General features: G+C 47.5%; 3 non-coding genes across 3 annotated transcripts; 1 reads left to right on the forward strand and 2 right to left on the reverse strand.

Annotated features, from left to right (window-relative positions):
• Positions 1–27667: 27667 nt before the first annotated feature.
• Positions 27668–27769, reverse strand: LOC120606890 (U6 spliceosomal RNA). The gene has a single exon (XR_005654016.1). It is a non-coding gene; the product is annotated as a U6 spliceosomal RNA (small nuclear RNA).
• A 14858-nt stretch (positions 27770–42627) lies between these two features.
• Positions 42628–42746, forward strand: LOC120606884 (5S ribosomal RNA). The gene has a single exon (XR_005654012.1). It is a non-coding gene; the product is annotated as a 5S ribosomal RNA (ribosomal RNA).
• Positions 42747–55683: 12937 nt separating this feature from the next.
• On the reverse strand, positions 55684–55802 carry LOC120606867 (5S ribosomal RNA). The gene has a single exon (XR_005654008.1). It is a non-coding gene; the product is annotated as a 5S ribosomal RNA (ribosomal RNA).
• Positions 55803–72089: the final 16287 nt, after the last annotated feature.

Consider the following 72089-nt stretch of genomic DNA (forward strand, 5'->3'; position numbering starts at 1 on the left):
CCCAACAAATGCTAGTTAACCAGCTAACTGCAGCTACAACTGACCCCTTGAGTGTGTGAATGAACATGACAAGTGGCTGGTGACATGCTCAAGTCACTCATTTGTGTCGCCGAGTTTCCCATTTGTGCGCTTCTAAGTAAAAGAATTTCACACCGGCTGATTCACCATGCCTTTGGAAACAATCACGAAACTGGCTAATAGATTTTCTAGTCACAGCACACACGGGGAGAGGATGCTGGATAAAACCCTACTGAGACCTGACCCTTCTAGGTGCTTATGCTCCAGCCACACCGGACTGGCAATGTTTCAATCTCTTACATAAAAAGCATTTCATAATGAACAAGACTGGGCAAATAAATTGTGGCCACATGTGGAAAATGGGACGGTCTCAAAGCATTGTAAAGGGATGGGTACTTCACCCTCACCTGGTACTGCTCACCTGCCTCCCCACCTGCACACCTTAACATATGCTGTTCCCTACATCCGAGTGCTTGTCCATCTTTCCCAGCCCCCCAGGACACATGCGTTTGGGACGCTGTAGGTATCCAGCAGATGAGCCAGCTCTTACTGCTTTTCCCTCCTCAGGGGTTCACAAAGTGAGCCAGCTAACCTGTGCCCGAGGGATGGGTTTGTGGGGGCAGTTGGGAGAGGGGGAAGCTGATCTTCGTGTATTAGAAAGAAGAGGTCTACAGTGAATAGTTAAGTGGAAAAAAGTAGGTTACAGGCAGTGTGTCTTATGACCCAGTTTCTTGTAAAAAAAAAAAAGTTCCATATTTACATGTTTGTTTATGCAAAGAAAAGTCTGGAAGGGTACATAGTGTGTTAACAGTGATAACATCTAGGGAGTCAAGGATGGTGGAATAGAGAATGAACAGAAACTTTTTGCTTTTTTATTTGCTGCTTTCTAAAGAGTTTGTTTTTTTTCCAATAGGCATTGTGTTAATTTTATAATTAAACATCTAATAAAAATTTTAAAATGTGCTTGGGGAATATAGAATTGCTATGCTTCCAAAATATTTGCAATTGGCCTTTGTCACTGATGTACCAAGCTGTTAGTTATTGTGCAGGGTGAGTGTATTTTATTTCTTCAATCAGACTGTGAGTTCCAAGAGAGCCGGGTCTGGGTCTCACAGTGGTGCCAGAAACCCCAACACTAACTCCACTGTTCGCTGAGTGCTAAACGTGCCCTATATATCATCTAGTTCATTTCACTTACTTGTAAGTCTTCAAATCCCCTATAATGGTCTGGGCAGGAGCAAGGGCTTAATAAATATTTTTGATTGAAGGGTGTGGTTGGCAATGCTTTGGAGAAATACACAATTGGGGCTCCTTGCTCAAGCATGAATGTTTTTGTGAGCAAGACTTTAAAATGTCTCTCTCAATGAAAAGGAGACAGTAGGCAGCAAGGTAGAGGACGAGCTCTACCCCACATCCAGGCCAGAATTCTAAAGGTGTGAGTTACCGAATGCACGAAGTCATGTTTCCCCATGTGGGTCCTGCACAATGCTCTGTGCGGGGGCGAGGGGTGGGAAGTTCCATGCTTTGGAAAATGCTTCTCACTACTGATCCACTTGGAGATCACATGCCTGTGAGCACATTAAAGGCTCTGAAAAGTCCTGCAGTGAAGAAGCAGGTTTGTTCAATCCCAAATCTCCCGAAATCATTTGATCACGGAGCCTGCCGTTTCATGAACAATTCTGGACGTGTTTCATGTAACATGCTTTGGAAAATGCTGCCCTAGAATGTTCTCGATCAGCTGTCACCAAGAGAGGCCAAAGCACCACCCCAGGCTCGAAAGGGTCAGGACTGAGTGCCCTAAGTTTCCTGCAATCGGGCCATACCCCAGAGATGGCAAAGGCTTTGTTGTGTGGACAGAAGCAAGACATCTGACCTCCCAACTGCTGAGAGGGTACACCACGCTAATTCTTGGTGCTTTCTGGAACAGATGATGTGATCACTGTTTAGCACCGTGTGCATAGCTCCATGAAAGGGATGTGAGATCTGGGGTCAGACAGACCTGGGTTCGAATCCCAGGTCTACCATGGTCTCACTGTGTGGCCTCGGGTAAGTCGCTGCACCTCTCTGAGTCAGTTTCCACATTTTAAAATGGAGATAAGAAAGCCTCCTAGGAAGAATTGTTTGAAGTGCAGACAACTACATAGGGGATGCTTGAGAAGGGAGAGTTGCTATTGGTATCCCCCAAAGTTAGTCGCTTCTAACCACTGCTCTGCTCGTCTCAGTGGCTGCTGGCATCTCTCTTTGCTTCTCTCAGCTTCTATCTCGCGACCCTGGGCACAGGACCTACGCGGCCTTCAGGGTGATAAGACTTCCAAGGACACCACCGAGAAATATGGCAGATGTAAGATTCTTCAGGTACAGCAAAAATCGAACTGGAAAACCTTGGAAAGAAATACGTCATCTTATAACTTTCTCACTGTCACACTAAAGCCGACGGGTCATCAGTCTCTGAGGAGAATCTTTTATGTGCTTTTCAAAATAGATAAGAAAAAACAAATTTAAGTAACGTGTACTGTTGGTGGTGGAAACAGGTGTCGGCTCCACGGTGTCCTCGCTGAGCAGCTCTGGGTGAGCAACTCAACCTCTCTGTTTTTCCGATTCCTCACGTGTAAAAATGGAGAGAAAGAGAAGCCCCAAACCTCATAGGAATCGTGATGTAAATCCGTGCAACGCGCAGGCTGGGCGTCGGCGCCCAGTACCCCTCTCCCGCGCGGCATCTCATTCTCGCCCGCGGCGCTCTCGGTTCCTTCGGCTGTTGACTCTTCCCCATCCTTGTCCTTTCCCCTGACCCCCTCCCCGGCAGCCTTTTGTCTCTTCCATCAGCACAAAACAACAGAAAAAGAGCCGTGCACGCTCCTCAAGCCTGTTCAAGGAGTGAAGTCAGAGTCAGGGGTTGGCGCTGAGCGGCGCCCCCTGCGCAGGTCCCCTCCCGCGCCCCGCGCCCCGAGATGCACGTTCCCAGGCCGTGCCCGGGTTCCCCGCGGGCCTGACGCTTCCGCGTACCAGTTTCACGGTCGGCGCCTTCTTCCTAAAATTTTTTTTGGTGGTACAATTTGTTTCTGTTTCCTCTACTTGCAGACATTGAAGCCCAATTCTTGCTTGTACCAGCAGCTGCGCGCACACACAGCTGCCACCTCCCTAATCCCTCCATCATCCCATTCCCCCACTCCTCCCCACACCCCTCCCCCCCAAAGTCGCTCGGGCGCAGTGAGGACCCTGGCTCCGCGCCCCAGGCCTGTGGGGAACCCTCCTCGGAAGCGCAGTGTCCCTGCGTCCCCCACTCCGGGTTCCCCAGGCCCAGGTCCCGGCCCAGGCTCACTACCCTGCGGAACCACGGGACCGTGTCTTAGGAAACAATGGGATCGTGGAAAGCTGGAATCAGGCGTTACTGGGCGCTCGGAGGGCTTCGATCCCCGCCTCCCACGCCCCGCAGGAATTCCCCGGAAGACTGAAGAAAATCAGTCCCCTGCCTGAGCCCAAGCTGTCCCCAGCGCGGGAAGCTCCCTCCCTCCCTTGAAGAAGCTCGGCTGGGTTCAAGTTCCCGCCCCCTCCGCTGTGTGACCTCGAACAAAGCTTTTGACCTCTCTGATCGCGGTATCTCATCGGCACAGCAGGGACGGTGGGGAGGATAAGACAAGATGCAGGAAAGCGGAGGGAGCCCTCAAGAAAAGCCAGCCGGGGGAAGGAGCTGAGCCCCATGCAGGGTGAGGCCAGCGAGGCGCCTGCTGCCCTGCGAAACTTAAGGGCCAGACGAAACTCTCAATAATCAGAGTAAATCATATGTTAATACACTATTTTCTAAGAACTGAAAAGTAATGCCAAAGAAATCATCGATGAACAAATTATGAAAAGTTTAGCCCGGAGAGGTTGCTGGGGGTTTAGCTCCAATAACCCTCACAAAGCACCCACCATGTGCTTGGCGCATAGCAAGAGATCGATTTGTGTGTCTGCTATTATTAGTTGCAAGAATGTACTTGAACTTGACTGTCCCTGACATAGCATAAACCCCTCAATAAGCAGAGGTAGTAGGGATTATCTGACATCATTTTCGGGAGGAGCCTGGCACATAGTAGGAGCTCAGTGTACCAGAAGGGCAGAGACTAATTCCAATTTGTTCTCCGCCACGGTCCCCAAAGGCTGCACATAGTGGATCTGCAAAAATATTCACAGAATGAATCAGTGGTTCAGTGATGCCGGACAGTCATTTCCATCTTTGGTTTCTGGAACTATTGGGAACGTTGTCTTCCCATGGATGCGACATCCTCACCCACATAGTAGTAACAATGCTGATGACAGAGGGTTGCCTCCAGCTTAATCTCCTGTGGAAGGTATTTGTTCAGCTTCACTTTTCACAAAACCCATGGAATGACTCCAGGAGCTCTCGTGTTTGGCCCCTTGGCTTCATAGAGAAAGCTAAAGAAGGAAGATAGAAACTCCTTCTGTGGTCCCTACACCCATTTCCTGACCTATCTGTGGGCCAGAAGGCCTCCCACCACGAAAATGCAATTTATGCTGCAAGAATTATAGACGTGGCTTTTGGAAGTGTGTTAAGGCTGTCCCTGTATCAGGGTGGGGCGGCTGCTTCTCTGATTAACTTAGCTGCCTAGCTCTTGTGGGCAGTTGAATTGACAACCTCAGGTCCATCTGGAACCGCCCCTACCTGGACTCCCAGGTCTGGCCCTGCCTCCTTGCCTGCCGGCTCCAGACCTTTGACGTTTAGCAGGGCGCACATCCAGTGAGGTTCACAGCCTCGTTTTGGCTTTTGATGTTTCTTTGAATTGGCAACTTGCAGGGGTGGACCTGAGCATGCGGTTGCTGGTCTAGGTCCCAGAGCTCTCTGTAGATCCTTATCCATGCCCCTAGAGGAAATGGTGACATCTTCGAGGCTCCTCTCAAGGCATGGAGTGACAAGGACAGATCAGTCCACCCTCACTCATCTTCCTTGAGCTGAAGGCATGCAATTTCAAGATGACTAACTAGGGTTAAATGGCTGAGACACACAGGTTTGAAGCCAGCCTCTCACTCTCTTGGCATTGAGGTCCAATCAGCGATGATACTCAAAATCTATGACACTCAGGCGGCAGGGACATTACCAGTAGGAACAGATCTGGGCTGTAGCACAGAAGCGGGACCCTGGAGGCCCGCTCTGTTGTATCAAGGGGCCATTATCTTTTTAGTTATCGGGTCCTGGAGAGCTCCATGGGGTCCTGGGAGAGGAGGGGCTGCCATAGCCAAGGTGGCAGGTGGCACTTGGGTCGGCGGGCAGCGGTTTACCAAATGCTGCAGACAGAAGTGTCCCACCATTCTAACAGTGTCCCTGTGTCGGGACGTCCCAGTGAATGTCGGGGCTGCATCTAAGCACGGGGGTGACATTGCTCCCCGCGGGGACAGGGCCGTGTCAAGTAGCCCCTCTTCGGAGCCCTGCACAGGCCTCCCACGGAACACACACACGGTCCACGTTTGCGGGAGAGAGAGGGATTGAGGCGTTCTTAGACATTAATGAACCAGTCTGGGGCTGACGACACCCTTCCCATGAAGGTGCCAGGAGCAACCTGACTGTCCTCTTCTGTCTAATTAGCCCGCTGACTTGTCGGCTGCCTTTCTATAACAGCTGGAGTTCGGGGTTGAGGTTTACTGCATTCGTTTCAGTGTCTTCCACGAAGAACTCGCCCGTGTTCCTCTGGCAGGACACGAGGGTCTGCGCCGATGAATTTTCATCCATGCTACCTGGGTCATCTTGCAGCCAACACCTTTCTTCACTCTCAAAATGATCCCCTTACGGGTACATTTCCTGTGGCCGCTGTAACAAATCACTAGGAACTTGGCGGCTTAAAACAACAGAAACTGATTCTCTGATTCTCTCCCAGTGCTGGAGGCCAGAAGGCCAACATCGAGGTGTCGGCAGAGCTGTGCTCCCTTCGCAGGTGCCCAGGGATGATCCGTGCTCACCTCTTCCGTGCTCTCCCAGTCCGTGATCCTTGGCTTGTGGCTGCCTCGCTCCAGTCTCCGCCTCCACCTTCACATGGATGTCGAATCTCTCTTGGCCTTTCTCTTATAAGGACACGCGTGCCATTGGATTTAAGGATATAGGATGATCTCGAGATCCTGATTGCATCTGCCAAGAACTTATTTCTAAAAAAAGGTCACATTCGCAGGTTCTGGGGAGTCAGACGTAGCCATAACTTGGAGGGGTTTGGGTCACCATTCAAGCCACTGCACGGGGACCTTGTCTCCTTGTTCATCTCGATCACTAGTGCAATGCCAGGCCCCTGGTGGGCCCTCGATGAACATCTGTTGCCGAATGACAAATCCAGATGGGCCTGGACCTGGGGGCACCACGCTTCCGCTCCAGCCCACTCTGTTCAGACTCCAACAAGGCTGAAGGATCGGGGGCTAGAGGGAGGTGGCACGCTGAAGCCGGGTCCGAGGACCCACAGCCACCCTCGGGCCTGCCACATACTGGGTGTCTGATCTCAGCTGAGTCACTGCAACCGCCAAGTCCAACAGTCCGGTCTTCTCAGCAGCAAACATGAGTGATAATGACGACCCCACAGGACTGCCATTCAAGTGAAATGATGTAGCACTGGGTCGGCCCACACAGCGAGATAACACATCTGGTGGGAGCGAGTGGGTTATGGGAGAAACTAGTATCCACAACACTGTTATTTCTGTCCAAGAAGCACCTACGGTTGACCAGCTACGGCTACCGCCACCTCTGAGCAGCTCCCAGCAGCTTTTAAAAGAATCAGCTGTCTCTAGAAAGGTCTGGTGGCCCCAGCCAAGTTCGCTTGCTGCACCCCATATTAAATATGCAGAATGCACACGGGCACTCAGCAACACACATGGGGTATTCACTTCTAGCTCCAGGAGGGCTTCTGTGAAAAATCAGAGCCTCCCGTTTTAAATCCCTTGGCCTGACAGCAGTGACAATACCTGAAGGGAACATTTGCATCCTCAGCCCCTTCCTCTCAAGGCTCAGATGCAGCCTGACATGGTAGGAAAAGTTTGAATTCTATGGCAGGAGGTCAGGATGCAAGTTTTAGGAACCGCATAGCTTCGTGGCAAGCCTCAGCGTCCTCATCTGAAAAAATGGGGATGATAATAACACCACATTAAGTTATGTAAATGTCTAACCACTAGGCTGTATACCTAAAACTAATATAATACTGAATGTCACCTGTAATTGAATAAATTTTTAATTAAAAAATATCATATTATTAATAATATAACATTACCTACTTTCTTAGAACCAATGGTGTCAGTGAAAAAAATTTTTTAAAATTCTAAAGCATATCTCGAAGATTACATATTTCTTTAGTTACAGCATGGAATGGAGCTTAAGAGTTAGGCCGCCTGAGTTTGAATCCTGACCTTGACCAAGTTCCTTAAAAGCTCTGTGACCTTGACCAAGATCATTGACTTTCTCCGCTTCTGTCTCCTCATTTTGTAACGCATTACTCCTGTTCACTCATAACACATTATAACGGAATAATTTATAGAGTTGTTAACAAGGATTTAAATGAGGTGATTGATTTAAAATAAGCATGCACTAAATTGTCGCTGTTATGCTTATTTTTACTTCCAATCCAACAGAGGGGAAACATTAGTGATATTGAAGGACAGCGAACTCCGAGGTGTCATGGGGTGACTGCACGCAGAGGAAGCTTCTATCACCTGGCAAAAGGGAAACCAGGTGTGTGTGGGGACCAGTGGGTCCCAATTGGGAGTGATTTGCTTTTTCAGAGACGCACAGGCAATGCTGGAGACATTTTTGGTTGGGCGCTATTGGCCAAGGATGCTGCTAAACACCCTAGAATGCACAGGACAGGTGCCACGACAAAGAATTATCAGCCCCAGAGGTCAGTGGTGGCTAGCTAGGTTGAGAACTCTTGGGGTAGACGGATCCCTTATTTCCCGTGTGCACCCAGGATGACACGCAACGGGCACACCCTGTGGCAGGTGTTCCATCTGCAGAAGGAAGCCCCTAGGGCGGGTCCAACACTGTGAGGTGTCAGCACTCGGCTAAGACGCCCCGTGAAGAGACTGACACCTGCAAAGCCTGCCATGCTCCTGATCCTGCTGCCTCAGTGTGCCTCAGTGTGGCTGCACCCCCATCGCTCCTGTATGAAACCCTGGGAACCGGAACCGGAAGATGCCAGAACTTCGGAAGGAATTTCCCTTATCAGTGACTGGCTAACTGGGGAACTAGAAGTTAGAAGGACTCGTTTCTGACAGCCTTGGGAAAATCTGCTCTGGGTAAGAAATCAATTTTTGGACTCCCCGAACGTGAGCCTGCTCCCCAGGGCCCTCTGGAGAAGACTCGGCCAGTGATGGGGGCCTTCCTTGCAGGGCTGCAGGCAAGAGCTGAACGCAAGCCATTGTCCCTGTGACCCGCGAAAGGTCATCTCCAAGAATCCACCCTCCACAAACATGCGTCTGAGCCGCTCACTCGGTGGAGGTCTGTGCTGCACTGGGGAAGCTCAGGGCACGGGAACCAGCTCCTGGCTGGAGGAAACAGACTCGTGTCTCCAGGCGTCCAGTTTGTAGCTCAGATCTATTCCTCTTTTGGCAGGGGACACTGCTAGTTGGCCGGCTTGGTCTCTAGGATATTTTGTGAGTTCCAGCATCAGCTGATGCATGAGATGTATTTTCTACATGTGTGACAGCCCCCTCTCCCCTGCTGCTCTGTGACCTAAAGGAGTCGGTTTTGGTGGCCGCTGTGCTTTGCCCTTGTCCCTGAGTTTTGGAGATGGCTCCCTGGGTAGCATATGGTTCTGTTTCCTCACCTCTTGAAGAAGCCAGGTGGGATGTGATCTGACACGTGCTGGATGCAGAGCCAGGCGTCCTGGCTCCACTATCAATATGAGACGAGAGTTTGCACACTGTATGTATTCTATTGTAACAAATTCCTACAAACCTGGGGGCTTAAAACAACAGAAATTTATTCTCTCGCAGGTCAGGAGGCCAGAAGTCCAACATCGAGGTGTCAGCAGGGCCACGCTCCTGCCCAAGGCTCTAAGAGAGATCCCTTCCTTGCCCCTTCCAGCTTCTGCTGGCTCCAGGTGCTCCTTGGCTTGTGGCGGCATCCCTCCAATCCCTACCTCTGTGGTCACGTGCCTTCTCCTCTTCTGTGTGCTTCTGCTCTCTACGTCTACTTCATCAAGACGCGTGTGATCACATTTAGAACCTGCTTGGGTTATCCAAGATCATTTCTTCATCTCAAGATCCTTCATTTCATCACATCTGCAAAGACCCTTTTCCCGAGTCAGATCACATTCGCCGGTCCCAGGGGTGTGATGGGGCTGTCTTTCGGGGGGCAGTTTTCAGCCCACCACACTCACTTCCCTTCTGGTGTCTTCTGGAAAATGACAGACCGACGAGCCCGAGTTTCCCTCTCGCTAAGAGCGAACAACATCCGGCCTGAATCGCCAAGTTCATGGCAGCAGCCTCTCAAGAGAGCGTCTAACTTTTCCAAAGCACTTTCACATCTGTTATTTTGCTTTGTGCTGCCAACCTCCTGATGAGGCACTGACGGTGGCTAATATGAAACCCATTTAATTGACGAAGAAACCGAGGCCCCTGGAAACTCCCAACTCACTGTCTCCTTGGGTGATTCAGCTTATTAGAGCCAGGAGCAGACCTCTTAGTCTCTCTGGGCCACACATCTTCTCATCGTATAGCTTCTCGCCGCCATGGGCTTTGTTCAGGAAGCCAAGAAAAGTGGACGAGTCAAAGCCTGCCATGCAGATCCAAGCCCACCCAGTATCCTAACTCACACCCATTTTTAAGTACGGTGTTGGAGAGACTTCACTGGAATTCACTGGCGTCCAGGTGGCAGCAGGTTCTCAGTGTCTGGCTGCAGGCACACCGTCGGAGACCCCTTCTTCTGGGAGGATAGCTTCCTAAGCAAAGGGATTTTCTCAAATCTCAGGAACTGAGGGGCTATTAGGGACATTAACAGAATTAGAAAGATCGACTTCGCCTCCAGGCAAAAAAATATTTCAATAGTCTTAGGACAGATCAAATTCAGGACTAGGCGTCTGCGGGGGTGGGCAGGTCCTTGTTCTAATCCCACCTGCCAGTGCCTTGCAGATCTGAGCAAAGAAATTCCTTTCTGTCCTAGCCTCAGTTTCCATGAAACACTATGGATTTGGTGGGAGGGAGGGGGCGGTGAAGAACACCCCGCCCGCACCTTTTTAATCCAACTCAGAAATAAGGATGAAGAGATAATTACAGCCAAGTGTTTGGAGCCCTTGAGAAGAAAGTTGCAACGTCAACACAAGGTATCATTAACTTTATTACTTGTCAGGAAGAGGTGGGGGAACCAGTTAAGAGTGAGCGCACTGTGTTAAGGTCCCCGGAGGGCGTGGTGGGTGGATGGGCTGGAAATGACCATTATTTATTTATTGCTTTTGTTAAGTGCCTGTAATGTGCTGGGTGCTATGCTGGATGTGTGTGGAACACAGACATATAAACCATCCAGGGTCAACCTTCTGTGGGTGGTGGAAGTTAAAAGCTCTTGCTTCTGCTCTTCCCACAAACGAGAACATCTTCCTCAGGGGCCTAACGTGGTGCCAGAAGTACACCCCCAACCCCCTCCATTAACTGTCACTCCTTGGGGGGCATCCTGCAGGAGCTGTGTATCTGAGTTAAGGCATCTTATTACCTGGAAGGAGTAAGGCAAATGCTGGCTCCTGAAGAGCACACATTCATTTAGCTCATTTTGCCCATTCTTGGCCGCTGGTGCAGCAGGGACCTGGGGGTGTCCTGTGTGTCCAGTGGGGAGGGCTTGGCTCTGGGCCGATGGATCGCTGCTGGCCATTCTGGGTCCGTGGGAAGCCAGGGGTCAGCACAACTGGAAGGCGGGAGGGAAGGGTCAATGCAGACAGCCTCCCGCCACCAATAGGCTTACACACTCAGGGCAGGAAACAAGGCACCAACAAGCAAATGTTTAACTAGATCTCAGAGCAAGAAAGCAACTTCAAGGGCCAAGAGCAGTGCCAGCTGCCAGGCGTATAACGCCTTTAACCTTTGGTGAGTCATGGGTCTCTGAGAAACTGGGAAGAGGGATTTGGATTTTTTTTTTTTTCATTTAAAAAATGCACTTACCGACGTATGCAGGAACACACATACCACACACACTTTGTATGTAATTTCAGGGGATCCGCTGATCCATGAAGCCCATCCCAGGACCCCAGTTAGGGATCCTTCTTCGCCAAGTTCGAAGATTGTGCTTTCACTTCTTAGTTTGAAAGTTCTCAAGAACCCTGGGAGGGAGGAGCGGCCTTAAGCTCTTCCTCACACGGCGAAACTGAGACGCAGGGGGAGGTCGCAACCCACCAGGGTCATGCAGCTGTGAGTGTCAGCACTGGGACCCAGACTCTCCCCACCCAGCAGCAGCCTGTGCCATACACACACACACACACATACACACACACACACCACCACCACTGCATAATTCCGGTGGCACCATTTCATTGAATTCCATTTACAGAGAGGAAGCTGCCCTCTGGGAGCCAGGTGGCGCAGGCCCTGGCAGACCCAAGCTTGGGTCTTCTGATAACCATTTCTTTAGAGATCATTTTATAGGCATATATGCGAAAGGACTGACCGAGTGAGACAGCTAATGAGACCTGGAGGACTTCAGATAGGGGTGTAATTGCCAAAGACTTTGATGCCTGAGCTTCCAAATGGAAGACTATTTCTAAGTCATCCATCCACCCGACAAATTCATGCGCGGAACACCTCCCGTGTACATTTCAGACCCCACCCCACCCCCTTGAGCGAAATCCAAACTCTTTAAGACGGTCTCTGTGCCTTCGCCTAATCTCTTGCCACTTTCTTCCTTATTCATTACACTCCAGCAACCCCGACCTTCTGTCGATTCCTAGCTCTTGCCAAGCTTTCTCCACCCCAGGGCCTTTGCACTTGATGCTCCTGCTGCCTTGGAATAGTCTCTGCCCTGTCTCTCTTCCCGTGGCTGGTTCAGTCTCACCCTTTAGGTCTCAGCTTGAATGTCGCTTTTTCAGAGAGATTTTCTTCAACTTTATCTAAGAATATCCCTCCGCTATTCTCCAGCCATCTGTTTCTTCCTTCTTAGCGCTTATAACAATCTGTAACTGTTTTATGTCTTTATCTGCTTATGTACTTGGCATCTATCTCTCCGCTGACCATGTAAAGCTCCATGAAGGTGGAGCTGTGCTGTCTTGTGGGCCATTAGAGCCCCAGCCCCTAGCACATAATAAGGGCTCAATTGTCGAAGGATGAATGGCTGAAAAATATGTTTGGAAGCAGAAGTATTCCTCCGCCACCACTCCGCCCTACTTAGTTCAGTAATATAGTCAACACTTGGCTCCAGAGTACGACGCTGTCCTAATGGTGAGCTGGTGGGAGCTTGAGTCTCTAAGACAGCAAGCAGCCTCTGGGGCCGTCCAAGAAACCAGTTGAAACGATACAGGTCCTATAACTCCAGCTTTGGGAAGCAAGAATAAATGCAGTGTACAGGGAGGGCCATGATGCTCCTCATGATGAGATAGTTGATACTGACTTAAAAAAAAAAAAATGTCCTGCCAACCAGATCCATCATGACCGGAAACCACCCTATGGACAGTTTTACGACACAGGCTGAAGCACAGGAAATGGGCTGCACAGGAGTGTCAGGGGACTTTGAGAAGTTGTATTGCTTTCTTAGGAAAATGCTGCTGGTTCCTGCGACTGCAGTTTAATTAAATTCAGTTGGCTGGATACCTTCAAAGGCTGTTCCAGGTCCCCGCCAGCCCTCGCAGACACAGGCATCCTCCGAGCAAATGTGTGAGCGGGAGCGCGCTGGTGAAGCAGTCCCTGGCGACAAAAGGCAGGACTTCTCCACTCACAGATCCTAACCCCTGGGTGCGCGCAGGGGCGGTGGTGCGGGGTATCCGAGCTAGCGAGAGACACCAAAAGGGGCAGGTACACGCCCGTCCATTGATGTCAAGGCCCTGAGCTCCAATGCAGACCCTCCCAGGGTGACCCGCCTGCACCCGTGGGGTGGAGCATGCGGAGCAGGTTTCTCAGAGTTGATCTCCCAGAGGAGAGAGGTTTGGGGGTCACGGGGGCTGCTGTCGGATTGAACTGACCTTTGCCACACTTTATGATAAGCCCTGGATTACCTAGGCGCATGCGCACTTTTCATCTCATTGGATTGCGTTGCTAATATCGAGAAAGGGGTTTTTTAAAGCCCATCGTCCAGATGAGAGGCACAGAAAAGTCATCATCACCGGCCCAGGATCACTCAGCTGGTAAGTGGCTAGAGGTGTAAACTGAGATGATCGAGCTCATGCCTTTGGCCTTATTTGTTGATGACCTATCACTATTGCTTATTAGGCACTGCTACGGGTAGAAGATTAAAAAACAAAACAAAACAAACAAACAAAAAAAAAAACAAATAAAATGCAATCCTTGCCCAGAGAGAGTTTACTCGCTCTTTTACACTTGAGGTTGCATCTTACGTATTCACGAGTGTGTTGGTCTCATTCCTCTGTTAGGCTGCAAACTTTTCAAGAGCAGAAGCCTCACCTGGGCTTCCCAGGCAGGGTCATGGACCCCTCGGGCAGGCTAGTGAAGACTTCGGACTCCTTTACAGAACCGTGCATTGCTTTTCCATGCGTAAAATAAAGCACACAAGATTGCCAAGGAAACCGATTATACTGTAATACAGACATCAGAATACAGAAATAGAAATACGCGTGCTTCTTTATTACGCCTTGAGTAACAAGATCTAGCCACTGGTCTATTTAATCCTGTAATTTCCAAGTTGCGAGGAGCACACACAATATTTTGATACAACTGCAATAACTGTTAGTGACACTAAAATCACAGGAACTGCTGATACGACAGCGGTTTGTCACCTGCATTCTTAATGGAAGAAAATGCTGCCTTTCTAGTAGAGACGAGTGAAAGTTAAGATTTTTTTTTTTTTCCCAGCTAAACTCATGGACCCCTGAATTCTACCTATGCACCTGCAAGGGGTCTGAGAACACCAGCTTTAGGACCCTTATTAATCAAGTGGCATTTCCCCACAGCGTGTCCAAAGCACCCAGGGCTACTGAGGGCCTCACGGCCTGGGGGAAGGGTGCCTCCAGGTACTGTCCTAGCTTGTTCTCTGATTGAACGAATGACTGTTCGGTTTTTCCATGTCATCAGGGAGAGCACGGTGATGACACGTGGAGATCGAGCAATAAACAAAGGCAGGAGGGCAGAGTGGTCAAGAGAACGGCCCTAGCGAGGGGGGAGGCGGAGAGAGAAGATCACGGAAATGAATTCTGCACGTGCCCCCCACCCCATCCGTAGCTGTGTATCCTTGGGTAGTGTGTGGATTGGATGTCTCTCTCACCTGTGCGATGGGGCTAGTGGTTAGGACTCGCTCTCTCACACCTATGCGATGGGACTAGCAGTTGAGACTCGCTCTCTCACCTGTACGATGGGGCTAACGAGGCCACCCTGGCAGGTCTCTGTGAAAACCCAGGGAGATCAGGGGTGGGAGGTGCCGGTAGGGTGCTAGCACATGGAGAGCACTCACTAAAAGACAGCTGTTGGAGTGCCACCTTTCACCTTCATTGTTCTCTAGGGCCTCTCTCCAAAGCGGGGGGTGGGGGGGAGTACGGCAGAGGCCATTCCAATCGGACATTCCAGATCGCTGCCTGTCCATCTCGCTGAGGATCTCACTCCAGGAAGCGGCTGTTGACAGAGAGCCTCCCCATGGGAGTTTCAGAAAGCTTCTCTCTCTCTCCTCCCCGCCACCTGGCCCAGCCCAAGCTGATGAGTTTGGAGAGTGCTCCCTCGGCCAATGACGAGCTAGCTTCCCTTCCCTTCCTTTATTTTCCCTTCCCTTCCCTTCTCTTTCCTTTTCTTTCTTCTTTCTTTTCTTTTTTTAATTGTCCGCTGAAGCCAAGTTGCTGAGTGAATCGTTAAGGGAGCGAATTCCAAGAGCGTGAGCTTCTCTTGTTTCCCAGGACAGGTTTGGGCCAAGACAAATCCTGGTGATGCCAACAGCAGTTGCTCAAACAGTGGAGCTCAGAGCTGGCTTCTCGGCCTGGCTGGCGGGGCTCTGTTTGAACTTTCTCCTCTCTCTTTCTACCTGGTGATTAAAAGAACCACATGGAACTTTCTCCTTATGCCTGTTTTCCCTTCCTTCCCCACGCACCCCCTGGAAAACTCTGCAGAGTCCCTTAGTGTTTCTCAAAGAACCCGGAGCTGTGGCCTCCGGATTTATGTTCACTTGGCAACACGAGGTTGCAATGGCCCAAGAAGCCTGAATAACTGGAAAAGGGAAATAGAGAAGGGCGGGGCTGGTGGGAGGGTTTGCTGTGGCTTAATGCTTGGCCATCGCGCGATCCAGCCAAAGCCAGGGACCCCTGTGTGCTGAAGGAACATCAACCGAAGGGGCTGTAGTTTGAAAAAGAAGTCAAAGTTATTCAAAGAAACTAACAGCATCCGTCTTTTCTGGGTGCCTGATGACTCTCTGGCTTTTCTCTTTCCACAGATCCCTCCTCTTGTCCATTTTGGGTTTCATGTTGTGACTTGTGGGGAGATCGTGGAAATTTTAATCCCCCAATTTGGCCCATTGTGGGGTCTCTCTAAATGTTGGGTGAATTAAAAACTTTTTATAAAGGAAGTTAGACGTCGACTTTTTTTTGGTTTGGTTCTGTTATGTGTCTTGTCCGGGCTTGCAGAATGAGATCATAGCTCTACAAAAGTATGGCTTTCATCCCCCATATAAGGTTGTATCCGTCCCAAGTTAGATCTTCACAAATTTGAGGGCAGGAACTACTCTTCTGTCCTCCTCTCCCTCCCTCTTTCACTGCCACAGATATTTATTAGGCACCTACTATGTGCCATCATTATCTCCCCTCCACCCCCACTCTAACACTTAGCGTGTCTGTCTCCTAATGGGTACTTTGTAAGTGTTGGATGGAGGAATGGATGGATAGATGGATGAAAAGATGGGGTTTGAGGTAGGACTCCAGGAAGTACACCAGGCTCTCCAGTCCTCTTGGAAGGTTGTACATGTGGTCAACAGCTCAGAACTAGGATCCGGCAGCAGAGGGGTGAGCTGGGACTGGAGCTAGGAATAAGGACCTCTGGTCGCCAGTCCCAACTGGGCCACCATCTTGCTGTGTGTCTAGAAACAATCTGTTTAACTCTTTAAGCTGCCTATCAGATGAAAGCGGTCTCGGGACTTCTTTAGAGTCTTGTGATTCTCTAAAATCCTTTGCCCCCAAAGTCAGTGAAATGAGATCTTTCTCTACGAGAATTATGAGACCATTAGATTCACTCTCAGCTCGTTCACTTCTTGGACTATCTCTTCTTGGTCTGACTTGGAACTGCCTGTGTGTTTTCTTTTTCAAGAATCTTCAGTGGCTCCCAATTGCCTGTCACATCCAGCATACTTCTTTCCCTTTGACTTTCAAAAGATACACAGTCTGTCCATAAACCCCCAAATCCAATGTTTCTCAGCCCTCAGCATCTGGAACCTCCCACTCCAGTCAGGCTGCCTTCCTCCCTGACCCTGATTTGCCCCCAGGCCTTTGTTTATATGCCCTTCCTGTTTCATTTTTGACTCCTAAATCTTAGGGATTTCATAAAATTTCTGCAAGAGTCCTGCAAATGTAAGTTGGTTTTAAATAGATCATTCCAAAACAAGAACTTAAATACAGGAAAGAAAAAAAATTACCTGTATTTCCACACTCCAAGACATTCTCTGGGAACATCTTGGTTTATATCCTTCCAGTCTTTTTTATTTTAAAATCTGAGCAGAGTTTTAGGGGATGAACCACATTATTTACTCATCGATTAACTCCGGAGGTTGTTTGTCATCTGTTACCAGACTCTACATGTTGCGAGGAACTCTCAGCCACTGAGTCTTTTTCCGCGTCTTTAATTATTTAATTATTAATTATTCCCTGGGCTAAATTCCTAACGGTAGAATCACCGGGATTAAAGGCTTTTTGATGATGGGGGGTAGGGGGTGGGATGTGTGGTGGAGGAAGAGAAACCATGTCGAGATCCAAATCCTTCTGTGGATCCAAGGAACATGTTGAGTGACAAAATGACGATCCCCATCCTCTTTGGGAATCGGCCAGTTTAGCAGGCGTCTGGGCACCCTTGCCGTCCTATCTACTGATGGTCTGGCCTGAGACCAGGCTTCTGAGACCTCTAGGAGGATCTCTAAAGGCTAATATGCTAAATGAAAAAAAAACCCACCAGTGTGTCTTTAGCTGGGACTGAGGATTCTGGAGCGAAATCTCTCCTGAGGCCCCCACCGCATTTCCCCTGACCCTCTCTACTCAGTTGATGGAACTGTGCACTTGGACATGTGTGATTAACTGTGGTATTAAGAAAATATGTATGACACAATGTTTTTTAGCTTTTTCCAGAGATATTTATATCACACAAATGGCATGTTGGGTTTTTTTCCCCCTCTCAACCACTAAGAATGAATAAATCAATTGTCCTAATCAAGCTAATGGAGAGGGCATGGGCTAGAAAGATAGGAGGAAGGGGGCTCCTTGCCTGAGCCTGCTGCTCCCTTTTTAGGGGGGGTCCTGGCCGAGTCGCCTCCCATCTCTGGGCCCCCGTTTCCCTGTCTTCGAGATGGGCATGGTGATATCTGTCCACTAACGACTTCGCGAGGATAAAGATCGAAGCATTTGGAATTCCTTGGAACAAAGTAGCTGCATGAATTTTTAATCTTCCATTTTCAGCTCTTTGGAGCTGCGTGTAGGAGCAGAGCTGTAAACACAGAGAACACAACACTACATTCTAGTTTATAAGGTTTTTGTCTCACACCATCCCACAGATCTGACCTTAAGAACGACTCAGAATGGGAAGGGGGAGGGACGCAGGTTGCTGTGGTCTCTGTTATTACATAAAAAGTAATGGTTTGGCAAACACGGGGAGATCACCCCGCCATGCTGGGGTCATGTTTACACCAAGCAAATTATATTTCAAGTTCCTAAACCTTTAGCAGCACCGCAGGGCAGAATCGACATAATTCCCACTCAAGACTCAGAATCCTGTGCCAGAATCACCACAGCTCCGAAGACAGACATTAGCGAGTATTAATCTGCGACCAGAATCCCACCAGCCTCCACATTCCTTATGGGCAAAGCAGGTTTTTCAGTTGCTAATTTATTGGGGTCTGCTAACTTCACGAATCAGGAAATTCATGAAGACGTAGGACGCAGACTTGGATCTCCTTCATTGTTTATCCATCCTTCACCAAATATTTATTGAGCACCTAGAATTTATATGGGACTGTGCCCTGTGCAGAGGATACGATCGACAGCAAAAGCAGAATTGTTCCTGCCTGTGGGAGGTTGTAGTCAAGTCAAGAAGATGGACATTAATCAATAATCAAACAAGGAAACGTAAATTTACAACTGAGTTGGGAGCTATGAAAGGAAGGCCATCGGACAAAGATGGATTGTCACAGGGGGATCTGATCTAGCTTAGGAGATGAGGAAAGGGTGAAGTCACTGTACATGTAAAGGCCCCTTTTGAAAGAAAGAGGTATATTTGAGGATGTGAAAGTCTAGAGTAGTAAACGTGAGGGAAAGAGAACTAAAAAACGAAGCTAGATATACCCACCGGGATGGCCATAAAAAATGGAAAATAACAAGTGTTGGCAAGGATGTGGAGAAATTGGAATCTTTCTGCTCTGTTAGTGAGAATGTAAAATGGTGCAATCGCTGTGGAAAACAGTTTGGCAGGTCCTCAACAAGTTAAACATAGAATTACCACGTGACCCAGCAATTCCACTCCTAAGTATATACCAAAAGAATTGAAAACAGATGTTCAAACAAAAGCTTGTACACGCATGTTCACAGAGGCACTAGTTACAATAGCCAAGAGCTAAAAACAACCTAAATGTTCATCGACGAATAAGCAAAAGTCGGTATATCCATACAATGGAATATCATTCGACTATAAAAAGGAATAAAATACTGACACGTGCTACAACATGGATGACCCCTGACAACGTTATGCTAAGTAAAAGAAGTCACCAAAGACTGCATGTCGCAGCATCCTATTTATGTGAAATATCCAGAATAGGCAAATTCACAGAGACAGAAAGTAGATTGGTGGTTTTCAGGGGCAGCGGGGAGGGCAGAATAGGAAGTGACCCCTAATGGGTAAGGGGTTTGTTTGGGGAGATGAAAAAGTTCTGGACTAGATAGTAGTGATGCTTGCACAACAGTGCAAATCTACACATTAAAACCATTAAAGTGGTACATTTTGTGTTATGTGTATTTTACTATAAAAATAATAATCACGATAGTAATTTTTTAAAAGATGGACGGACCTAGGGAGGCAGGCCAGGCCAGCTGGTGAAAGGTCTGGACAGTGTTTTCATGCTGAGAACAAATAAACAGATCATCTGGGCTACTGGTAGGGAATGGACAGGAGCGAGCACCTGTGTTAGGGGGTGGCCAGCAAGGAGGTGGGAGCCGTGATCCAGGAGCGAGGTGAAGTTTGGACTAGGAGGCACAGTAGTGGCGGTGCGAAGTGGGCAGGTTCCAGCAATATGCAGCAGGTAAAAGAGATCCTGGTGAGGGACTGGCCACACCATCGTTCCAAAGCGACCCAGTTCGCCTCCCTCATAGACATTTGTGCACTTGTCGTTTATGGGGCTTGGAGGCAGAAAGTGTGTGTCTTCATAGGGTGTGGGAAAGCATACTGGAAGACTCTTGGGTTCAATATTTTTTCATTCTTTTGGCTGCCAGACCTTGTGGAAGTAATTTCATTTCTTCGAGCCTCAGTTTCTTCCCCTGTAAAAGCGGAACCCTAAGACCTACTTCATAGGTTTTGCGTGGAGATGGGAAGAAATCAGAGTATCAGGACAACAGCACCTGTCCTAGCTATCTCCAGGGATTCTTGAGAAACAAACCCAAATGACTTGTTACTCTTTTAAAGACAACACGCATCACCCAGGGAGGCAGCCCATGCTGCTAGGGCTGAGGTCGCAGCTTTTAGAAGGCGGGCCCCTTGAACAGATTCTCCAAAAGCCGTGACTTTACAATAATCTCGAAGGTAACAGATTACAGTTGTTCAGGCTGTGGTGAAAAGGCAGAGGACTCCAGGAAGCAGTGTGAGATGAGACGCAAAGTCGCAAAGTCGCCTGTAAACGTTACTGTCCTAGAGTCTTTCTTCCGTACTTGCCCCGCCCCCTCCAGCACGGGCCCCGCCCCCGGATAGGCCCCACCCAGGCCTCGCCCCCGATGTTAGCGCGGGCCACGCCCCCTCAACGCCCCGCTTCCGGGGTCCGAGGCTCCCATCTGCGCTAAGCATTTGGTACCCTGGAGGTTTGAGAGGCCATTTGATGGGTGGGGATGGGAGGGCTGGAAATTGGCAAGGTGAGAACTGGGGAGACTAGTCTGAGTCGAATCTTTCCCTGTCCCCCCGCTCTTCACCCACCCCCTTGTTGAGGGCCTTTTGCGTAATGTAAGTACTTATTTAATGCATGCGCTGGCTGGAGAGCTCTTCATTTCTTTCTGCCCTTCACATGCCAATGTGCCTCGTGTCTGTCTCGGTTGAAGCGCCTGGAGAGGAGGGTGCTTCCCAACAGCTCCAGTTCGACCCCCAGCCCCGGGCCAAGGGCAGAGAAAGTGGGGCGGGGACTGGAGGGGGAGTGAGAGCACCATATGACAGGCTTTTGGAACCAGATCCGATGCCAACTTGGATTCTGTCCGTTTCTCCAATAAAAGGAACTTTTCGCCTTTTTTTTTTCTTTGAACACCCTTTAATTTTTTTTTTTAATTTATTTAAAGAGACTGGTTCCTATCCATCTGATTAGAGGCATCACAGGGCAAAAGAGATGCTGAGTCCTGCACGCGCGCGCACACACACACCCTCTCTCTTTCCTCCCGAGGTTTTCCCGAATGTGTCTACTCGGGTTACAACTAGACGCAGCCCCTCCCCCACATCGCCGTTCCCCTTCCTCCCCTCAACCTCGGGAGGAGCATTCTCTGTGCCTTCCCAAGTCCCCCAGGGGGACCTCCTATGTTCGAGTGGGGTGGGGGGAAGGGTCATATAACGAAGACCAGAGAGAACAAATTAGATAATCAAAAGAATTATAGTAATTGCTTTCACTTTCCCCGAGCCCGCTCTGCGGATTCTCTCCCCCCGCCCCTTCCCAGGCTTTCAGTCTGTCGGGAATACTCGGTCTTTCCGACCTCCTCCCCTCCCCCAGGCGACTCCTCTCCTCTCCCCTCGCTTCGGCGTTCCCTCTCTTCCTCCGTTTTCTGGTGTGCTGGAACGTTCAGCAGAATATGATGAATGATCACCTGTCACGGCTTGTTTATTATAATGCAGGCAATCAATTACACATCCCCAACGTTGGCCGGCCCGCAGGAAATTTATATGCTCAGCACAAACCAATGTGAAAATGGAATCTCATTTGCCAAATGTCTTTCTCCCGGTACAGCACGATGATTACAGTCTGTGTTTGTTTCAACAGTCGTGTACAACTGACAGTGCCATCATTTACTGCCTGGCTCAGGTCACGTTACTCTAAGACTTTATTTATTGTGTTACGATGGCCAGCACAGGAAAAGGACAAGAGTGTTTGTTAGGGATGCCACCTTATTAAAAACTGGACGGGCTGAGCCGCGTTCCTGGGCAGCGCTGCAGCCTCAGCCCCTGGGCCCCTTTCTCCCAGGCCGCCTCCCCCAGCATCCCGCTGCCAGGCCTCCTAGGCCCCTCCAGAGGCAGCTCTGGGTATGAGAAGCTCCACAGGTCCCCGAATGGAATGGACAGAGTTAGAATTCTGTTACTAACTGGTTCTGCTACTATCTAGTTTTGTGTGCCCAGGGATTCAATCACCTCATGGGGGAAAGCGGGAGTTTTACTACCCCCCTTGCAGGTATATTGTGATGTCTGGGATATCGGAGGTGTTGATAAATGTTAGTTCTGGTGACCTGAGGTTACGCTCAGGCTGGACTTGAGACTCGCGCATTTGGAGGCGGAAAGAGGGTCGTCGGTGTCCGCCCAGCGTTACAATCTCCCCAACCTCCGCCTCCTGAGACTCCACTGTCTCAAGATCTTCTGTTTCCCTTCCGGGTGGAATTTTGCATTTTCGTTTCCTTTTACTGACACACAGCGTGACTTTGGGAAAATAAAATGGCCACCTCGCTCTGCTTCCGTGGCTGTCATTCTAAAAATAGGCGTAGCAATCCTGGCCTTTCTAGCTGTGTGTGACCTCAGTCAGGCCAGTCCCTTCACCTCTCTGAGCCTTGGATCCCTCCCATGGGAAGGGAAGAGAATAATCCCTAAACTATTGCCCCAGTCTTGCCGGCAGGATCTGTGGGTGTAAAAAGTGCCACAAAGGTGCAATTGTCACTGCTCTCTGACCTCTTTCTGTCACTTCTGGCAGGTCCCCGGGGTTTGGCTGCATAAGGTTTGACCCAAATTTGTAGCCCCATGGCATGTGGCATAAAGTAGGAGGTCAATTAATGGGCAGGTAGATGGATTCTCATATATGTACTTGACTGTTCTTTATTATTTCATATATTTCTTTATTATTTCGTATATTTCTTTATTATTTGACGGGAGTATTTGTTTTTGGCTGTCTGCCCTGCTGATATAGAAACTCTAGGAGGAAAGGTCCCAGGCTGATTTGGGTCACCTCTATATACAGCCTGTACTTGGCACATCCTAAAAAACAATCAGTGAATATTTGTGTCTTTAATGGATGAATGAATGAATGAATGGCTCTAAGAATAAACGCCCTACTAGGGCAATCTCTGACACGCAGAGGGTAAACCCTGGTGAAAGGAGGTTTATGGTAGCTTCACCATTCCTTATCTTCACAGAATCGGGCTATTTCACATGGGCCCAGCCTTCGTTTGGGTGCATATATGAGAACTCAGACAGTGCTAATTGGTGACAGGTCACAGACATGTCTGCCTGGCTTCCCCTACTCACCCCTCAGACCTACAGCCCTGAATAAACTCCCAGGCACTCTCGCATCCCACGTTGCCTTCAAATCTCTGTGTCTCCCATGGGCTCCTTGTGGACAGGTAGCTCCACCTTATTCATATTTGAGTCCCCAAAATGCCCAGAGTCGTGCCTGCCTAAAACAGATGTTTTCAAGCAATCGATAAAGATGATCTTTTCCAAACACGGGTATATGGAATACAACTTAGAATCCACTAAAACAGGCAGGGTCAAGAAAAAAAAAAAAATGATCCGAGTTCATATTTTAAAAAGCAAAAAATTAACAGCTGCATCGTATATTTTGATCGAGTGCTTCGGATTTGGAAAGGATTTCTTTCTATAAATATAATTAGGAGTCGCCATGGTTATAATAACAACCAGGGAGACGGCACAGAGCCGTGCCTCCCCAGCAGAGAGGGCTGGGTAAAGTGGGTGTCCCCTCCACTCACTTGCTTGACTAGTTGACTAACAGACCTTATTCCCCGGCCGAGCGGTTCATATCCTGCCAACTCCAGCTTCCCAACGTGGAGGGGAAGTGAGAGCAAGTGCTATGGGATCCTGGGGGAAAAGCAGCCTGTGTTTGCTGCTGCTTTGACAGTTGAGGATCCGAGAGGGGCTGGCAAACAATGGGAAATGAAACATTTGAGTGGTTGCAAAAAGTTCCGTGGGAAATCCCCCCTGGTGGTATTTATGTGCAAAGGCTGTGACAAGGGGGAGCTGGGGGCTTTCAATTTCAAGGGTTCCTGAGCAGACCACACTCCCGTCCTAAGACAGCAGTCCCCAGGAACACTTCCCCTCGGGGCCACAAAAGGCCAGTGTGGCTGTCCAAGGAAGACGTGGCCATGCACATGAAGTTGAGCCGCAACGGCTCGTCGGGCCTCGGAACCTTCTGGTCTAAGGCAAATCTCTCAACTATTCCCCTAGATTCTCCCAGGCCCCAAGAGCCTAGGGGCTTACATGACTGAGGGGGTTTCCCTCCCGCTCAGCCCCACCTGCAGGATTGTGGGAACCTCACCCTGCAGACATCCCCTCCCATTTAATTGAAAAATCCAAAACTAAGGCCCCCTTGCACTCCCCACGACACTTTCCTGTTACTACGGGGCCTCTTCCTGCTTTCTCCATTCCCAGTTGTAAGGAGCATTTATGTATTTGTCTGTTGCTTCCCCGCCTTCATTTAGATAAATGAGGACTTTATTAACCAACTCTGTTGTGCTTTCCTTAGAATGAATAAATATTCGAAATACTGAACCACTCTTGCTAATGTCTTGTTGCCACTGTGATAGAATATATGTGTTTATAGATCCACTTAAGGTAAGGTTTATAGATTTTCAGAGACACTTAGCATATGAGAAGACTGAAACTTAAAGGGGTTAAATAACGTGCCCTTGTGTATTAGTCATGAGGTTTCGGTTGCAAAGTGACAGACTCCTAACTTAAACGGACTTAAGGCAGATCAGAAATGTACTGGGGTATTTAAATGAGAAGCAGGGCTGATTAGCTTCAGGCATGGCTGGATCCAGGCCCTCAATGAACTCTTCAGGAATTTGCCTCTTTCCATCTCTTTGGCTTTGCTTTCCCTGTATTGGTTTTATTTTTAAATGGGCTCTCTCTATCTGTTTTCCTGATGTTTCCACATCTTCCCAGAGTCAAATCTCTCCTCTGTAAAAGTCCCGGGGTTAGGTCTGATAGGTTCAGCTGCCCATTGCTGCACCAATGACGACGGCGAGGGGAGGGAATGATCTCGTTGGTCAGGCCCCAGTCACGTGCTTACTGCCCAAGCCTAGCCAAATCACGTGGACCAAGTGAGAGTGAGTAGTCCCCCCTTCTGCTCTTTCCAGAGAAGCAGGAACAGATGCTGGGCAGGCAGAAAGACCTGATATCCTATACTCCCATGTCACACTGCCAGTCCAGGGCGGGCAGGCCTGCACGCAGATCTACCCTCCACCTTCTCCATGCTGCTGGAGACCACCTTGGGGACCCCTCATGCTCCGGCCCACCTGGGACTCTAACCCCACCCTTGCCCCATGAATTCATTCAAAATGCCCCATGTGCATTTTGGGAGCTGCTGGAGGGAGGAAGACAGTGGAGGAGAGAAAGAAGGACAGGTGACAGAAGCTGTGGCTATAGGAACCCCCGCTCCGATTTTGACCATGCAGCAATTCCTGTGTGTTTGTATATTCACTTCCCCTATACACTTTCATTTAAAGCAAACCGCTCCTCATATATTTAAAGCTCGAAAATCTGCAGTCCTTGCCCTCTCACCCATTCACAAATGAAGAACAATAGCTCAGAAAGACACAGGAACTCGACCAAGGCCGTGCACGCAACATGGTGCAGAGAGAGTCTGAGAAATCATGCCTCTGGACGCCTGTGTCCTGCCCTTCCCACTTGCAGCCTTGCAAGTGGGTCAGAGACCCGTGGGCAAAGCCCAGCAGACACAGGCCTGCCTTACATCCCTGACTTATCAGCCAAGGATGCAGATCTTAACGCGAATGGAGCAGCTTCCCGGAGCAGAACAGAAAGAGGAAACGTTTGTGCAGCTTTTTCGTTTTTTTGAGTCTTGGGGTTCCCTGCACCCGAGCAGGCAGCTGCTGGGACTCTCTGTAGGTAGGATCCTGCCAGAATGCAGAAAAACAGCCAGATTCCTGCGACTCCCTCCTTGTACTCGGAACTGACATCACCATTCCAGAAGAACTTACATGCGTAAGCCATGTGCTCCTCTTCAGGATGTTTACAAACAACTGTTCCGCTCTGTCCTCCCCTGTCTGCAAAGCTTTCTGCAGCACCGGTCACTGCCAATCATCACAGCGAAACTTTCTGAGCACTTAACCAATGTTTCCGGAACTGAGTGCTGAGCGCTTGAAAGATTTTGTTCCACCGGATCCTCCCAATCACCCCATACGGTAGGTATTATGATTATCCTCGTGTTACAGGCGAGGCGATGAAGGTGCAGAGAGATGAGGCCATTTCTCCCAGGTCCTCAGCCAGTCTCAGACTCAGGCAATCGGCGTCAAGAGTTGCACTTCTACGCGAGACGCGCGAGGAGTGCTTTGGACAAGGAAGATGTAGATTGTCGCCACATCTGAACACAGACAGACAGAAAGTTCTCAGCTTCCTCCAGGCCCGTCCTTCCACGGCTCAGGGACTTCTGGCTGAGCCTGCGTTTTCCTCTCTACTTCTGTCCTACACTCTCTTGCCCGGTGTCTCCAGCAAATACACACACAGGGATCCCAGACACAGAACTACTGTATTACCGAGTGGGCATGGCTCACGAGGTGCCCTCAGAACGCGGGTAAGTCAGGTAAGGAAAGGCACACGGTCTCATGACTGAGGCTACCTTGCAAGAGCTTATTGAATTAGTGTGATTCTTAACATCTTCAAGTTGGATCCCCTCCAGGCCAGCCAGCTGGAGCATTCAGTACGACTCAGCTCGCCTTAACTCAATTAACTAAGCTGGGCTGAGCCCGGCTAAGCTGAACTCAACAAGTATTTCTTAAATGCTGAGCTGCCTGCAGGAGGAAAAAAAAAAATAAAGAGAGAGGGCAAGATGCAGGCTCTGCCAGACTCGGCCCTTAAGGAGATGCCTTGTACTCTTAATAGATAACACGGTGCCATGTTTATAAGTATCAACTTCAAAATGTCCCCATATCTGCACTCCTTCCATACTATGATTGACTTCCTATTTTTCTTTAAATAAAGTAATTTTTCTCGAAGTAAATTTTCTTTTTTAAAACTCTAAATTAGTTAGGTGAAATTCACATAACATGATATCGACCATTTTAAAGTAAATAATCCAGTGGCAATTAGTACATTCACAGCGTCATGTAACCACCACTTACCTCTGTCTGGTTCCAAAACATTTACAAGACTCCAGTAAAAAACCCCACGGCCATCAAGAAGTTTCTCCCCATTCCCACCTCCCCTTAACCCCTGCCAGGCACTAATCTGCGTTCCGTCTCTACGCATTTGCCTATTCTGGATATTTCACGTAAATAGAATCATACATTCTGTGGCCTTTCGTGTCTGGTTTCTTTCACTCACAATAATATTTTTAAGCTTCATCCATACTGCAACATGTATCAGAACTTCATTCCTTTTCTTTTTCTTTTCATCTTTTTTTTACTTTAAATTACATAGGATGTTGCCTACACTGATGAATCTGTATCTGACTAGCAGTGTTGATTGGAAGGTGGCAGCAAAGCCGCGTTTGGTTGACCCTTTCTTCCGAAAAGAAAAACTATTAACTGACATTTAATAGAATAATTTTTAAACGGCTCCTGTGTCAAAAAGGTGAAATGCTTTCTACACAAAAGACTGACTCAAATAAAAGGCTTCATGGTTCCAGTCAAAGGGGGTGGGGAAACAAAATGACAGAATATTGACGATAGCACTGCAAACAGGATCCTACATACACGACCATGCTGTACGAACAGATGCTCTGAGTTCTCGTCTTCCCACCCTTATGACGCATGTGCAGTCAGCCCTAATATCACTGTTAACCAGAACTTCATTCCTTTTGATGGCTGAATAATATTCCATTTTATGGATATACTCTAATGTGTTGATCCATTTGTCCACTGATAGACATTTGAGCTGTTTCTACCTTTTAAGCTATTGTAAATAGTGCTGCTAAGTAAGTTTGATTAATTAAGATACAATTGATGCATAACATTGTAAAAATGTGGAACGGTTCACGAATTTGTATGTCATCCTTGCATGGGGGCCGTTTAATATTCTGTTTTGTTCCAGTTTTCGTATGTGCTTTGCTGGAACAAGCATTAAAGAAGTTTTATTCTAAAAGAAAAATTTACATCACTACTGTAAGTAGGAAACCTATATTCTTCTACAAGATAATGAAATCGATACTTAACTATTAGGACTAAAAATTTCACCTGTGTAGCACATAAAATCACAATGTGCGCTATCAGATGCAGCAGTAAAAAGCTCGGGTGCCGGATGTGGTTGGCCTTGCGTCTGAATCCTGTGTGACTCTTTGCCATCGGTGTGACTCTTGGCACATGTCCTGTCTTTTCCCAGCCTCAGTTTCCTCATTTCTAAAATGACAATACTTAAATTGCTTCCTCCTGTGGTGGTCGTGAGAATTAGACTCACGAATAAAGTGCTCAGCACTCCGGCAGGCGCACGGTAAGTGCTCAGTACGTGAAAGCTGGTAGGTAGGACCCCGGGTCATGGCCACGACCACGGCCACAGTGCCAGCAGCTGACAAAGCAAAGATTTGCTACGTGCCAGGAACTGGGTGAAGGGCCTCACGTGCCTTATGTCATGTAATACCCATGATGTTCTATAAGGCAGATTATTTACCCCCAACATTTTATAGATCAAAAAACAGGCAAAGAGAGGTGGAGCCAGCAGTTGAAGGTCACACAGCAAAGACTTGAACTCTGGGGAAGTAAATGACAATCTTAGAAGCGACTGAAAGAGTCCATGGACCGTCAGGGATGTCCCGGATGAAGGTGATTAATTACAAAGTGGCCGCCTGGGCCCTTGAGGTCCAGGCCTGGCGACTGGCTGCAAACCTGACTGGTTCGTCCTCGCTAGAGTCTTCCCAGCGGCGTCCTCATGGAGTGGCTCTTTCTCAGGTCTGCCAAGAGGAGCCTCCCCGAGAGACCGCTCTTGGCCGTCACATCTTTCCTAGTTGACTTAACTCTTACGGTTAATGGGCTCACCTGCCCTCTCTGTACCCCACCATCCCCCTGTGTCCCTAAACTGCCCCTTTGCTCTGCAATCTTTCCCTTTCCACACTGCATCTGAGCCTTCGAGACTGTCTCGCAGCCTCTTACTAATTGTATACTCCTGGTGCAAAAATTAGCAAGTCTCAAGTTCACATGCATCTACTATACCTTTGTCAACGGGGATGTGTATGATGCAGGCCACATGGGGAACCCTGTTCCATTCAAGGGCGACACTAGCATCAAGGTCATATTAGTTTCCGGCACTGTCATAACAAATCGATACCAACTGAGGGGCTTAAAAGAGCAGGAGTTTATTCTCCTATAAATCTAGAGGCCAAAGTCCCTTGCGTCCCAAATCGAAGTGTCAGCAAGGCCACTCTCCCTCCAAGTCCCCAGGGAAGGGTTCTTCTCTGCCTCTTCCAGCTTCCGATGGTTCCAGGCGTTCCTTGGCTTGTGGCTGCACTGGTCCAATCTCCGGCTCCGTCTTCCCATGGCCTTCTCCCTGTATGCCTCTGTGTGTCCTTTTCCATCTCTTATGGGGACACTTGTCATTGGATTTAAGAAACACCCTAATCCAGTATGATCATCTCGATCCTTATTTTAATTACCTCTGCAAAGACCCTATTTCCTAGGTCACATTCCTAGACTCCAGCTGGACATGAATGTTTAGGGAACACTGTTCAACTCAGGACAGAGGTCTTCGAGTGGAAGGTGCCCGATATTCTTTGTAACAGGTGTGTTGTATATTTGAGCCCAATGGGTACTAACATAAAGGCGCTTAATTTTCCTCCAAAATCCAAAAGTTATCTTCTAAAAGTCTCTCTTTTCCAGCCCTTAGTGGCACCATATTAACAGATCCAGTCTGGGTCAGGTCAGTTTAAAACATCTACCTTGTTCCCCTCCACCCTCCCCAAATCGGCTTTGCCCCAGGGCCTAAGAAACCTGGCTTGGGCCTGGCCACCTCTCGTGCTTCTGGTTCCCAAAGTGCACCAAATAGGAGATTCCATGGGCGACCAAATTCGGCCAGTGCTGCATGACACCAAGTTACCCAGATGCCTTTACTTTAGACTCAGCGTGTGCCATCCATCCAAGAGCAGGTGGTGGCCAACCTTGTTCAGCCCGGGAAATGATTTTCCACACAACATCTCACCCCCGTGGTGTTCCCCAGGGCACACCGTGGGAAATCCCACGCTGTGTAAAATACTGCGAAATATATAGTATATCTACCGCTATTATGTATGCATTGCAATAGAAGATGAGTTTTTGAGTTAAATACACCAACTCTGGAACAATTTCGTGACTTATTCAGAAAATTGGCCTCCAGATCACTGTGGCCAAGACCCAACTTGGCTGGGAGACTGCAATCCCTCGGCAGAGCCACATGGACAGTTAAGCTGGCCAAATTCAATTCTGAGAGAGGATCAGAGACTAGAGCTGCTCTGATTTCCCTAAGCCCTGCTTCAGCAGCCAGGAGGGTGTAACTCTCATATTGAAAGGCAAGTACTTTCAAGGAAAATTTACACTATAGTGTAGTCCGATAATGTATGCAATTACGTTATGTAAATTCAACTACAGGGACTCAGCAGAACAGCAATAATAACAATGATAATATAATAATGAGAGAAAAGACAGAATAAATAAATGTTAAGTGCCAGGCGAAGCTTCACCTGCTGTTCTCCCGGTGTGAACCTGGACCCACTCAGTAGTCTCAGCCCTGAGCATGCGTCCAGTGCTTAAATATCTGTTGCTTTCATATGACACGGCCTCTAAAAGCTGGCCCACTCATTCACCTGGTGCTCAGCTGGATAACGGACAACCTTCTCGAACAGCGTAGAAAACCTAGGTGCCCTGAACCGACTGGGAGAAAGCACAGCAGCCTCCAGTGTAATCTTTCTGGGAACCTTCCAAGGTAATTTCTGACCGTAGTCCGTGTGTGTCATCCCCAGGAGATTAGAGCTGCATGGCCACATTGGATGTGACGGCACCGCGATCTCAAAGCTGAATAGGATCTGGCTTTGCCCGACTTGTTAAATACTTTCTGAAAGCGAGGACTAATGCTGCACTTGGGTTCATTAGGGGCCAGCAAGGTGATAAGATCTGAAGAAACCCAACATCAGTCGTGGAAAGGCACCGTCAACTTCCCCCTTTCACTGCCGTTCATCTGCTCTTTAAACGATGCAAGTTTGTAGTCACGGAATACCTAACTCGCTGCCAGAGCTCTGGCATCCTGCGGGGCCAATGTGTCGTATGGGGTGCGAGAAGCAGCAAGTTTCTACCACAGAGTCAGGCCCTCGGGCAGACACATCCTGAGACGAAGCATCTCAGCTTTCCCACCAGGAGTGCTCAGCTGCATGCGTTGCTGGCTGCGGGTGGTTCAGGTTAGTTATTTACTGCTGTCCTGTGTTAAGATTCCTGCCTCGGACGCACTGAAGGGACCGGGGAGGCAGTGACTTCGCTTGACTCAAATTGCAATCAGCCAGCCTCTTGGCTCTGTGTTTATCTACCCAGAACTATTTTTGGTGTGTGTTCATAGACAGCACACACCAAAGTATTTGGTATTTGAGATGCAGGCGTTAAGGATGATTAAAGTTAGCTGCTAATGAGGACGCCTAGAATAGATATATTGTGTGTGTGAGTGTGTGTGTGCGTGTGTTCGTGCGCGTGCTGCATGTGTGTGCTCTGCTGTGTGTCTGCAAAGCAGATGTCTACAAAGCTGCCCTCAGGTGACCTCGCCAATGTCTTGGATAGGCTAAGATGTCCATGGACAGAAGATGGAAATAGATGAAAACTGGCCTCTCTCAAAATACTGCCTTAGCAAACATCCCAACTCCTCCATCTATATTTTTCCTATTCTTCAAAGCCATGCCCATCTCACCCCTTCAAGGCACCTTGCTTGACCACCTTCTGAACTCCTAGACCACCAATAGCAAATCGATTCTACCTCCAGGACAAGGTCCAATCAAGGTGGCAGGGATTACCTGGAGCACCGTGTTGAGGAGGATGCTGAGAACTGCCTGGGCTGTGAATGATGCTGTGGTAGTTTCCTTGCGGGCTGTAATAAAGTACCACCATTTGGAGGGCTTAAAACAATGGAAGTTTATTCTCTCACGGTTCTAGAGGCCAGAAGTCTGAAATTAAGTTGTGGGCGGGACCAGAGGGCCATGCTCCTTCTGAAACCTCTAGAAGAGGGTACGTCCTTGCCTCTTCCAGCTTCTGGTGGCCCCAGTGTCCTTCAGCTTGTGGCTGTATCATTCTAATCTCTGTCTCCGTCTTCACTTGGTAATCTTCCCCGTGTCTGTGTTTTCACATGGCATTCCCTTCTGTGTGTGTGTCTGTGACCAAATCTCCCTCTCTTTATAAAGACACCAGTCACCAGATTAGAACCCATTCTAATGGCCTCATCTTAACTGGATTATGTCTGCAAAGGTCACATTCACAGGTACCAGGGATTAGGATTTGAACATATCTTTTTTTTGGGCGGGGAGGGGATGCAACTCAACTCATAACAGAAAGCAGGAGCAATTAGGGATGTTTCTCATGGATGAGGGAAGAGAAAGGGCCATTGATTTGACAAATCTGCCCTACAGCACTTACTTGTGGTATCGTTTAATTGGAAATGAGCACAGGCTGCCTGCCATGACTACTAATTATCTGTCTGTCTGTCTGTCTGTCTGTCTCTGTCTGTATCTATCTATCTATCTATCTATCTATCTATCTATCTATCTATCTATCTATCTATCTATTTATCTATCTATCTATCTATCAATGATCTATCATGCGTATCTACCCTACTGTCTAATCCAGGATCTGGATGAAGCAGTCACTTAATAAATTCTTGGTCAGTAATTAATTTTCATTTTTTGGACTCTGAAGTTAGGCTGGACAAAAAGGTCTCTTTCCGAAGCACTATTCCCTAAGGGCTTTTGAGGGTAAACTTGCCTTCATATGCCTGATAAAGCGTTGGGTGCCGGGGCTTGCTGGTCTACCCCCTGTCTCCTCAGCCGCTCCCTACATTCCACAGATCTTGTCTACCAAATCCTACATGTGTACCAGGGCGTCCCTTCTAATAGGCTGGCCCTGTAACTGTTTGGCGAGATAATAACATCAGGCTCATCCATCAAGCCCTCTTCTAAGTAGTTTGGTTTCCCTAATGGAATGCAGTGTCCGAAAGAAGAAAGGAAGCATCGTAATGTGGAGTTTTATGTCGGCTGGTTTCTAGCTGTGAGCTATGGACCTGAAATGATAGTTAAATCGATGGAGAGGCACTAAGCTATTGCCTCTGAATCTGGGTGTCTGTAAAACCCAGTTATCGACAACCCTGAGTGGATGCGTTGCAGGCTGGCTCTTCTAGCCTTGGCCGGACCTCTTTCTCCCTCGCTGTGGACGGGAGCAGCCCGGGAGAAATGGAACTAGGATGGCTAGCTGATGGTTTCCACAATCCGCGTGACGAACCGCCCCCGCCCCCAACAAGACTCTAGGTCAAGTGCTCTTCTCTGCTCTCGCGGACATAGCGGGGAGAAATTAGCTCTCGGTAGTATTCCCAATTATGGAGAAAAGCGATTCCTCCTTGGGTGGCTTTAATGTTTCTGGCAGTAGATCAAGAGGCAGGAAGCCTGTCTTCTCCCCAGCCTCTCTCGCCATCTCAAAGAGTGACCTTGGAGGTGACTTAATCTCTCAGCTTCTTTGCTGCCTCATCTATAATGATCCACCTTTTATCATTTCAGTCATGCTCTGAGATAAACGAGACGAGGCTCTACATCTGTTAGTCCCCCAGAAAGACTGAAGCCAGGTAGATGCAAAGGATCGCCATTTCTTTTTGTGTGTGTGTGTGTCATGCATTGCTAACCTGCAGGACTTTTTGAATAATGGCAAAAATGGATGGATTTATACAATCTTTTTTTCTTCCCTCAGAGCTTTAAGTCGTGGCAGGGGCACTGTATTATCGCTCACCTCTTTTATGGCGTGAACATCATGCCCATTTCTTACTCAGCAGACTGAGGGAGGCTGGCCTTGAAGTGAGCCTCGCCGATGGGCTGGAACTAATTCCTACTCCTATTCTAGTTCGGTGCTTCACCGCCAATGCCCAGACCCCTAGGGACTCTCGGGATATTGGCTCCCACACGATTATCAAGTCACATCCTAGCTGTTCTCCCGCCCTCCCTCCACTCCAGCTATGCTGACTGTCTTTTACTTTTTTATGAGCACCAAGTGCTTTCCAACCTCAAACTATGCACACCTGTTCTCCTCTGCGTGGGAGGCCCTTCCTGCATTTGTTTCCTATGGCCAACCCCTACCCATCTCTCGGGCCTCAGCTTCAATGTCACCTTTGCAGCGAAGTCTTCCATGACCCGCAGGCTTTATCAAGAGCCCCGATGCTATGCTCTCACAGGCACTGTGTTTTTCCTTTACAGAGCTTTCAACATTTGTACCTAAATAATTTTTAGTTTAATGTCTGTCTTCCACCATTAATGATGAGTACCTTGAGGGCAAAGATCTATTTGTCTTGTTTATTACTGTGACCCCAGCAATGAGCAGGCACCTAATAAAAAAAAGTGTAGAATGACTGGATGGAGGAAGGCTCGATGGATAGACAGGTGGATGAATAGATGTTGAATGGATGGATGGATGGATGGATGGGTGGAGAGATGGATGGACAGAATATGTATAAATATGACAATGATCTAAATCAGCAGTATTCATCATCAAGAGAAGGTTCTAAGAAAGTTTTGAGTTCCAAAAGCTCAGACCTCAGGGCTGCACACCTAGGATGCATGTCATCAGGGCTGTACTCTCTCTGACACTCTGGGTAAAACCCTTCTTTCCTGCTTCCTAGCATCTGTCGGTGGTGGTCAACCCTTGGCATTCCTTGGCGTGCAGCCACGTCACGCCAATCCCTGCCTCCACTGTCACGCAGCGTTCCCCCTCTGAGCCTCTGTCTTCATGCTGTTTTCCTTCTTCTACTCAGAACACCAGTCGTATTGGACTAAGGGTCCACCCTACTCCGATATGACCTCATTTTAACTAATTACACTTGCGACGACCTTGTTTCCAAACCGGGTCACATTCTGAGGTCTTGGGGGTGAGGCCTTCAACAGATCTTTTGGGGGGACTCAATTCAACCCATAACCATCTGTGACAGAGCAGCAACTCTCCCAGGTGTGTGTTCCACAGACATTCCCACCTCGGATGAGAGGGAGACGTGCATGAGGATGTCGGTGGCGGCCGGGTATGTCATGGCACTGAGCCAGAGATGACCTACCTGTCCAAGACTCGGGAAATGAATGAGCTGAATATGATACATGCAGATGATGGGGAAATATGCAGCAGGCAGAAATAATACACTAGATTTGCATATATCATTATGAATAGATCTTAAAAATATAGTGTGAAATGAAAAAAGTAGGAACTAGACTGAGATTTATAACACAATACCATTGACATAAATCTAAAATACACAACATTATATACGTTTCATAAGCACTGGAAAGTGGGTTGAAAGGATTTATTTTGAATACACTGGAGTTGCTGTCTGTGGGAGGCAGTGAGAAGTGGTAACAGTCGATGAAGGCAAAAAATAATACAAGAAGACACTAGAGGGGCCTTAAACAGACAAATGCTGAATGCGTGGTGCCTCAACTGAGAAGTGTGATTCTACGAATGTGTCCATCTGGGGTCCAAATTTTACAAAGAGGGAAGAAATCATGTAATGGATGAATTGGCGACAATTATGCCGAGGGCTCGGAGGAGTGCAGGGTCCTGCAAACCGGCACAGAGGGAGATGTGATCTACTGTGGAGCATCAGGGAAGACTGTGGAGAAAGCAGCGCTTCCGCTAAGTCCTGGGGAAGAACTGGAGTTGTGCTGGGAAGAGCAGGACAGAATGTTCCAGGCAGGACGCGGCGTACAGGAGCCCAAGGAAAACCGGCTCAGGTGCATCAGCCTCGGGGAAGGACACGGACCCTGTGCCATACATAGCTCTGCCCCCTCTATCACCTCTAAGGAAGAAGAGGAGACGGAACTGGCCATCAGTGTGTCACCTACTCAGAGGGCCACAGGGACCAGCTGGCAGAAATGAGTAAATGACCCAGATGCATATAAACACTTCCACAGAGAAGTACAGGTCTTCCTAGATTTCAAAACACGGGGCTCCTCATGCCTCTCTTTTCCTCATTTTAGATCTGGACACGTGATGCTGGGTTGGCTCTTTAAAAAAAAACAATGGTGGAGTAGGATGAGAAGTGGCAGCTGACTCCGGGTTGGGGAGATGATAGGGATGTGGGGGTATGTGGAGGACCAGGAGCGGGCAGCCCAGCTGAAGCGGGCAGCTGCCACTTACCATCAGACGATACCTGTCTCCTCCCTAGTGAAGTCCCAGTTTGAGAGATCTTTCCTTTTTCACGAGAAGACCGTTAACCTGGCTTTTTAGGTGAAATATTTTCATTTTACCTGTTACAATCTAATTTAACCATAATGAGATACCACTTTACATCCGCTAGGGTGGTTATAATAAAATAAATAAAACAGAAAGTAACAAGTGCTGGGGAGGATGTGGAAAAATTGGAACCCTCCTCAAACGTTGCCAGGAGGGATGCAAAATGCCTCGGCCGCTGTGGAAAAGTTTGATGGTCCCTTGAAAAGTTCTCACAGAATTACCATATGACCCAGCCATTCCATTTCCAGGTACATACTCAAAAGAACTAAGAGCAGGTGCTCAGACAAGCACATTTACACGCACATTCACAGCAGCATTATTCACAAATAGCCAAAAAGTGGAAACAAGTGTCCATCGACAGCTAAATGTGGGTCTATCCATACAATGGAATATTACTCAGCCATTAAAAGGAATGACGCACTGACTCATGCTACGACGTGGACGAACCTCAAAAAAATGATGCTAAGCAAAAGGAGTCAGGCATAAAAGGTCACATATTTTATGATCCCGTTTATATAACAGGTCCATAATAGGCAAATCCATAGTGACAGAAAGAGGCTCAGGGGTTGTCAGGGGCTGCAGGGAGGAGGGAGAACCGGATGGGCATGGGTGAAGAATGGGCATGGGGCTTCCTTTTGGGGCTATGGGAATGTTTGGGAACTAGAGAGAGATGGTGGTTGCACAAGATTGAGAATGTCCTAAATGCCACTGAACTGTTCACTTTAAGATGCTTACGTCATGTGAATCGCACCTCACTTTTTAAAAAATTGGAAAAATTGTAACTTAAATATCTCAGAAAAAAAATAAATAAATATAGTGGGCCAAATGAAACGAGCCTGTATGCTGAATCTGACCGAGGCCTTACGCCAGCCACATCTAAGTCTGGGGTGAGGCTCATAGCACCAGCACCCCCAGACAGTCCCATGCAGAGGTGTGGGGTTAGAATCCCCGCTTCATTGGGAAGGAAACTGAGGCTCTAAGAGGGACAGTGACTGGATCAGGGTCAAGTGCAGGAGCTGGGGCTGCGGCCAGAGTGTGGTCTCCAAGCAAACTGATCCCATGCTACTTGCGGCTGGAGCCAAGGCCTGTGAAAAGCACCAGAATGATGACAGCTATTAAAGCGGGGAGCAGGGGACAGGTAGGAGGTCTTGTCTGAGCTGGAAGTTCAGAGAAGAACTGGGCATTGAGATTCGCTTGGAACTGCCACCTCCTCCCTCACAAGGCCCAGAGGACACACTACGAATTTACCACCACGCATAAGGCTTGTGCTACGTACGTGTGAAAACAATAAAAGGAGCAAGTGTGAACGCCCAAGGGCTCGCTGTGTGCAGGGCGCATTCTCCGCGGGTCCCTCTCCCATGCGCAGTGACTCGAGGAGGCACGCGCAGAGCTGGCACGTCCCGCCCGCCCTTTACCCACAAATGCGATCACGCGCGGTTGGTCACAGGAAGAAAGAAATGCTCATTGAAAGGGCGTGGACGACGCCATCTGTCACGTCCCTGTGCGGACTTGCCACACAGGACGCGTGGAAATGGAATGCGTGGACCTGCTCTTCTGGGGTCTCCAGTCCGGGGAGCCCTTCCGAGAATGAGCAGCTCTAAGCATGACCGTGGGGCGGGGCTCTCAGCCTCGGCACCACGGACGTTTTGGGCTGGAGAATTATTCGTCCAGGGACAGGGCCTGTGCATTGTGGGATGTTTAGCGGCAACGAGATGTCCATGGACAGTTTTGCCTTGGCACTGACTTTAGCATCTAGTACCACCCCCGTCTGCGGCAACTTCACAGGTGGTATTATTTTCCCGTTCCACAGGTGAGAAAACGGAGGATCCCAGGGAGCGAGTTACTTGCCCAAGGTCTCAGAGCTACAAAGTGACCGAGAAGAGATCTGAGCCCGATCTGTTTTACTCGGAAACTCCTTCCTTTTTTTTCTCTTGCGATTCTGCTTCCCCACCTGCAAGCGGGGCCCACCCGAAACCGGCGTGCCAGAAAGTGGAGACCGCACGCACCCAGCAGTCGTCTGCCTGCTTCTTGCTTCTGGATGCGGCCACGGGTAAACTCAGATTCACAGAGACATTTATTGAGCTGTGTATTACTTAGGACTCTTCTGATTGCAAGAGACAGAACTATAACTCGGACTCGCTGAAACCAAAAGGGGAATGTACTGGCTCATAAAACTGGGAAGTTCAAGGGGGTGATGGCTTCAGACATGGCTGGATCAAAGGGCTCCAACGGTCAGGACGCGGTCACGCCATGTTTGTTTTCCTCTGTGTTGGCTTCGTTCTCAGACAGAGTCTCTCTGTCCTCTGTAAAAAGAGAGCCGGCCACCAGCAGCACCTCATTTAAAAGCTGACCTTTAGAAACCCAGCATCGAGATTTTTCTCCATCTCAATAGTTCAATCGCTATTGTCGGACTTGGCTCTGGCCGTCCCGCCTCGCGCACCCAGGAACTGATCACTAGGGCCAGGGGTGGGTGGGACGCCCCATGACCAGGTCTGGCTCCCTGCTCACCTGCGGTTAGAGATTGAGGTGATCCCCAAAGCTCACGGAGAGGAATAGGAAGAGAGAGCCGGCTGCTGTGTCCAGGAGGCCTTCACGGCACACCAAGAACTGGGAAGGGCTTGTTCCGATGTCCTTTAATCCTCGTGACAACCTTCTATCATTATTGCTATTTCACGGGTAAGGGACCGAGGCTCAGAGAGGCTCGACGTCGTGGCCGGCATCTCGCTTCCAGGTGAGGGAACAGCCCTCCTCACCCAGAGGCACCCTGCCCTTAGGTGGTGGAGCTAGGACTTGAGCCCAGAGCTGTGTGATGCGGAGCCCACAGCTTGTCCCCCTGTCCCACAGGAGCCCGTCCACGCTGGTGAGCGGCATGAAACCTCCTCGGTGCTTTGTTCCAGCCTCTGAACTTGCAAACCCAGTCAGCGAGTTCTTTATTTCCACAAATGATGCTATTAAACTAATGGCTTTGGGAACTACAGACTGGCCTTTGAGCAGTCACACGTCTCAAGCCTTCCCCACGTTCTGGCTCCCAGAGACAGACATCAGAAATTCTAGGGGCTGAGGCCCATGTGGAAAAGTTTACCGGCCGCCATTTTGTTTCAGGATGGCAAAAAGCACCACACACCTTGAACCCGAGCTCCTTGTGCAACGTCTAACCAAGAGTTAAAGGTGGCCGAGGTCAGTTATTTCCTAAAAAAAGCCCCTTGCAAAGGGTGGTGGCAGACCTCATCAGACAAAAAGCTGAGAAGCCAGGGTTGAAATAGAGGCCTCTCTCTGTTTGGTCAATAAGCAGCTGCGAAGGGTGCGTAGGACGGAGCTAAATTTATTTGTTCCTTTCTTTCTCGGAACAGCAGCACTGAGGCTCAGAACGCAGCTGTCTCACTGTCCCGTGAGCCTTCTGCAGGCACCAGCATGCAAAGAGGTTGGCTCTCCATGACATGGATTCCTTTCCGGTTTGTTCCTTTCCCGCTGCGGGCAGGCCTTCCAGCGCCTGTCTGTGCTTAGGTGCTAGAATCCTGCGCCAGTGGGTAGAAGTTTGGAGCTGCCTCCCAGACCCAGGGTGAAATCATCCCCTTTGAAAAACAGACAAGTTGCAGAATGCAGATACCCCTGCCTGCTGAAGACAACTTGCGGCCACACCCTGGAAAACCACAGAAGTCCAAAGCCTCTGCTCACCTGCTCAGACCTGTGCAGGGAAACCCAACCGTGTGTGTGTGTGGAGAGGGAGCACCTTGGAGGAACCTTCAGATGAAAATTCCAGGTAGCAGTTTGGCAGAGTCCTTCCCGGAATCCGACTGGTTTTTGGAAAGCCTAGCCGAGGGCCACCGGCGGCCAGGCCTGGAGCGTGCTGGTCAAGGTGGTTTCTCAGAAGTGCTTTGTGAGCCTTTCAGAAGGTACCTACGGGTGGGGAAGTGAAAGGAGGAGGGGACCGCGGAAGAAACTGCTTCTTTATTTCTAGCCTCGCTCGCTCGGCTCGCACGGCTCCTTGACGGTTATTGCTACAGTTTTGCTGAGTCAGAAGCATCCCCCAGCTGCTCACCGGAAACACAGCTGTTAGGCGAAAATAACCACAGAACCAAGCATCGTGCACCTTCCAGAAAAGAGGGCAGAAAACCTCAAAACGAGAGAAAAATACAAAACAAAGACACACTGTCAAAAAGCCTCCGCGGCTTGCTCACTTATTCAAGCACACGGCTTCCCCACCCTCATCGCCCACGGCTCCACGATGGAGCAAAGTTTGACTGTTTTTCCACTGTAGAGGTTTGAATAGTATACCGCCCCCCCAACCCAAAAAAGAAAAAAAGAAAAAAAGAAAAAAAAAGATATGTCCTACACTCTAGAACCTGTAAATGTGACCTTATTTGGAAAAAGGGTCTTTGCAGATGTAATGAATCTAAGGAACTCAAAGTGAAATCAACCTATACTACCAGGGGGGGCCCTAAATCCAATGACTGGTGTCTTTTTTTTTTTCTTTTTAAACAAATAGGATTTTATTTTTTTCACATAACAAGAAGGCCAGAGGGGTTAGCAGTTGCTAGCTTCACTTTGGCATCTTGAAGACACAGGGCAGATGTTATCTTCTCCTTTTCCCCATGGTCTCAAGAGGCTGCTGCATCTCCAACCATCACGTCTGCATTCAAGGCAGAAGGAGCTATGCCAGAACCGTCTGTAATTTTTTTCGAAATATAAAGGGCCTCAGGAAAAAAAAAAATATTATTCTCATGGAATTTAAAGTTCTGATTCTTGGCCTCCAGGAGGCAAAAGTGGGAGAGGGGCAGGAGATCAGACACACAGAAGAGAACACACAGAGACACACAGAGGGGAAGGCCAGGTGAAGGCAGAGGCAGAGAACAGAGTTATGCAGTTACAAGCCAACGAATACCGAGGAGGCTTGGCAGCCATACGAAATGGATAGAGCCACCTATGGCTTCCATTTGCGGGGTTCCCTCCCCAGCCACCCATTTCCCCTCGTTCTGACTGAAAATTTTCATGGCATCTTGGTTGCAAGATGTCTTACGGGGACACGGAAGTTCCATTTCCTCTGGGCTTCCTAATTATCAGGAAGCAGGGGGGAGTGCCCGAGGACGCCGGGTGACTAGGGAGGAGCTAGCTCTAGAAAAGACTGCCACAGACCAGGTGTGTGACCTCATTAACCAGCCACTATCTACTGAGCTAGCTGAGCCTAGTGATCAGAAAACAGGCTCTGGGTTTGAATACTGGCTCTGTCACTCTCTGGCTGTGTGGCCTGGAATGAGACATTTAACCTCTCTGGGTCTCAGCTTCCTCATCTATATAATGGGGAGACGACTCATTGTACACTGTGGACCCATCTGTACGATGGGAGATGATCTGAAAATCATCCTGCTATGAAACATATAGAGAAAAGAATGATTATTCTTAATGCGTTACAGAGTTTCTAAGGAATTCAGGGCAATTCCCGGAGGCCAAAAACAAGGGAAGAAAACCCCAAGCTGACGTGCTGACGGCGGAGGAGCCTGGGGACAGGAGACAGCACGTTGGGTCACGCAAGGCTGGGAACTGGAAAACCAGTATAAAGCTGGGTCTTCCATGAGCTTAGCGCTTCCATGAGCTTCGCCCCAGTACAGGTGGAAAGATTAAGCCACTTAGCACATGCAGAGCTGGACCTGGATGAGGCTGTACTTGGTAGATCTTATTGTCCAGTACTTTATAGAAGCGTCGATAGTGTCTATTGTTTTTGGCTATTCGGCATCTATGACACCATCTTTTGATGACGGCATCCCAGTTTACCTTCAGGAAACCATCTCTCTTCCATCCGCTTGACCCAGAAGAGGATGTACAAACCAGACATGGCCCATCAGAATCAGGGATTTATTCAGGGGTGGGTGTGGGGTTTAAAGTGGATTAAGCAGAGTGAATAGTTGCCGAATCTATTGGGAGAGAGAAATTTGCTTTCTCTTGGTTCTACTACCTAAGTGGGATATGAGCCTGGAGCTGCTGGAAGTTCTCTCAGCCACTACCTTGGGAGAGACTGCCTGAAGGTGAGGCCAAAACCAAGGAAAGCAGAGATGAGAGACAGAGAGAGAGAGAGATTCGTGATGACGCTGTTTGAGTTCCTGGAGCTGACAGTGCCTGAAACCATCAGTACCTCCAAACTTCCCAGGTCTGTGAAACAATAAATATTCTTCACGTTTCAGATAATTTGAGTTGATCACTTAGGAACAAAGGTATCACAACTCCCACAATATAGTCTCTGATAATCTCAGCAATTCAAGGAGGTGGGCATCTTATCATTCCCATTTTATGAGAAGAAACTGAGGCTTAGAGACATTCAGTCACTTGATCAGAATCACCATGCTAGTAAGTGGCAGGGCTGCGATCTGATCTACTTAGACCCAAGAAGGCAAGTGGTGATGTGGTTAATGCACCTAGGTTTGGGTCATGCCTTGGGAAAGTCACATAAATCCCTAGGCTCTGTGTGGCTCATCTATAAGAGGTGGAATATTTTTAAGCTTTTAAAAGTATCTATATGGTCTACGGCCATGCCACCCTGAACAAGCCCGATCTCGTCTGATCTCGGAAGTTAAGCAGGGTCGGACCTGGTTAGTACTTGGATGGGAGACCACTTAGGAAGACCAGGTGCTGGAGGCATAAAAAATAAGAAATAGGGGTTTGTAAACTGACAAGGTCCTTGCAATCTGTGAGGTCAACCAAGGATTATTGCCTCACCTAAAAAAAAATATATATATATTATATATATATATATATATAATGTACAAAGCCATTACATATATGTTCAGAAATTTAAAGGAAAACACAAGCACAATGAGAAGTGGAACATATATTTTTTTTTTGCATTACTCTGTAATGTAAAAAATATATATATATATATTATATATATATATATAATATATATATATATATTATATATATATAATGTACAAAGGTTACTGTGACAGTTAACCATATATTTTCAGTCATACTTGCTTCAGAGATGAGATGATTTCTGAAAAGCCAAACAGATTCTGTCTCTATATCTTAACCCTGGATTCCAAAATGCCAAGACAGTCTGACTCTGGATAACAGGAATTAACAAACGAGAATACAAAAGTCTTTTATATTGATTAATATATTTACAATTTCTGGCATTCTTTCTTCCTTGTATAGATCTGAGTTTGCTGGTATCATTTTTATTCAGCCTGAAAAAAACTTCTTTTAATATTTCTCATAGTGCAACTCTACTGATAAATCTTACCACCTTTGTTTGTCTAAAAAACATTCTTATTTCACCTTCATAGTTTAAGGATATTTTCACTGGGTATAGACTCTTGGTTGATAGTTGTTGTTGTTGTTGTTGTTAAGGATATTTTCACTGGGTATAGACTCTTGGTTGATAGTTGTTGTTGTTGTTGTTGTTGTTGTTGTTGTTGGTTTGTTTTGGTTTGTTTTTTAATTCAACACATTAAGAATGTCATTCCATTGTCTTATGGTTTCCATTGTTTTTAAGAGGAAATCAGTGATATTTCTTATCTTTGTTCACTATATGTAATATGTCTTATCTTGGCTGCTTTTCAGATTTTCTCTTTATTGCTGATTTTAAGTAATTGGATTATGATGTGCCTTCATGTTGTTTTCTTTGTGTTTATCCTGCCTGGAATTATCCTGCCTTGGATCTGTAGCTTTATTTTATTTTATTATTTTATTTTATTTTATTTTATTTTATTATTTTATTATTTTATTTTATTTTATTTTATTTTATTTTTTATCAGTTTTGAAACATCTTCAGCCATTATCATTTCATATATTTTCTTTCTCCTTCCTTTCCTACTGGGATTCCAATTACATGTATGGTCAACCATCTAATACTGTTTCAGAGAGCCCTGGTGCTGTGGTCATTTCTTTCTCTAATTTTTTTTCTCCTTGTGCTGCAGCTTGAATAGCTTCTATTATTATGTCATTATGTGTACTAATTTTTTGCTCCTGCACTCTTTAATATGCTGTTAAACCTCTCCAGTGAAATTTCCATTTTAGATATTGTATTTTTTCTCTCTAAATTGTCATTTGGTTCTTTAAAAAATATATATGTTCCACTTCTCATTATGCTTGTGTTTTCCTTTAAATTTCTGAACATATATGTAATGGCTGTTTTAAAGTCCTTGTCTGTTAATTATATCATCTTTGTCATTTTGGGTCTGTTTATATTGACTGATATTTCTCCTTGTAATGGGTCATATTTTCCCACTTTAGGTGTCTAGTAATTTTTTATTTGATCCTAGACATTATTAATGTTATGTGGTTGAATGTCTGGATTCTGTTGTTTTCCTCTGAAGTCCATTTGTCGGGCAGTCAAGTTACTTACCGGTCAGCCTGATTTTTTGAAGCTTTTAAAAAAGTTTTGTTAGGGTTGATCTGGAGGAGCCTTTCTTCCAAGGCTGGTTTAGCCCCACTACTAAGGTGTGACTTCACTGTGGTCTCTTAATGAATGCCTTGGATGTTCGACAAGTTATTCCCGTTCTGGCTTGCTGACCCCTAAATGTCCCCAGTCACGTGAGTGCTCCGGAAGTTATTCAGCTTATACCCCCGCCCCTCCACCCCTGCCCCAGTAGTTGCTCTTTGCCATCCTTCTAGCATTTTACCCAATGTCTGAGCAATTTAGTCTTCAGCCAATGACTCATGGGGCTCCCTATACAGATTCCTGGCACTGGTTATCTATGTAGCGCTTTCCTCTCTGGAACTTTGTTTGACCGATTATAGCCTCTTCAATCTCCACATACGATCCTCTGTGTCTTTTCGACTCAGAGAGGCCTCTGTGTTTTGCTTGGGATTCTCCTCTCTGAGTTGCAAGTGCAAAATGACTTACGGGCAGAAAGCCAAGGTGATCACAGGGCTCACTTCCTTTGCCTCCCTCCTTTCAGGACTCACAGTTCTGCGCTGCCTGTTGCCCAATGTCTGAAAACAGTTGTTTCATATGTTTTGTCCAGCTTTCTAGTTGTGTGGAAAACAAGTCTGGTACCCGTTGCTTCATTACAGCCAGAGGGAGAAGTAGACTCTAACTAATTCAAATGAAAAAAAAAAAATGTATCGGAAGGTCCTAGGGGAATTCACAGAATATAAGTAACAGCCAGAGAACAGTCCTCAGAAGAGACAGAGACCAGAGCAGCTCTGGAGACCAGGACAACTAAGAGTCCATCTCTTTAGGGCACAGACACCTGGGTGAATGAGTTCCAACCTGATACAGTCCTTCAAGACTCACATTGCTGGGTGAATACGTCTGGCCTAGCCACAATCGAGTGCTTACTCCTTGGCCAGAGAAGGGCAAGCTGCTCTGATTAATGATACTACCAAGAGGATCTCCAACAGGGGAGGATAGATTGCCAAAACAAAACTGGGCTGCTCTTTCCAGAAGAGGGGAAAATCGCTGCTATGCAGACAAAGACAACAGACACATTACACAAGGTTTACTAGAGAACAAAATCTTCGAGTGGGACTGGCTTTTAACCTCAGAGCCCTGGCGTTTCTTTTTGCTCTTTAAGCACTAGACTGCAGAGCTGTTCTTTTTCCTGACTTCTCTGCAACACGGACTTTGCAACGCGGACTTTCCCCAAGACAATCCCCCTATAGGCAGCACGTAGATCGTATAAACTTTGCACCGGGCCAGAAACACCAGTTTAGGACTCACTGGGAACAGATTCTCTGAGTCTGCCAATGTTCAAGGAAGACTTCCAGAGAATAAAACTCGCTTGGGGGTGAAAGGCAAGCTTGAACCTGTGTCTTGGGAACAGAGCAAGAAATGAAACATGTCTATTCCTCCTCTCTACTCATAACCACCTGGAGCTGGAAGCTCCTTGCCACAGAGAGAATGTTTTGTATTTTAAGAGTGAGTATGAAGTGGCTGCGGGCTAGTTTATCAAGCAGCTTAATTCAACCAAATCTATAGACAAATGCCCCGACAGGTAAGGGAACCATATGTTCTCTGCTTAGATTATTCTGAAAAAAATTCCACTGCCCCTATTCTGCCTACAGGATAATCAGATACGTGTGTGTGAGAGAGAAACATCTACACAACTCATCACCTGAGGTCCACAAACATGACTTACTTTTATAATGAGACCCATTTCAGAGATGGAAAATCTGATGTACAGTATGTGGAACTGTGAGTCAGTGATAAAAACAAGAATCGAGTTAATGACTGCAGGATAAAGCTCTCCTGATGTGCCTTGAGGATAATTTTGAAAGCAAGAGAGAGAAAGGGGAGGGAGAAGACAGAGGAGAAGAGTAAAAGAAAAAAAGAAAAACGCATCTTGAAAGGTGCCCAGGTTTTTGGAGACTTAGGATGTTGAGAGATGCTGTCTGTACACAGTCAAGATTTAAATTGAAATCACCGTCAAGTCAAAGCACATATCATGGTTAAGTTCTTTCTCCAGCTTTGTTTTTTAGTTATGTCTATTCTCTGGTTCAATTGAGAAAGAAGTCTTTCCATTCCTCGTGGAATTCTTTCTTTTCCCAATAAAGAAATCATGATACGTTCATGCTGATTAAGAAAAGGCCAAAATAAGGTTATAAAATTACTTCCTGGGAGGGGTTTAATGACTCGTGTTTTGCTAACTGCTTTATAAGATTTAAAAAAAAAAGTGTGCTTCAGGCAGAGAAGAAGATGGAACCTAAAATACTTAGAGGAAGAATGGTGGACTTTGGAGCTTGTCTCCCAGGCCAATGGGAAGGAAATTTAGGGATTACAGCAGCCTTCTGGGGAAGTGTCTAGAGAGCCTGTAAGGTCCATAAAGGGACAAATGATCATGTTCACTATTGTATTTTTGATGCCAAGCACAAAGCGTGATCCATACTAGGCGTTCAATAAATTATTTGTTGAACGAAAGAATGATTAAATGAGTGAATGTGAATCTCCTCTCGTTTCTACCCTACATATTTGCCAAAACAGACTCCAGCGCTTCCATATCTTTGCGCATTTTTCCCATTCTTTGTTGTCCTGGCAATTGTGTGCTCACCTGTTCAAGGAAATGGATTTTAACCTTTCATGGGTCATGAACTCTTCTGAGAATCTCATGAGAGCAGTTGGACCTTCATCTCAACAAACTCATTGACTCAGACGTACAATTTTGCATATGCTTTCAAGCTGTGAGCAAACGCCCTGAACTTCATCCGTGGCCTCAACCTAACAATCCCAACCTTCCTCTCCTTCTTCCCCATGCAGTTTATTTGCTCCTTCGCTGGGTTCTCACGGCACTTTCTTTTTCTTTATAGTTCAAAACAACAACATTTATTTTGCTCGCACACATGTGCCATTTGGGCGGGGCTTGGAAGTGCCCTCTGCTTCACTCAGTGTTCGCTGGGGTGGCCTGAGGCTGGGGCTGGAATTATCTGAAGGCTCGTTTGCTCACAATTCTGGAAGCTGGGCTTGAAAGACCTAGACAGCTGAGAGTGGAAGTAGCTGGGGACCCTCGGGCAGCTCTGCCTGTCTCTCTGCGGTCCGCCATCCAGTCTCTCTGACATATCTGGAGTACTTTAAACATATTTCTGTTATTACTTAACACACAACGTTGTAGTGATTGTTTATGCCCTTTGACTGTGGTGATTCGCTTAGTCTGTTTCGCCAGCAACGCCGTACGTTACTTTAGGGATGAGGACCACAACTTGTCCATTTCTATTTCCCCAGGGCCCTCGCAGGTGCCTTGCATAGAGCAGGCATTTAATATATGCCAGTTGCAATGTGTATGTAGGTATGTGCTTTACAATTATGCTCCACTACAGTAATAAAAAAGGATGAGAAGTTAGCTTATTTACATACGATACAATAAAATAAAATGTTTAAAACAAGGAAATGAGGACTAAGTGAAAATAAAAGTAGGAAAATGTTGAAGAAATTGATATAAGATCTGTATCCAAAATATATACCACAGATTTCTATACCATTATTGGTAGTGGCCCAGAAATCTGGTTTGAGCATCCTAGCACTAAGAGCAAAGGGGAAAATAAAATCAGTTACAAAATTCACGGCGTTAGATATAAACAAACCGATTGCTTAGGAAAACACAGCTTTTACTAATAAAGAGTCATATAAAATTGCAATAAAAAAGAGAGTGCGTTCCTACAGTGAGTTCTCTATAATGCCCCTCGATGCAAGTTAAGGGAAGTTCAAAAACGCAAGCAAATCTATAAATGGCCCAATCAAAGGGATTGAAGGTTGCAGTTCTTTGAGCGGCTGCTTTTATCTAAGGAAACATGTAAGACTTCTTGGTCCTGCTTTTCTAAAGCTGTCATACCGGTCCTGGAGAAGCCGTGTCCACAACGGGTTCTGTGGTCAAGGAAAGGTGGGAACCCTAACCATGTCTTCCTCTGGGAACTTCGCAGTGAATACCCGCATTTTAAAGGCTCTGAGAAGGCCTGCAGTAAAGAAACCCTGCGTTTCCCAGGTGCCTTCGACCGCTGTTGCACAAGAACCTAGGGACGGCTTCCAAGTTGGACCTGAGTCCGCCATAAAGAGTTTTTTTGTCTCCTAAGAGCAGATGGGATTAACAGACTGCTATTCTTAAGCAAGTTAGGCCAACATCTCTTTCCTTTGTCTTTTTTTGAAAGGACCTGGGAAGGAAACAAAGAAATATCTGCAAATCTCCTGCTTAAAGAACCTTTGTTTAAAATCCTTTTAACTTGCTCTTTTTTAGTAGGTATGATTCCAAAAGAAAAAAAAAAGAGAGAGAGAGAGAGATTATAGAGAAATTTGTCCTTTCAAATTCCAAATTAGGCAGAAGAAAGGTGTGATTGAATATCACCGAGAGCCCACAACTTCTGCCCCTGAGAAAACAAACAGGAGTCAGCACACCCCTTTTCCTTGCCGGTCACCCCAGCAGACGTCAGACAAGTCCCCTCGGTGATCCATAACCCCGATCGCTAAATGAGCAACACTTGCTCGGAGCAGTCAGAAAACGAAAGAGTTGCACCTCAGCAGATGGCCGGGAGCAGCCAGGGCAATAACTGTCTATTTGTTTTGGCATGGCGCGTGAAAAGAAATAAAGGGTGTGTGTTACCCTTTTTCCAGTTCCTGTCTCTTGGTACACTAGCATTTCCATGTCAAAAGAATCAAAGGGTGATCTAGCTCAGAAAGGGAAAGCAGGCCTCATTTTGGCAGGCCACGGAACAAACCCAGAGTCTCTCTCTTCACAAAGCATTTGTTAATATCCTACTTAATATTCTGCGGAACGCACTGTAGAAAACTGATTAAATAAATGAAGGGGCCGCGGAGCCTTGAGGTCGACGATTCTCAAACTGGGTTCCATGGAGCACCGGTGGTTCTCAGGGTCTCAGGGACGGCTGGCTAGACAGAGAAGGGGACTTTTGCAGGCAGAGAGCTGAGTTCCCAGACCCAATTCAACCATAGGAGTTTTTCTTTTATCTACCCCTAGTGTATTTGGGGGCAAAAAAAAAAAAAAAAAAAAAGTGGCAGGGAGTGGAGGAGGGTTCCTGTTACTTAAAATTAGAAAATATTCGAGAAACCCTGCCTTAAACAAAGCCCCACATATATTATTTCTCACAGCTGAGATTCTGATAAGAATCGAAAAGCGATTTTAGTTATATTCTTAGCAAGAATCTGGGGGGGGCAGACATTTAAATTTATTTTAAACAAAAGCAGAGCCACGACAAAACATACAATAAACAAAGAAAATATTTGCAGCCATTATAATTAATAAAGAGTTAATATTCCAAATTTATAAAACAACCCTACAAATTAATAAGAAAAAGACCAATAACCCAGTAGAAACGTGGGCCAAGGCTACAGAATTCACAGAAGCAGAAATGCAAATGGCCAATAAACATATGAAAAGATGCTCAAGCTCACTTGTCAGGGAAATGCAAATGAGAACAATGAGATACTATTTTTTACCCATCAGATTGGCAAAAATGGAAAATATGTGTAACATCCAGAGCTGGCGAGGGTGTAAAGAATCCAGTTCTCTCAAACACCATCGGGGGAGGACTGTAAATTATTATAACGTTGTAGAAAATCAACTGTTGGTATTTTTGAAAATTTAAACTGTGGCCCAGCACTCCCACTTCTGGGAATATATCCACCAGAAATGAAAATGCCAGTATATAAAGACATAAATATATAAAGAAGTTTATTGCAGCATCATTTATAATAGTTTTTTTTTTTAAAAAAAAAAAACAACCTGGAAACAATCTGAATGTACATTAATAGAAAAACGGTTGAACAAATCATAATATATTTATATTAAAGAATATAGTGTAGCTATTAAGAATTATAAAATAAAATTGTATATATCGACTAGAAGATATGCCCATAACGCCTTGTGAAAGAGAATAAGAGCAAGTGTGATCCTATTTTTTCATTAAAAAAAATTTAAAAGACCAAAATATAAAAGTCACACCCTGTAAGTAGGTTTCTATATGTTTTTATAAAGAAAGAAAACAGTAGGGAAACATTTATATCAAGTTGTCAACAGTGACTCCACCGGGGAGTTGGACTGGAGAGAAGAGGAAAGACTATTAATTTCATTTCAGACACCTCTTTGTAGTTTGAATTGTTACAAAAGATATGTATTACTTTTGTAATTCCAATGATCGTAATTTTTAAAAGAAGAATTAGGAAAGAAAATTCAAAGCAAATCAAATTACTTTGAATATCACCGGAAAGCAAGGTGTGGCTGGCCTCCTGGTATGGAATCTTAAAGCATAAACCTAACGGGGTACACGGCTAATAGAAGGCACCTCAACTGTGTCGGAGGGTGGGTTGAAGGAGAGCCTTTAGAGAGCCAACATTTTCCTGAAAAACAGTTCTGACTCTTCTCTAATCCCTGCTGAAGCATTGAAAGAGGCCCCCAAGTAATAAGCTATATTACAGGAGTCAGCAAACTTTTTCCATAAAAGGCTGGAGAGTACATATGTTAGGGTCTGTGGACCATCCTGTCTCTCACAACTACTCAACTCTGTTGCTGTAGTGCATCAATAGCTCTGGACAATAAATAAATAGTGCATCAATAGCTCTGGACAATGTAAATAAATGGGCATGGCTGTGCCTCAATAAAACTTTATTTAGAAAACAAGTAGTGAGCCAGATTTGACCCAGGGGCTATTGCTTGCTGTCTGCTGTAGAACATCGGCGTAATTATCTTTTACAAGTAAACTTTTTATGCTGTTGATGGTTTCCTTTGCTGTGTAAATACTTTTTTGTTTGACGTACTCCCATATGTTTATTTTTTCTTTGTTTCCTTTGCCCAAGGAGATATAAGCAAAACAATATTACTAAGAGCAACTTCAAAGAGTTTACTGCCTATGTTTTCTTCTAGGAGTTTTATGGTTTTGTGTCTTACATTTAAGTCTTTAATCCATTTTGAGTTTATTCTTGTATATAGTGTAAGAAAGTGGTCTAGTTTCAATTTTTTTGCATGAATTTGTCCGGTTTTCCCAACACCATGTATTGAATAGACTGTCTTTAGCCCACTGTATATTCTTGCCTCCTTTGTCATAGATTAATTGACCACATAGGCGTGGGGTTTTTTTCTGGGCTCCCTATTCTGCTCCATTCATCTATGTGTCTGTTTTTATGCCAGTAGCATGCAGTTTTGATTACTATAGCCTTATAGAATAGTTTGATACCAGGTAGTGTGATACCTCCAACTTTGTTCTTCTTTCTCAAGACTGCTGTGGCTATTCGGGGTCTTTTGTGCTTCCACATACATTTTAGAATTATTCTAGATCTCTGAAAAAAATGTCATTGGTATTTCGATAGGAACTGCGTTGAACGTATAGATCACTTTAGGTAGTATGGCCATTTTAACAATGTTAATTCTTCCTATCAATGAGCATGGTATATGCTTCCATTTATTTGTATCTTTGATTTCTTTCCTCAATGTCTTATTTTCTTAGTACCGGTTTTTACATCCTTAGTTACACTTATCCTAGGTATTTTATTTTTTAGACTTATTTGTGGGGATCACTTCATAAATTATATAAATGTCTAACCACTATGCCGTACATCTGAAACTAATATAATATTGAATGTCAACTGTAATTAAAAAATAAATAAAATAGAAAAAAGTAAACTTTGAAATTGAAGCATTATAATATACATATGATAAAAGTACGCAAATCCAATTAAGTTTTACAAAGCGAACACATCTTCATAACTGCCACCCAGATTAAAATGTAGCACATTACCAACACCCCGAAAGTGTTCCTGGTATGCCCCCCAGTTATCTCTATCCCCCACCACAAAGATAACCTCTAATTTGACTTCTTTGTTTATAATTTGTTTTGCTTGGCTGTGAACTTTATGTAAATGGAATCACACAGCATTTTCTTCCATTCAATGATATATGCGTGAGATCCTTCCATTATTGTGTGGGTTCTTCCAACTGCATTGCTATATAGTGTTCCACGTACAGTGTTACGATTATAACATTGTAAGAGTTTGCCACACTATGCATCTGTTCTAGTATTGATGATATTTAGGTTGCTCCCAGTTTGGGCCTGGGTGTAGAGTGAATGTTTATATCTCTCTAAAATTCATGTTGAAACATAACCCCCAATGTAATGTTATTAGGAGGTAGGGGGCTTAGTGAGGTGATTAGGGCATGAGGGTGGAGCCCTCATGAGTGGGATTAGTGTCCTTATAAAAAAGACACCAGGGAGCTCCCTCACCCCTTCCACCATATGTGGACACAGTGGGAAGGCATTGTCTGTGAACCAGAGAGCGGGTCCTCCCCGGACGCGCGATCTGCCGGCACCTTGATCTTGGACTTCCTAGTCACCAGCACTGTGAGAAATAAGTGTCCGCTGTTTGTAAGCCACTCAGTCTGTGGCGTTCCATTACAGCAGCCTGAATAGACTAAGACGGGGTTATTACAAACAAGGTCACCATGCACGTTTTCGACCACGTCTTTTGGTGCATACGTTTACACATCACTATCAAGTACATTCGCAGAGTGTATGGGCTACACTCAGCTTTAGTGAATAAGGCTAACCAATTTTCCAAAGTGGTTGTACTAATTTGCACTTCCATCTTCAGGGTATGAGAGTTACAGCTACTCCAAGTATTGCCAACACCTAATTGACAGGTTTCCCGTTTTTTTTTTTTTGTAATTTTAGCTATTCTTGTATGTGTATGTCTAAACCTTATATACAGAAAAATGCAAAAATTTTAGGTATCCGGCTAAAAGTTTTTATATAAAAATTCTCTTTGTGGTTTTAATTGCATTTCCTTTCATTAATTCCCTTTTGACAGGTTTACTGGCCATTTGGATTTCTCTTTTGTGAAAAGTTTATTCATGTGTTTTACCCACTTAAAAGAAAATTGGGTCGTTTGTCTTTTCCTTATCGATTTATAGGAGTTCTTTAAACATTCTGAATATGAGTCCTCTCTTGGATATCTCTATTCCAACCATCTTCTCTCGCTCTGTGGTCTGCATTTTCATTCTCTCAATGGAATCTTTTGATGAACAGAAGTTCTCAGTTTTAATGAAATCCAACTGATCAATTATTTTCTTTATGGTTAGTTGTGTGTATGTGGTATGTGGTGTGTGTGTGCGTGCGTGCGTGAGCACGTGTGTGTGTGTGTGTGAATCCTGCCTCAGAAATATTTGCTAAAGAAAAACTGTTTCCCTACTCACGACACTTCTAACACCAAACGTATGTGTTCTTTTCCCCACACCAACTAATTTTCTAACTCTCAGGACACCAACTGGGAGGCCTACAATTTAATTCAATTTGGACACTAACTACAGGTAGTTAGCGCCGGACTCCGCAAGTTAAGGGCTCAGTATCACAAGACTGCCCTGATTCAGATGCCCCCCAACCCCCAGGTTCTATAATTTGCTGGAGCAGCTCACGAAATTCAGGAAACATGTACTTATGTTTATCAAGCAGATGAAGAAGCAGATGAAGAGGTAGATAGGATGAGGTCCGGGAGGGTCCCGACCACAGGAGCTCTGTCCCTGTGGAGTCGGGGTGCACTGCCCTCCAGAACGTAGATGCAGTCGCCAACCCAGAAGCTCTTCGAACCCCATAGCTTAGGGACTTTTAGGAGGCGTCATCATGTAGGCATGACCTATCATAACTCAGGCTCCAGCCCCTCTTCTCTCCCAGAGGACAGGAAGTAGGGCTGAAAGTTCCAGGCTTCTAATCACAGCTCGATCTTTCTGAAGATCAGGCCCCCACCCTGAAGCCAACCAGGAGACCACCAAGAGTCACCTCATTAGAACAAAGGGTGCTCTTATCAACTCAGGCAATTCCGAGAGTGATTTAGGCGGTCTGTGTCAGGAACCAGAGGCAGAGAACAAACATATTTCTTATTATGTCACATTTGCCTGTCCCAAAGTCATGAAGATATTCTCTTAGGTATCTCCTAGAAGCTTTCTTGTTTCACTTTGCGCACCTGCGTCTACAATCATCAGAATAACCTCAACCAGAAATGTTTAAGGGCAGGCAATATTTTCAGTCTCTCACGCTCTTCCAGAACCCCGCCATCTGCCATCAAGATGTGGCATCTACTTCCCCTTCCCCTCGGCCTTGGTTGGCCTTTGTGACTGCCCCGACCGACAGAATAGAATACAGCAGAGATAATGGCATGACTCCAGAAATAATAGAAAGTGGCATGGCTCCCACCTGGCACCCTCCCTCAGGACAACTGCTTTGGGTGCCTTGACTGCCGTGTAAGGCGTCCTGCTCCTCTGAAGCCACCGTGCTGGAAAGGCCTTGTGGAGAGACCACACTGAGATGTAATGTACACTCAGGGGGCTCGTCTCTTCCGGCCCACTACATCCCCAGTGCAGATGCAAGACACGAGCATGGAGACTTCTAGATGCTCTCCACCCTGGCCACGTGACACAGCCCCAGCCAGAACTGCCCAGCCAAGCCGCTTCTGAGCCCCGGCCTGCAGAAACCCTGAGACATGTCGCTTGAAGCCACTGCGGTGAGGGCTCCTTCGTTATGGAGCAGCAGATGGGTGACTGGAGGGCATCCTTTCGGGAAGTCTCACTGGGAGAACGGGCCTGTGTGTGGGGTAGGCTGGTCTCTACCCTTGCTGCTTACTTCAGGAGTATGTTCTTAACCCCCAAAGGCAAAGGAAGCTTTGACTTTCCTTCTTCGAGGCTCAGTGTAATCTACTTAGCGTCTATGCAAGAGCACATTCATGAAAAGGGAAAGACTTCTAGAGATTAAGCAGATGGGAAAGATGAGGTAAGACAGAGAACAAGTTCCCCCTGGAAATGTGTGAAGGGTAGTGAAGTCTCTGCTCACCCACCGAGATTAGCTGCGGATTGCTTCTGAAGCTTGGGTCAGAAAGATAAGACCTAAAGGGAGCCCGGGGGAACCCTTACCCCATCCAAGGAGGAATACGACCAATTTCATGGAGAGATCTCCTTGCTCTGGAATCACTGGGTCGCTGGCTCCAGCAACCTACCAGCTCAGGTTAGAGAGAGCTCCTTCCAACTGGGCCCGGGGTCTAACCAGGCCTCTCTGATCCAGCCCGTGGGAAAGAGCTGGTTCTACTTCCCAGAGCAAGCAAGTCGGGGTGATAGATTAACCGGGGGGCACTTTTCACTTTTGTTTTTTTTAACGCCTACAGCACCCGGTCTTCCTAGGTGGTCTCCCATCCAAGTACTAACCAGGCCCGACCCTGCTTAGCTTCCGAGATCAGACGAGATCGGGCACATTCAGGGTGGCATGGCCGTAGACTGTACTTTTCACTTTTTAATCACATGCTTGACATGCCGATAATGGCAATAACACCTTCTTCTATCTGTAATCATATTATTTACTTGTTTATCCCCTGTCTACCCCAGGCTGCTCCCCTACCCAGCCCCGCCACTTCCCCCACCCGCCCCACCAGCTACAGGAGATTGAGACCTGGGTCATCTGTCTAAGTGACTGGCACAGATCAGGGCTCTGGAATGATTTCCCAAATGAATGGATGAATGAATGAGTGATAAATGACAACAGCAACCCCTTACGAGTGCCTATCTGGTGCAGGTGCTGTTCACTATTTCAAGTCCTTCTTGAACAAGGGATGGTTCTCTTGGTTTTACAGAGGTTAGGAAATTTGCTCAAAATCCCAGAGTCGCTAAGGGGCAGAATCCGATCTCAAACTAGGCTGATCTGCCTCACACATCCATGCTCTTTAATACTAAGCACACTTTTGGCCACCAAGGGGCCCAGAGGGGATTGCCCACCCTTTTTTCTTCCTGGAGATAAGAGTGTTTTCACAAGGGCCTTGGAGACCCGAGTCTGGAGCTCCGAGCTGCTGTGCTGAGCGTGACCAGGCCCTCGCAACTCTGCACAGAGCCTCTGCCTCGGGCCAGGGTTCCAGTCCCACCTCCGTGGCCTGAAGACGTGGGGAAAGGGCAATTAAATTAACGGGGTCACGGAAGGAGGAGGGGGTGGGAAGCCGGTGGTTGAATCCAGAAAGGCCAGGTTTCAATTTGCATAATAATTTTGTTAGCAACAATGGGTGTCCAGGACATCTATTTAGAGGTTGTAATGTTAATTTAATGGGAAAAAAACTAATACGATTCCCCAGAATTTTTCAATTAAATTAATGTGATGGCCTTTAATGGATAGCTTAAGTAGAGAGCGTGAATAGGAGAAATATTGCATAAATTATACATACACTTATATATATGCTGCCCATATATATAATCTCTCTGCTCTAAGGTTTTGACATATGGGAGGCCCTATGCTTAAATCTGGCAACCAGTTATAACTCTATTTCAATTAAAGTGACCCTTTTATCATCTGCAGAAGGGGAGGAACCCTCCCCGGGGAGTTTCTGCACGCCCCTTCCCTTCAACAGCATACCAGAAGATTCAGGTCTTAAAGAAACAGAGGATTCAGTGAACAATAAGCCACGGCAACACACGCATGCCCAAAAAGTCAATGCTATGAGAAATTTAGCAGAGCAGAATCCTGTTCCTCAATCCCTGCTCCCTAAAGACAGCTAACGGGACAGTCAATAAAAGGGACTGCATTTCAACGGCCACTTTATCTTCTCGAGCGCGTATCATTCACGTGTCTCCTACAGCGAGTGTTCGCTGAACAACCACTGAACACTGGCACTGTCGTAGGTGCTGCCAGGAATACTGCAGCGAACGACCAGACACGGTCCCTGCCTCGCAGAAAGTCCGGGGTGCCTTCACGCAAGCTCTTCCCGCTCTGTTTTACCAGCTGTGAAAGAAAGATGAGTGTGGCAGCCCTAGTTGGCATCCGAGGCAGCCCTCCCGCGACGACTAGTGTGACCAGCAGGATATTGCGGAAATGGAGGAGTGTGACAGCTAAGGGCGAGGTTATCAAAAGATGTCGCAACCTCCTCCCCTCTCCTCTCTCTCTCTCCCCAAGGGAAGCCCATCACCACGGTGATGCTCAGCAGCCCTGTGAGGAGGTGCGTTAGTGAGGAACTGAGGCCTCCTGTCACTGGCCAGTATCGTCTTGCTCATAGCCAGATCCTTCGGCCCCGGCCAAGCCTTCAGATGAGACTGCAGTCCCGACTGACCCTCACCTGCACCTTCAAGCTTCAGGAAAGGTTTGCAGTCAGAACCACCTGGCTAAGCTATTCTGATTCCTGACCTCCAGCAACCACGTGAGAATGAATGTTTACTGTTGCTTTAAGCTTCGACATGTCAGAGTGAGCTGCACTGCACCGATATATAGCGGCCACCATATTCCCCCTTTCCGGCTGGGCCTAGGTGAGGTCACGATGGAGACAAACTGGGTCACCTCTTCAGGGTCCCTCAGCTTCCTGCCCACCTCAGAGCATCCTGTGCCCTTTTCCTGAAGGCTTTATTCTCTGCTCCGTTGCTTAAGCTTTTAGCTGAACCATAGGCTCAAAGTTTAATATGACCATCTCAGAGGTATTGTCATTTTAATTAAAGTCTTTTGAAAATCAAAAAGGATTTCAGACCCAACAGTGAAATCTCAGAAACAAAGGAGCTGTTAGGTGATAGGAGTGCTCAGGGGGTCCTCAAATCACACCTCCTAAGGGCCCATGCTTTCTATTCCATTCCAGCAGCCAAAACAGAAAGGGCACAGAAGTGCTAACATTGACTCGTTTCCAGTTTTTAGCATCAATTTTTGTTTCCATTGGCTATTTTTCCCCCTGATAGGCTACGATGGTTCACAAATTGCTGATAGAGAAAATTCAAAGCTAAATGAGGTTTTCATTGATTAAACTCCAAAATACACCAGCAATGAGCCCTGGTGAGGCCCGGTGGTGCCAGGCCGTGGGGGCCACTGTGAACTTGCAGGAAGCCTGAGGTTTGGGTCTTGGCTCTGCCACTTACAGGCTGCATAAGCACAAGTGTGTCCACTGACCTCTGTGAGCCTCCTTTTCTCTTCTGTAAAGTGGGGGTATTCACAGCTGTCTCGCAGGGGCGGGAGGGAGCCTGGCACGTAAGAGGAGCTGAACGTACACTCATAGCTGCTTTTGTAGGGCGCCCCGTGGAGAGCATGGCAGAGGCAGCAGTAAACAGCCTTTCTGCTTAGCATCCAGCAAACTACTGAACTGAACCTCACAAGAGCTGACACCTAAGGCAGGTGGTGGATCTGCAGCGCTCGGTGGGAGCGCTCTCCGTCCGGCAAGCTGGACTCCAGAGGGCTGCCCAGCTCCTAATAACCCTGCTGCCCACCACCCCCGGCCCCCAGCACAGGTGGTCCCTCTGGGCTGATTTCCCAACAGGGTGTCCCTCCAAGACTGACTGCTGACTTGACCCCTTTCCCAGGAGGTATGAAGGCCATAGCAAGGAGAGTAGGGAAAAGCGTGCTCCTCAGGGGTAGAGCATGATGCTCTGCCTGGTGGGGTTGACTCTAATCTGAATGGACGCAGGCTAAGAGTGAATGAGTCTCCAAGGGAGCGTGTTTAGGAAAGTCACAGTACAAACCAGGACAAGAACCCAGGTGTCCTGGCTACCTCCAGAGCATCGTGCCCAGGATGGCTGGGCTCTTTTGGTTTTACGAGCCAGTGAAAGAGAGCTGCCTTTCCCCCAGAGAGCCGGAAGGATGTGACTTGAGGGTTACCCCAGCTGTCTTCGCCACCATGTGAATGAAGTCTGTCTGCAGGAAGAGAGAGGGGGCACGCGACTCCTACTTCTTAACTGTTTCCTTCTCTTTCTGAGCTGACACCTGGACCCTTGTCCTTTGCAGTATGGTTTATCACTATGTTCAATTAAAAAAAAAACAAAAAACAGCAGAATCAGAATTGAATTCACTAGGCAAATGAGTTTTAACTCTTTTGTATGATAAAAGAAAGTGAGTAGGTCCTGTCACAGAAATCCAAGAGCCAGACAACAAGAGAACCAGTGAGCCATTTGCCCTTCACAGGAGCTGGTCTTTGCATATGAGGTCGTGCCTGAGTGATGAGCGCAATGGCATTTGTCAACTTGTCCCTCTACCCATGCACCCATACAACAGCTTGTCCACCCATCTATCCATCAACTCATCCATCCACTCATGCGTCTACCCATGAATCTACTCGTCTATCAATCCATCAATCTATAGATCCTTATATCTATCTATTCATCTACCCTTCCAGGCATCCATCTGCCCACATATCCATGCCTGTATCCATCATCCATGCATGCATCCATCCAATCATTCACTCATCCATTCAGCAAACTTCTGTGGAGTACCTGTCACATTCTTGGTCCTATGAGAGATTCCCAATTCAATAGGAGCCTATTCTGGACCTGCTGTGCCGGGTGCTAAGTTTGCAAAGGGGAATAAGGCAGGGTCCCTTAAGGAGTTTACTCTGGTTGTGGGTGTGGGGCAGAAAAGGAAACATCTCGCAGAGTGATGGAAGTACTAGAGAAACACAGAGGACACAAAACAGTGTGTGGTTCAAACTGGCCCCCCACAGTGGGGATGAGGCTGCCGAGAGCCTCTCAGAGTCTTCGCCCGGTCACCACTGTATGGGACTGTGTTTGCTGAAGAGTCGGTGAAGGGGGAGCAGAGCTAACTCACCGCACAGGACAAGTGGGTTTTGTTTGACTAACACCTTTTGGGAAAATGGAACCACTGGCCTCCTCCTGCCCACCCCACACCCCACCCCACCCCGCCCTTCTCAGTCATCATGGTTCAGGTGAAGCTGACTCCACTCGCTCGCTCCAGGTCTGGACAAGCAGAGAACCAGACACTCCTGGGTCCAGGAGTGGATTCTGGGACGTGGCCACCAAATCCCTCCTCAGGACCGTGGTGGGAGCCTGGGACCAGGGCAGACTCTCCTACTTCTGATGGGTCTGGAAATGCTGGGACGCATGCTTCCCACCACAAAACGGGTGCGTGCGTCTGAGAAGGATGCCCATACGAGGGAAGCACGACCAAGAGGAAGAGACGGAGAGGACGGCATTCTTTGAGCTCCTGGATCCAGCCTCTCCTGGTCCATCAGCCGATAAATCCTTCTTTTAGCTTCAACCGGTCTGCAGTTTTGTGTCACATACAACCTAGGGCTCCCAGATACACCTGGAAACATTCAGGAATAAGACCCACGTCCATAGGAGCAGGGGGTGCTTTGCCAGGTAACTTCGCTTGCATTTTGGGAGACGAAGTGGTGGTGGTCGGGGGGGATGGATGGACGGATAGATGGGTGGATTAGTGGATGGATGCCATCCTGATCACCAGGGAATCACAGCCTCATCTACAAAAAGCAGCTCCTATCAAAGACAGACAGGGCTCACTACTTTCCTCCGTGAGGGACGTGACCTAGATTTTAGTTTCAGCCTTGCCTCTAATCTGATCTTGGGCTAGTGACTGTCCCTCTCTGGGCCTCAGATTCCTCGACTGTAAAGTGAAATAACTATGTGAGATCCACATTTCTTGAAGCATAGTCAGTAGAACAAGTAGTCTTGCGAAATGAAAAGGAAAAAGCTATTTACATATGTACCTGTGCTCAGGAGTCATTGTGAGTTGAATTGTGTCCCCCTACCCTCCCCCCAAAAAAGATATGTTGAAGTCTAAACTCCTAGAATGTTTCCTTATTTGGAGATAGAGTAATCGTACTTAGTTAAGGTGAGGTCACGCTGGAGTGGGTGGGCCCCTAATCCAACACGCCTGGTGTCTTTCTCGGAAGAGGAGAGGACACACAGCGACACGCAGAGAAGACAGTCATGTGAAGATGGAGGCGAAGGTCGGAGGGATGCAGCCACAGGCCAAGGTATGCATACGACTGCCAGAGACTTCCAGAGGTTGGGAAGGGGCATTGAAGATGCTTCTGTAGCGCCTTCGGAAGGAGCACGGCCCTGCCGACACCTTAATGTCAGATTTCTGCCCTCCCAAACTGTAAGACAATACATTTCTGTACTGAGCACCCCAGTTCATGATAGTTTGCCATGGCAGCTCTAGGAAACTCACAAAGGAGTCAAGGACATTTGCTAATTCTGTTTACTGCATCCCATCTGAGATGTGCCACGCATGCTCTCGCATTAAAGGCTCTAAGAGGTCCTCCAGTAAAGATCCATTTAAATGCATCTAATCCAGCATTTCCACAACCTCTTGGATGACTCCTAAGATTCAATGATCTCTACGATCTGTTCCAGCTGTGACTTTGTGGGGTGCTATTAACCTAATCATCTCAAAGAGTAACAGACATGGCTAGGCCGGGGCCAGGCAGTTAATGTGAGTAGGTCTGGTCAAACTTTCATACTTTTGATACTTTAATTTTTTAATGAACACATGTATGTGGTTTTAAAATAGTTAAACAGTAAAGAAGCTATAATGTGAAAAATAAATCTCTCTTCTGTGCCTCTCCACCAAGCTTTCACTAGACACAGCTCACCATTCTCTATTCCTCCAGAGATAATTTTATGCATATGTAAGCACATATATAGATATGTTCCCTGTTTTACAGTCTTTTTTTTTTTTTTTTTTTTTTTACTACATCTTAGATTTCTGTGTCAATTAATATAGATCATGGTTCCTCGATCTTGGCACTATTGACATTTTGGGTTGCATGATTCCTTGCTGGAGCAGGGGCTGTGCTGTGCATTGTGGGAGGTTTAGCAGCATCCCTGACCTCTGTCCACTGGATGCCATTAGTGCTGCCTCTCTCCCCTCAATTGTGACAACCAAAAGTGTCTCCAGACATTGCCAAATGTCCTTGCAGGGATAGGGGATCAAGTGGCCCTTAGCGAGAACTATTGATATAGATCTGCTCATTCTTCTGAAGGGCTGTCCAGTCTGCCATTGCATAATTTATGTAACCAATCCCTTACTGGTGGCCACGTTGTTCCCAGTCTTTGGTTAGTGTAAATGATGTTATAATGAATGTTCTTGTACATGTGTCTTTGGCACATAAACATAAGCTTATCTGTAGGATAAATATGTAGGACACTGTCTCATTCACCACTTAGTAAATACTGGCTAAGTAAATATACGAATGAAAGGAGAAGAATATGAACTAGGAACTTCTGAATCTTATCTTTTCTACCGAGTAAGGTAAATCCTGCATATGGTTGGAGGAGATGAGGCCAATGCAGAGCGAGAATCAGCACCAAGAGATGGAGCTCTCATTTAAGCCCCTTGATCCAGTCCTGCTTGAAGCCAGCTACTTCCGGATTTTCCCGTTCTTTGAGCTAATGTCGTCTCTTTATGGCTTAAGCTTGTTGAGTTTGTAACCTACAACTTAACGATTAACCCGAGTATCAACAGAAGCATTACTCCTCTGAGAAGCCTGTCCTGACCCAACCTTCTTCTCGGGCTCCCACGGACCCTGTGCTGTGTGTGCTCAGCCTGGCACGTCCCCTGTGGGAGTCAGTCCCCTCGCTGATGGCCTCCACAGCACTTGGCCCAGGCTAGATGCTCGAAAGGATCTGCCGAAGGAACGAGTGTGAGTCCCAGACAACTCACAGCCTCACGCCTCGGCTAAGTAGGGGCTTGATAAATCCATGTGCGGAGCCTCTGGCAGCAGAAGCCTCTTCACTTGATTCAGGAAGCTCTGCCAAAGGAGCAAGACCACACCAGCTCCAGGACCCGGGGCTGCTGGGGAGGGAGGGGCTCCGAGCCGGGAGGGGCCGTCTTCCAGGAATCTTCCACCGCCCTGAGCCGCCCCTAGACATCACTGGGCAGATGGCCCAGTGGCCCCCGAGGTCCCTGACTGCTTCGACTTCTCACTCACTTCCAGAACAGGTTTGGCTTCGCTGGAAACCGCCTTGCTTCAGCAAATCACGCCCCACCTGCCACACACGAGCGCGCCGTTGACGTCGCTAACGTTTCTCAAGTGCCCGAGTGTCTTGGACAAGAGCCTCCACCCAAGCATGAAGCTTTACAGGCCAGCAGAAGGGACGGCAAGCTCCCTGCATGGCTTCCGATCTATAAAGGGGCCGAATCCATACAGTTCGTACAAGAGGATCCGGAAAGACCCAGGATGGAGAAAAGCAACAAGCATGCGTGCATGCCTAAGCGCTAGGCGTGTTTAAGTTCACCCCATATCGTTAAATGAGCACCTACTGTGTTCCAGACACTGGCTGAACAACCGTGTTCATTCTAGTAGGAGGAGGCAGGCAAAGAGAAAAACGAGTCCTTTCTAATGCAAACAAGTGTTACCAAAAAAGACCAATGGAGGTAGGATCAAGAGGGACTTGAGAGAGGTGCTACCTGAGGTTGGGAAATCAGTTCTGTCACCTATTCAATCCCCACCACCACTGAATGTCACTGTCCCCATCACAGGTAAGAGAGCACAGTGACCCGCCTCAGCCAGGTAGACAGAAAAAGCAATCCGTTTTAAGGGTTCCTAGGATTTGTTTGAATTGGGTGCCGTACGACGCAGAAATGACTGCTGTGACAAAAGACATTTGTCCTACCCACAGATCCCTAGAACGAGGAGGCACAGCCCGGCAGGCAGGACCACACGAGGAAGCGCCAGTGTTGGTCCATAGGCAGAGGGAACGGGGTGGAGGGTGGACGTGGGTGAGAGTGTTTACTGCAGTTTTCACAGGAAGGAACAGGTGAGGCAGGCTAAGCAGGCTGCAGTGGGCTAGCTTGAGTAATTTCAGTGGGCTCGGGGGTGCAGGGGCTGTCCTGAGTTGGGAGTTGGGTGCCCTGGGGTGAGGCGGGCAGGTGGGCAGCAGCCAGAGTGTGACGGCCCATAAAGGAGGAGGTTGGGGGGTTGGAAGGCGTGCTTACTATCACTAGGAATCCGCTCACCGCAGGAGGGGCAAATCTACACAATGGCAAGGTCCCAAGACCTCAAAGCCTCAGAATATAGAAAATAAGACATGGTTAAATGCAGACTCGGCCGGCCAGCGGTTCAAGCTGACCCCTCGGCTGCTCATGGTCACTGCAGAGAGCGAGACCCTGGCTAAAAGGGACGATCCACCTGTGGGGAGAATGCAACAGGTTGGCTTCAGCTACAGATGGAAAGAACAGCATTGGTTTTGTGACATTTACGACAGTATCTTTGCATGGGCTCGTTAATCCTCGTAAGCCTGTGGACAGAAGGGTAAAACGAGGTACAGAGAGGCACTTCAATTGCGAAGCTGACGAAAAGGAAAACGAGTCTGTGCCAGAATAGCCACAAATTATTTTATTTTCTTATGAATTGTGTCCCATTTCAATTCAGAGCTTGTTGTCGAGGGCAGTGGATGGCGAGTGGTGTCCCTGATTAAAACAACACAAATACTGTTTTCAAAAATGTAGCAGGCTAGCGCCCATGTTGTTTTAATTTTCTGGGACCAGATTGTCCAGCTCTCGTGGATTTGATCCCAGACAGGCTCATTTGACTTATTCAGAGAAAAACTCTGTTTTCAGCCACAAACTGTACCCCTCGCCTTGGCCAAATATGTTGCAATCCTCACCAATGGTCCCAGCGGTCGTCCAGGAATCCTGAGCTCACCTTCTGGAACCTGTCTCCAGATGCTACTTGCATGGTCTCCACGTGCTACTGGCCTTAGGAAGAGACCATAGAGCTGGTCTAGGCTCAGCTTCAGAGTGAAATAAGACAAGGTACAGCATGTGGTCGGTACTCCATAGTTGTCTGATGAATGAATGAGCGAACAACTAGACGGACAGACGGATGATGATAGATGGATGATGGATGGATGGATGGATGGATGGATGGATGATGATGGATGGAAGGATAGATGGATGGATGGGGACAGAGATGGGTGGGAGGATGGGTGGGTGGATGGATGGATGAAGTTCAAGTTCTATTGGGCTGGTAAAAAAAAGTTTCCTTTCTCTTTTCCAACGAAATGTTTCCATCTTCGATATTGACTAGAACAGCTCTCTTCTTTTTAAAAGGGCCACTTCCTTCCTCAAAAAAAAAAACAAAACTAAAAATAGAAGTACCATATGACCTAGCAATCACACTTCTGGGTATATATCCAAAGTAAATGAAATCAGGATCTTGAAGAGATAACTGCACTTCATGATCATTGAAGTATGATTCATAATTAGTTAATAATGTATTAATTATGATTTCTAAGATTCAATGATCTCTACAATAGGGAAAGATAGGGAAACAACCTGAGTGTCTATCGACAGAAGAAAGGCGAAAGAAATATACACACACATACACCATGGAATACACACACACACACACACACACACCATGGAATATTATTCAGCCATAAAAAAGGAGGTAATCCTGCCATTTTCAACAACATGGACCCACAGGTCACTATGCCAAGTGAAATAAAGCAGATACAAAAACAAATACTGCATGGGATCGCTTACATGTGGAATCTGAGAAAGTAGGTCTTGCCGAAGCAGAGTAGAATGGTGGTAGCCAGGGACGGGGTTGGGGGCGGGCAGGAGGAACGGGGAGACGCTGGCCAAAGGGTACCAACTCGCAGGAAGATGGGTAGGTTCTGTGCTAGTCAATAATACTGTTTTGTATACTTGAAATTCGCTAAGAGTGTTCATCTTCACTGTTCTCGCCACGCACGAAAAAACCCGTAACTCTGAAAAATAAAAATAAAAGGGTCCACCTCCGTCTCTTTCATGTTATTCTTTTCTCTTACTTTGTGCCTCAAAACAAGCCTGGCGGCACAGAGAGATCACGATGACAGCCTCTCCTTTAAAAATGACCATGATCTCACTCCTCCACCCACCCGGTGGAAACTGGAGCAAGGCTCAAGGAGACCTGCTGTCACAGGATCCTGCTTACGGGCACAAAAGCCGGGAAATTTCAGAGCCAAGCTGGGCCGGGGGAGGCTGGAGCTCGTGAGCTGGGCTGAAATGATTCTTCCAGTCTGCAGAGAAGAACGGCCTGCCCGCCGGCCAGCCTGCCCAGCGGCAAACAGGAAATCCCAGAATTTATAGATGACCCCGTTACAAGGCAAATGTTTTGGAACAAATTGTTCTTCTTTCAAATCCTTGTTTTCCACTAGTTTTGCTTTCCGGATTCCCCCCTCCTTTCCACCTTCCCGCTGTCCTTGTTAAACCGAGGCCATAGCGCCACCTGCTGTCTGTCATGGGCAGTGGGACAAGCCGGGTCAGCCCCGGGTAAGTTCCCCACCTCCTGTGCTAAATTTACAACCGAGTGGGTGAATGGGTCTCTGGCTCTGACCCGAGGCTTTGTGCTTAAGATCACGTACTAAGCCGCAAGAGAACTTCTCCTGAGGTTGTCACGGGACCTGTCCTCTGGGACAGCCAGGACCGGCGGAGAAAGCAAGCCATGTGGCATCACCCTTCAAGGCCGGGTCTCCACTCCCTGCAAAACAGCTGTGCCAGCTTTGGCCAGCCACCTCAACCCATCAAGCCTCGATTTCTCCTGGACACAACTACAGCTGCTTTTCTAAGTGGTCTGAGGAAAGTGTGTGCACGTGCCTGGTCAACGGAAGATGCTTCATCAACATGTGTCTCCTGTCTCTCCCATGTGGAGAGTTGCTCACTGGGGACGAGCATCTTGGAGAGTCCTAGGGGCAAAGTCTGGACCTCAGAAAAGCGGCACGGTTCTCTGCTTACAAGAGGACAGACCACAGCAGTGCACATGACGGGCCTCGGCCAAGCTCCCACTTACGAGTGGAGCAACCTTGGGCGAGTCGCTTCTCCCTCTACGGTCTCAGTTTCCCCACCTGTATGTGGGGACAGCGACAGTACCACAAAGGGTGGTTGTGAGCACTGAAATGAGGGCACAGAGAGAATGCAGCAGAGGGACTTGTGGGTAGTAAAACCCTCTGTGATCCCAGCTATAATCCTTACTATGAGACGAACACAGAGCCTGGCACACAATAAGCATTCAATAACCTATCCTAGGGATGAATGAAAACATCACAGCACACAGGTGAGAAGACTTTGCTTAGTTACAGTCCAGCCGCCCATGTACCAGAGGCGCTAAACACTACTTGTCTGCGCCTCCTCATCCACAAAACTTTGAGCACAGTGCCCTCTGCCCGGGACCTCAGCTTTCCACCTGTCAGCTGGGCATGACCCCCCTTCCCTGCTGCTCAGATACACGAAGAAGAATCTGTGGAATGATGGATGTGAAACCACTCTGAAAAGTTTAAGAGTCAAGGAAGGAAGGAAGTCCTTATTTTCATTCCATGTGCCTCGTGGCTTCACCCTCATCCTCCAAGTGTTCCCAGGGCTCTCTGGGACAAATGCAGTCCCTCCTAACCAAAAGGGGTAGCCATGTTCCTATCCCCAGGCCCCCAGGGGTGTCAGGATGAGTTTTATGATACAAAGGCTGAGTTCATGCACTCTTTCGCTACTGACACAAGTTGAATACCCTCTAAGAAGTGAGTCCCCCCGCCCAAGAAAGTTCTTTCTCTCTAACCCAGGGAGAGAGAAGAACATATAAAAGGTCTCCACTGTGGCCACTAGCTGAAGTGACTCCAGGCAGGAGAGCAGCGGGTCAGATGACATTGGGGAGCAAGGCTGGGTCCTCCGTGAGGAGGAGCTGGGGGGCCCTCGGGAGCCACAGAGGATTCACAAGCAAGGGAGGAACATGTCCAGGAAGAGAATTCGGGAGGCCACATGAGGGATAAATTATGGCAAGGACGACACAGTTCCTGTTGCGTCACGTGAGTTAAGTGACCAGCCGTCCTGGTTTGCCCGGGACGGAGGGAGTGCCTGGAACGTGGGATCTTTGGTTTTAAGGGTGGGAAAGTCCCAGGAGAAGTCGGCCATCCTAGTTCAGCGTAAAGGCGGCTTCTTGGAGCTGGGCAATGCAGTGATCCTGACTGCAAGCCAGAACCTCCTGGTCCTCCTCGCCTGCTCGCACGCATAACCTCTCCTGCCCCGCACCCTCTCAGGTCAGTTCCGCTGAGCGACAACTAGTATAGCAGGTTAACACATCAGCGTGGATTGCATGCTTAATTCTCTTAGGCAATATTTGTGTATTTAAACAAAGGCCTCCTAGAGACAACGTTTTAATCCAATGGAGTGACTAATAGTAAAAATTTTAGCCCAGGAGAGATGGGGACTATTTGGGGGGTGGGGAGGGAAGCGGGGGAACCGCCACATCACCCACATCACGTCCGGTAAAGCAGCTATCTGTTTTACCTTGCACAGAGCCAGCTCTGTCTTCCTGGCTCACCAGCCTGCCCTGCGGAGCAAGCCTGCAGGAGCCTGGACTGCTTAAATATTCTGTAAATAATGCTGACTACAGAACTTTAGCGATAGACTCGCAGAATCATAGCCCTAGGATCACAGAATGTCAGAGGAGAAACAGATGCTAGACATCACAGAGTCCAGGGTCAGAAAGCACAGCGCACTCATGCTGCCACTTCCCCCTGCCATGCCCATGGCAGACAGCACCAATCAATCACGGCACCGTCTAGCTGAGCTCGCGGGTAGCCTGACCCTCTTTCGAGGCATTCTAGGAGGCGGCGAGCGATTATTTTGGACTCTACTACGAATAGCTAAGGCTCATTGAACACACTAACTATATTCCTTTCCCCTTTTCATCATCGCTTTCCTCACCGACTATTTGCCCAGCCCTTTATATTGGGGTTTCTCAACCTGGGCACCACTGACATTTAGGCTGGACAATTCTTGGTTGTGGGGGGCTGTGCTGTGCATTGTAGGGTGTTTAGCAGCTTGCCTGGCCCTCTACCCACTAGATGCCAGCAGCGCTGCCCCCCTCCCCCGCACGTGGTGACAACCAACAATGTCTCCAGACATTGCCAAATGTCCCCTGGGGACGGGAGGTGGGGTGAAGGGGCGAAGTCGCTGCTGGTTGAGAACTCTTTATTTCCACATTTTCTCCATCTTCATCACACGCCTCTAGAGCAGATGCTCTGGATTTTTACTTCACGGATGAAGGGACTGAGGCCAAGGAGGCACCCGAGACGAGAGTGAGTGACAAAGGCAGGATGCGGGGGCCCAAATTCCCCTTCAAGAGCTCTTCCTCCTCCAGTCGGGAGATTCCGCTCGGCTCATTGTCTTTGGCTGCAAACCCCCCGGGCAAGGACTGGAACCTGTGAGGCTGAGAAAAACCAGACGCCCAGTCGATGCTCCCGCGTTTGACAAGGGCACTGGGGGTGGGCGGCCTGGTGCGGCACGGCAACCGCCTCGGTTCCTCTGTACCCTAAACACGGCTCCGGGTGGGGAGACAGCTCCGGGAAGAGGCTGTCTGGGACCCCGTGACGCTCGCCGGTGGCACAAAGGCTGTGTAGCGATACCACTAATAATACTCTCCTTCTCTCGAACACTGACAGGCTCTCCCCACTTCGTGGGAAGCACGTGAAATCTGGCTTTGCCCCCAGAGATTTGGGATTGAAAACCTGACAGTTTGGACATACAGCCGTGGGCAATGTTTCCCTTCTCCAGGGCTTGTGTCTGTGCCAAGAATTCCGAACAAAGGGGGAAAAATTAATTAATTTTAAGAACCCATAAAAAATGCTCATGAAACTGACTGGTTAGAAACTGTCCATTTTTCTCCTTGGTAGCGATCAAAATGTCACGAGTTTCTACACACATATTTCACAGACGTTCCATAAATCTTCCTGATGTGCTTCTTCCCTATAAGTGAGGTCCCCTGGGAAGTCATTGAGTTTCCTCACTACATGTATTCAAGAGAAAATTGGATGTAACACTCAGAGAAGGCGGCGGCAGGGGGAGGAGGGAGGAGGGGTGGGGTAGAGCAGGGTGTCTGAGAAGAAGCTAGACAGAAAGTTCAGTGCCAAGGACAGGGACGCTCCTTGTCTTGGAAATTCCTGAGATTTCCAAACCGCCTTTTGCTTCTAATGCACAAATAATCTCTTTGTGCTATCTTTTTATTCTTTGTATGTATTTACTTCCGACCCCAAAAGTAATACTTTCTTTGCACAAAATCTGAAAGGGTAGAGGAAAGTAGAAGGAAATAAAACAGTACAATTGAAAAAAAAAAACGCCTCAAATCCCAAGGTTTCTTGCTTTGTTTTGACTTGTTTTGAAGACTTCCCTGGGCAGTTTGATGACACCACCTCACAACGGGGGTCCAACTGTGGTGTGCGTGAAGGTCCCCCAGGGAGCCTGTGAAAACTGCAGAATCCCCAGGCTTGTAACCCTGGAGGTGGAGTCTGGGGCAGGAGGGGGGTGGTCCCCACGGATGTAAAACCCTGGGTGACTCTGACGTGGGCGGTCACTGGACCACACTTCGAGAAATAATGAGTTTCAGGTTTCAGACCCTCGGCAAATCAGAGACTGCAGAAACCCTAGACTCAGAAACAAAAACAGGGCGGGGTGGGGTGGGGATGGGGGGGATGATTTGTTTTCTGCAAGGGTTCCGCTTACGCGGGCTTTTCCCTTCCTGTCGCTCGTTGCTCGGGACGATTCCGTTCACACCCTGCGCTTCAGCCGGGGCTGCATCTGCAACTCTCCGGGCCGACGCCGCGTCCCGCCACCTTTTCACGGAGCGGCGCTGACACCCATCTGCTCAAACAAATGAACGTTTCCATCTCACATAACTCATTTGGCTGGATCGTCAAGGTTATACGCCAGCCTGGAGACAGGGGTGGGGGTGATGCAGGGGATGGGGAGGGGTAGGAGAGGCGTTTGCAATGCATACGTGGCAAGTAACGCCGCTGCATTTTTGTAGCCCCGAAAGAGGGGTGGGTGGACGAACACGGCTATCGTGCAATTCGCATGCACCAGTCACTGTCTCCTCTCACAAGTCCTGCTGATGTTTGGGGTGGGTCACAGCCCGAGCTGTGTTAGCTGATGGGTGCAGCAATCTGGGGCAATGTTCTCTGTGCAAAGACCGCGTGTGGAGTTCGTGTAAGCATGCGTGCTCGTGCGCGTGCGCGTGCGCGTGCGTGTGCGTTTGGGGGGGATAGCAGTGAGAAGTGGGAATTATTCTGTACAAGGCGATCAAGGCATTCAGCGAAAGGCAGATAAGGTACATAGTAGAAAGGGGAGGTACTTTTTTCTTTTTTAAAAAAAACTTTTTTATTTTGAAATAATTTTCGAGTTAAAGTGAGAAAACAGTGCAGAGATTTCCCATATACGCCTCACCCCGCTTTCCCTAACGTAACATCTTACATAAAACTAAGATATAATGATCAAAACCAGGAAACTAATGTTGATTCATGACCATTCACTAATCTTCTACAGGTTCTAGTCTGACTTCACCAGTTTTTCCACTAATATCCTTTTTCCGGAGAATGGGTTCTTCCAAGTCAGACGGATTTGGGTATAAATCCCGGCTCTGTCACCGTGAAACTGCTTCAGCCATGCCGTCTCTCTGAGCAACGATTGCTTTCTCGTAATATGGGAGATAGCCGTACTTACCTAATAGGGTCCTCGCGATGATGACGTGCGGAAAGGCGCACGTGCCGAGCCCTGGCAGGCACGTAGGCACCGACGTGGCTTTTTATCTCCCCACCTGCCTTCAAAGGGGCATGCTCCACCCTCAAGGACAACCGACATGTACGCAAATTCCCGTTAGGCCAGTCGGACTTAATCTCAGTGGCTGAATCCGGTGTCTTGATTTGGAAGGGAGAAAGACAGGAGGCAGAGAGTTTAACGGGGAAGCTTTTGCCACGATCCATGTAAGCTAAATCTGCACGGTGGCAACAGGGAGGAGGGAGAGAGTTTAATAAACATTTCACATGCGGA

Source organism: Pteropus medius, unplaced genomic scaffold, assembly GCF_902729225.1.
Source record: "Pteropus medius unplaced genomic scaffold, Ma_sr-lr_union100, whole genome shotgun sequence".
Classification (NCBI taxonomy): domain Eukaryota; kingdom Metazoa; phylum Chordata; class Mammalia; order Chiroptera; family Pteropodidae; genus Pteropus; species Pteropus medius.